Source organism: Mytilus edulis, chromosome 4 (genome assembly GCF_963676685.1).
Source record: "Mytilus edulis chromosome 4, xbMytEdul2.2, whole genome shotgun sequence".
Taxonomy (NCBI): Eukaryota; Metazoa; Mollusca; class Bivalvia; order Mytilida; family Mytilidae; genus Mytilus; species Mytilus edulis.
The window spans coordinates 61,858,252-61,919,199 of NC_092347.1; the positions used below are offsets into that span (position 1 = coordinate 61,858,252).

The following is a 60,948-nucleotide window of genomic DNA, read 5'->3' on the forward strand; positions in this document are numbered from 1 at the left end:
TGTTATATTAAGGTATATAGGAAATTTTTTTCTGAGACAAGTGCCTGTGACTGCTAGTGTACAATGTAGGTGTACTGTATTACTGTTGCATACATTTTAAAGGATTGTATTAAGATTATTATTAGACAACTCTATTTGAAAAATATTTATTATACATACATGTACAAGTTTTTAATAATTTATTAAAACATTTGGAACATGTTAAGTTTATACATGTAATTATATTAAACATGCATATATTTGAACCAAAAGATGTTTGTTTTAATTTATTTTTTGCATAAATGCTTGTAAAATTTCAAAACTATATTTTTGTTACCAGCCAATCTATAAATTTAGGCGAATGTATACAAGAAATCATTTGAATATAAAATGAAAATTTCATTCTTGCAGGGTATTGTGAAACAAGCACTTGGCTTAGTTAAAGCTTTAGCTGGTAATGATGATGTCAAGGTCGCTGCTGTTTCTAAAGGTGGTATTGAGTTAATCCTAGCTGCCATGACAAAACATCAAGCCAATGCTGCAGTAGCAGACCTTGGATGTGGAACCATTACAAGAGTGGTACTGCGTAATCCTGCAAATTGTGCCAAGGTCATAGAATGTCAAGGTCATCAGGTCATTCTTCAGGCAATGAAAATACATGTAAAGGAAGAACTTGTTCAGGTATATTATTCAATATTATAATTATCTGCTCCAAGATTTTGAGATGTGTTTATTTTTCTCTCTCACTTAACAAAAGTAAAAAGAAGAATAACAAAAAATATGAACTCCAACATACATTTATATATATAACTTCATAACAGAAAAGTCTCTTATGAAATTGCAAAATCAAAAGCTGAATCACATCAAACAAATGGAAAATACCTGACATATTCCTGACTTAGTTCAGGCATTTACTTGTGTAGAAAATGGTGGATAAAACTTGGTTTTATAGTTAGTTAAACCTCTAACTTGTATGACAGTTGCATAAAATTCCAGTTACAGATCATTCCAAGGAAAAATGTTCATTCATGAGTGATACATGTACCCATTTATTTCATCTGTTATTATCTAGTCTGACATTTAAAATAACTTCAGGAATATTTAAATAAAAATGAATATTGAAAAAAAGAGGCAGCATCAAACCTTCAATCTTATCAAAATTGTAGTGTGTGGTTTTTTTATGCCCCAACTACGATAGTAGAGGGGCATTATGTTTTCTGGTCTGTTCGTCCGTCCGTTCGTCCGTCTGTCCCACTTCAGGTTAAAGTTTTTGGTCAAGGTAGTTTTTGATGAAGTTGAAGTCCAATCAACTTGAAACTTAGTATACATGTGCCCTATGATATGATCTTTCTAATTTAAATGCCAAATTAGAGTTTTGACCCAAATTTTATGGTTCACTGAACATAGAAAATGATAGTGCTAATTTCAGGTTAAAGTTTTTGGTCAAGGTAGTTTTTGATAAAGTAGAATTCCAATCAACTTAAAACTTAGTATACATGCTCCCTTTGATAAGATCATTCTAATTTTAATGCCAAATTAGAGAATTTATTCCAATTTAACGGTCCACTAAACATAGAAAATGATAGTGCGAGTGGGGCATCCGTGTACTGGGGACACATTCTTGTTTTTAATAAAATTGAGAATTCTTGTTTTTAATAAAATTGAGAATGGAAATTGGGAATGTGTCAAAGAGAAAACCACCCGACTTAACTGCAGAAAGCAGCTGAAGGCCACCAATGGGTCTTCAACACAGCTATAAAATCCACACAACTGAAGGCATGCTTCAGCTGGCCCTTAACAAATATGTGTAATCTTGCTAGTACCTGACCAGTCCATGTACATGTAGTGTTATCAATATCTATCTTTCCTACATTCCAAAATCCAACAGATGTTTGAGCTTTTTCCTATTATGTCTGATGATGAGACTTATATTTATGTGAATACATCAAATTCCGTTCATTATAAGAATGTTAAGTTGTTGTTCAGGATTTACAGTACTTGACATATATGCATACTCAGTTTAATGAACTTAATTAATAAGTTCGTGCTCACTTATGCAGTATCAACATATAAACACTTATGCAACATCTATATCAGTCCATCTACAAACTATAACCTTTAATGTTTAGAGAATAATGCTCTTTTAATGTCCCACCTGGGGGGCATTATGTTCTCTCTGTCTGTGTATCTGTTGGGTCTCTCGTTCATCCTTTTTCTGTCTGTCTGTCCTTCGATCCGTCTTTTCAGCTTCAAAGTTAAAGTTTTTGGTTGAGGTAGCTTTTCATGAAGTTGAATCTTATCAGTTTGAAACTTAGTACATATGTTCCCTATGATATAATCTTTCTACTTTTAATGCCAAATTCGAGTTTTGACTCCAATTTCACGGTACACTGAACATAGAAAATAGTGCCATTGAGGCATTGATGTACTATAGACACATTCTTGTTTAATTTTATAACAGCTAGCATTTAACTGAATACTGTTAATGAGTGATAATTTAATAATACTCTTTCCTTTTTCAGAAACAGGCATGCATGGCAATAAGAAATTTAGTGGCAAGGACAAGAGAATATTGTGAACCAATCCTAGAATTAGGAGCTGAATCTTTGATTAACACGGCAAAAACTAATCATAAATCATGTACTGATGAAGCTAAAGCTGCCCTGAGAGATTTAGGATGTCGAGTAGAATTGAATTGTCCGTGGAAAGGAGAAAATGTGCAAATAGCTTACTGATATATATTACTAAAATTATTATCTATTATTTATTTTCAAATATCACTTATTAAAAATGAACAAACACTCAACTCCTGATAGTTTAGGAGATATTTGATGTGGAATTCTACATTTCTGTCATACATACAAACATAAATATAATTATTGTCTAAATTGTTTTGTTTCATATTTTTAATGTCACTAACTTTTATAACTGACTATGTGTGTTTTCTCATTGTTGAAGGCCTTACAGTGACCTATATATGTTTATAGCTAAAGTCTACTTCTGGGTGAGGAATTTTCTCGCTGTGTTGAGGACCTGTTGGTGGCCTTCTGCTTTTTTAGCTCACCTGTCCCGAAGGTTCCTTAGGGTATCTAATTTATAAATTGTATCCGAAGTTTTGATCTATCAACAAACATGGTCGCCATTGCTAAAAATAGAACATAGGGGTCAAATGCAGTTTTTGGCTTATAACTCAAAAACCAAAGCATTTAGAGCAAATCTGACAGGGGTAATATTGTTTATCAGGTCAAGATCTATCTGCCCTGAAATTTTCAGATGAATCAGACAACCTGTTGTTGGGTTACTGCCCCTGAATTGGTAATTTTAAAGAAATTTTGCTGTTTTTGTTTATTATTTTGAATATAATTATAGATAGAAATAAACTGTAAACAGCAATAATGTTCAGCAAAGTAAGATCTTCAATTAAGTCAAATTGACCAAAATTGTCAATTGACCACTTAAGGAGTTATTGCCCTTTAAAGACTTTTTTCACAATTTGTTCATCATGTTGACTTACTTTAAAAAATCTTCTCCTTTGAAACTGCTGTATCAATTTCAGCCAAACTTAGGCTAAATGAGTTTCAGAGTATCTAGTATAAATTTTATATTTTATTTCCTTGTATGTCAAGAAACATAGCTCCTATGACTAAAATAGAACATAGGAGAAAATGATTATTTTTTTTGGCTTTTGAAGAAAATAGGACGATCCAAAAAACATTTAAATGAATTGAAAAGCCAAAATAATCATTGATGAGAGATTTAACCAAAAGAATTAAGGTGAGCGATTCAGGCTCTTGAGAGCCTCTTGTTTGATATTCTTTGGGTGGGTTGTATCTTTAACACATTCCCCATTTCCATGCTCTATTCTATATTATATCCACATCATTTTAAACTCTGGTGGATATCTGTTTTATTGACAATCATACATCTCCTTATTTTTTTAGCTCACCTGACCTAAAAGGTCAATTGAGCTTTTCTCATGACTTGGCGTCCGTTGTCTGTTGTCCGTCGTCGTGAACTTATACAAAAATGGTCACCTCTGAAACTACTGGGCCAAATTTAACCAAACTTTACTACAATCATCAATGGGGTTTCTAGTTCAAAAAATGTGTCCGGTGACCAGGCCAACCAACCAAGATGGCCACCATGGCTTAAAATAAACATATGAGTAAAATGTAGATTTTGGCTTATATCTCTGAAACCAAAGTATAAAGAGCAACTGACATGGGGTACAATTGTTTATCAGGTCAAGATCTATCTGCCCTGATATTTTCAAATGAATTGGACAACCTGTTGTTGGGTTGCTGCCCTGGAATTGGGAATTTTAAGGAAATTTTGCCGATTTTGGTTATTATCTTGAATATTATTATAGATAGAGATAAACTGTAAACAGCAATAATGTTCAGCAAAGTAAGATCTACAAATAAGTCAACATGACCAAAATGGTCAGTCAACCCCTTTAGGAGTAATTGCTCTTTATATTCATTTTAAAACAATTTTTATACAACCGCAAAAATTAAAACATTTTTGGTCGTATATTGGTATGACGTTGGCGTTGTCTGTGTCGTTGTCATCCAAAGACGGATTGTTTCCGGATAATATCTTTTGAATAAGTAAAAAAAAATCAATAAAATTTTAACACAATGTTTATAACCACAAAAGAAAGCTTTGGATTGATTTTGGGGGTTATGGTCCCAAAGGTTTAGGAATTAGGGGCTGAAAGGGGCCAAAAACAGCATTTTTCTAGTTTCGAGACAAAAAGTTGTGTATTAGTAATTCAATTGTTCTGGAATTGTATCACAATGTTTAATACCATAAGTAGAAGGTTGGGATTTATTTTAAGGGGTTATTGGGGAAACAGTCTGGGAATTAAGGACCAAAAAGGGGCCAAAAACAATTTAGTTTCAAGACAATAACTTGAGTGTGACTGTATGGATCTCTCTGACATTGTACCTGAAGTTTCCATATAACACAGTAAAGGCTGATATTCAGTTTGGGTTAATTTTCCCGAATATGTAGGAATAAGGGCCAAAAAAAGAAGCATTTTTCTAGTTTACAGACAATAACTTGTGTTTAAGTGTTTACAAGAAGATTCACACTAAAGGAAGATTGGGATTGATTTTTGGGGTTATGGACTCAATAGTTTAAGAATTAGGGGCCAAAAGAGGGCCCAAAATAATCATTTTTGTAGTTTTCAAACAATAACTTATGTTTTAGTGAATGCATCTCTCTGAAATTAAACCACAAGTTACCATACCATGGAGGGATGATAAGTATTGACTTTGGGGGGTTATGGCTCAAAATGTTTCGGATTAAGGGACAAAAAAGGGAAAAAACTAGGTATTTCTGGTCAATGGACAATTAAGACAATTTAAAAGCAGTGTAAGGGAGGTAATTTTAAAACATTTAACATACAATGTAGGGTATGTTCTGATTTACCTCCCTTACACTACTTGTATATTATGTATAAAGAAATGTCAGGTTTTGGATTAATTGCAAAAGAAAGGGTAGTTGTTTTCAATTTTGTTTTTCTTCAAATTTCTCAAATTCCAAATTTTTGAAAGTTAAAAGAAGAAATCTTTAATTGCACAATATTGTGCAATAGATTTGTAAGATCTTGACATTTGTTTTGTGTCAGAAACTCATATTATGTCAAAAAAATTATCGCAATCCAATGGTAATTTTAAGGAAATTTTGCAGTTTTTGGTTATTATCTTGAATATTATTAAAGAGATAAACTGTAAACAGCAATAATGTTCAGCAAAGTAAGATCTTCAAATGTGTCAACATGATCAAAATTGTCAATTAAACTTTTAAGGAGCTGTTGCCCTTTAGAGTCAATTTTTTACAATTTTTCGTAATTTTTGTTAACTTTTAAAAATATCTTCTCCTTTGAAACTACTGAGAAAAAGTCCACAATCATCATTAGGGTATCGAGTTTAAAAAAATGACTTATGACCCCGCCTGCCAACTAACATGGTTGAGATGGCTAAAAATAGAACATAGGGGTAAAAATTCAGTTTTTTGGCTTATATCCCTGAAACTAATAAATGCAAAAGTGTAATTGTTGCATTATTTCATGCATCAATTGTAAATAAATATATCAGTTGAGAGACACGGGCTACTTGGAGCCTCTAGTTAAGATCTTTCACCACATTTATTTTGTGTCAGAAACCTATATTATGTTAAAAATTTATCACAATCCAAATCTGACAGTTTCAAGCTTGAATATTGTGTCCAAACTTGCACCAACTGTTCAGGTTCGACCTCTGTGGGGCGAAAGATACCAGAGGGACAGTCAAACTCATAGATCGAAAAATAAACTGACGACGCCATGGCCAAAAAAGAAAAAGACAAACAATAACTATGCATCTATCCCATAGAACTTAAAATAAAGTTTCCCAAATTGTGAACTTTCCATGAGTTGTTTGTCCTTTATGCAATATCTGTTTCACAGATGACGACGATATGCTCCCATTATTGTCATTACCAAAATCAACTTCCTCGTATGTTGCCAATCGAATTAGACTTATCACCCGGTTTGTACTTTTATGAGTAAAACGGCATGTGCCACCACATGTGGAGCAATATCTGCTCACATCTCTTGGGCACCTATAATCCCCTAGTTTTAATGGGATTCGTGTTGAACAGTCTTTAGTTATCTATGCTGTGTTTGTGTACCATTGTTTTTGTTTTACCATATGCATGCCATAGCCTTAAATACAGGAAGATGTGGTATGAGTCAGACTGTTTTTGAATAATGAGTGTGGATATCGCTTTGACGGTATCTTTCTCCTTTCTTTTGAAAAAAAATGACTTTTAAACTGAACATATTGTAATAGTGTCAGATATTTTTTCACAATACCAGCAAATTGGAAATTATACATCATGGCAATCTCTTACAATAGTCTTTGCGAGTCAAACAAATTAAAACGTTTAAAATATAGTTGTTTCCTTTAATATCTCAATAACAATAATACGTGTATATAAATAACAAGAACAATTAAACACATTTTATATAAAACAAAGCACTGAAAGTTCTTTTATCACATAGTATTTATAGCACTAACATAATCACCATTTACATAGCAATGTTAAAATCTCATCGCTTTTCTTGCATATCTTCGTTTTTTTCCAGCTGTCCATGACTTTGACTTGACTCTAAAATGGCGCAAATCGTCTGAGTGGTCTGAATGAAGCACTGGTCGATACCTCACTGGATCACATAGATCTGATTGTTCATTGAAGAATGCCTTGTAACCACTATCTAGTAAATAAATTTCTGGGAAGTTCAGCGATGGGTAGTTTACTTTATTGAGTTCCCTGTCTTTACTTCTGAGGAATCTTAACATTTTAGGACCTCTTTCGGACGAAAATTCACAGTGGAAAATGATTATCTGTTTGTTAGATGTAGGTTGACGAAGCAAACTTAAAATGGTCTCGTGTAAATACATATTTTCCGCTCCCCTTCAAATTCATACAGATATCGGCAGTCGGTGATCTTGTAGTCACTAATGACGTCATTGTAGTGTCCATTAACAACATCAGCAAGTGTCTGCGGAGTGATGCTTTTCAAATCAGAATGCTTTCCAGTGACAGTTGGTAAAGAATGCAATCTACTTTCATCAGCAATGAAGTCGTCGTTTTCTGAAAGTTTGTTTACCGCAGATTTTATATCGGTACAAACTTTTGGGCGTTTTGAACATCTATAGTTGTCTTCGTCTTCACGCTGTCTCTTTGTTGGTTTTTGTAAACCTGTTGTACATGTACCATGCTCGTCCATACCGAGACCGGAATCCTCGTCATCATCAGGAAACGGACTTCGTTTGATGTTTGGAGTCATCAAAGACATAAAGTTATCAGCCATTACTGGAGTACAATCAAAACTCAGAGTAGATACAGAGTCTGGAAATGCATCAAATTCATCGTCTGTGTCGAATAATCTTTTTGAAAGCATAGTTGTTGTTTCTCTATAATCTGACTGTCTTGTATTTTTTTTTTTATTTATTTTTTTTTTTTTTTTTTTAGCACTCAGATTGTTGTTGACTTTATAGAAAAATAACGATCATATGTTAAACAATAGGACACAATTTAACAAAACAAAATATAAAAAGTAGCGGGTTATAACAGATTTGAGTTTTATAGTTTAGTTGTGATTACATATGACGTTACGCACGGTATTGCGTCGCAAGACGTAACATGTATAATTGACAAATGTGACGCCATACTAACTTTGACATTTTGTTATCAAGAGCGGAGAACCTACTCAATCGATCTTTATCAAATAAATACAATAAGCTGAAGAAATGTTTCAAAATTTATCATGTATAAGGCAATTAAGTAAGGATCGTTTTTATTTTCTGATCTGTAATGAGATGAAAACAAATGCAAATTTTTCAATTTTATTTTGGATAGGATACATAGCAACCTTTAAAAAAATCTTGTTCCCGGAGGGACACATGAAAACAAAAATATAGCTAAACATTTTTTTGAAAAATTGAACATAAACACTTATGGTATTTATTTCATAAAATTCGGTCATATAATAATTCTGCAATATTTCTTTTTATAAGGATTTTAGTTGAAATGTTTTTTTTTAGATTGAACTCACTTTTGTCCAATATTTGTATGTGTGACTGTCTGTGCGAGTTTTCAGACTATTTCTCTATCTTTCTAGCACTGATGGTTTTATTTTACAAATAGGTATTTATTTAATTCTTTAAAAATTATAAGACCATTGTACCTCGGATTCTAATCGGTTTCTAATCTATAAGGGTGTTTTAGATTTGCGTAAAAACTTTTGTCCATAAGAAATTATCCCTCGGCCCATCCCCCCTTTTCCCCTATGTCTATAAACGGTTTATTCCTAATGTTGGTGTGTTTTTCTAATCTGGGTGTTATTTTAATTCTGTAGACCAATTTGGAATGACCATTTCCCGGCATTATTTTAACTGCCTAAACAGTTCGTAAATAGTGTGTATTTGTATAAAAGACGCCACTGTGCAGAAACGTCAAAATGACGCCCTTGGACATAATGGCTAGACATAGGGATGCTGCTTTCCGAAAAAAATTGTACGGTCATCATGTTTTTATCCATTTGTATGAACTTATAGTTTGTATCTTATAAATATGTTAATCTATGTAATTGTAGTACCTCCGAATATATTTATGGACCCATTTCCCATGTTATATAAACAGGAGATCTTAACATCGTTCAAGACCGAGAGTTAAAATCATTCCTCAGTAAAGGACCTAAATATCGTCCCCCGTCAATTATTAATTGGAATGAGTGTCGTAATATCATCCACGACTCACTCCATACTTACTGTATGAAATGGATAAAACGGGAAAAAGCTGACAAAAAATCTTTGGACTCTTTTTTTTAATTCAGTAATGAAGATAGTTGATATACGTATTCAACATTTTAAAGAACATTTTACTATTAACAATAACCACAAAAAACCTATTTCTCGTATCAAACATAAACTAAAAGAACTAGCCAAGAAATTTGTTTTTGTCCCGGCCGAAAAAGCTGCTAATAATATTATTATTGTTTGACGTAAATTTTACATTGAGGTTCTGAAAAAAGAAATCACCAATTCACCAACATTCCAACTGACTCCATTTTCAGAAAACGACATCTGTAACAAACATAAACTTTTAGCTACCGCTTTACAAGCAGAGCCAAATACAATGAAAGTCCCAACTATGTACTGGCTTCCGGAGCTACACAAAACACCTTACAAATATAGATTTATTTCGTCTTCAAGCCATTGTTCCACTACTAAATTGTCTATTCTTCTTACCAGCACACTTGGTACAATTAAAAACCTGATAATAAATTGTTCAAATAAGGCCTTCGAAAATAGTGGAATTAATTACTTTTTGAGTGTCAAGAACTCGTTGGAAGTACTTGATAAATTGCATGCTTATATTGGTGATTTTAAATCTGTTCAAAGTTTTGATTTTTCTACCCTGTATACCACATTGCCTCACATTCTCATTAAGAAAAAATTCACACACCTAATTAAATGGGCATTTAAAAAGTCAGAATGTGAATATATATGTTCAAACTCTTTTAGGTCATTTTTTAGTAGCCATAAACAAAAAAACTATGTCAATTGGACATACTTTGATACTATATATGCCCTTGAATTTTTACTAGATAACATTTTTGTTCGCTTTGGGGATTCCGTATATCGTCAGATTATCGGAATTCCAATGGGGACTAACTGTGCACCACTTATTGCGGACCTGTTTTTGTATTGCTATGAGTTACAATTTATGACAAAAATAAGCAAAGACCCATCGAAACAACATCTGATAAACAAATTTAATAATACTTTTAGATATTTGGATGATATTTTGGCTCTCAATAATGACGACTTCAGTATGTATATTAAAGAAATTTATCCCGTTGAACTAACTTTAAATAACGCTAATACTAACAATGACTACTGCCCTTTCCTCGATCTTGATATCTATATCACTAACGGAAAGCTGAATACTAAAATTTATGATAAAAGAGATGATTTTTCATTTCCTATCGTTAATTATCCATTTTTAGATGGTGACGTTCCCTTGTCACCATCTTACGGTGTTTATATATCTCAACTTGTACGATTCGATCGTGTATGTAACAATGTTTTAGATTTTAACGAGAGAAATTTATGTATTACTGAAAAATTATTACACCAGGGTTTTCGATATCACAAACTAGTCAAAACATTTACTAAATTTTATCATCGGTATAAGGACATCATTCGTAAATATAGCTCAACATGCAGACTTCTTATACGTTCAGGTATTTCACATCCAATTTTTTATGGAAATATTCTTTATAAAGCACAAAGATGCGAGTATTCACCTCAAAAACTAACAAAACCTTTGAATAGACTTATTAAGAAGGGATATAGTTACGATACTGTTGTCAGGTCATTAAAGATTGCATATTTTGGCGTTAATATTGATTCACTTATAGGGTCTTTGCACCGGAACTAAACACATTTATTCAAAAACCAGTTGTTGGCATGACACGGGTTATGTTCTTCTCATATATGTTATGATGGTATGATACTAAACCCCTAACGGGAAGGATTGTGCCTGATGTTCATATGATGAAATCATAATCTTTCAGTCAGTTTAATTGAAGTCTGGAGCTGGCATGTCAGTTAACTGCTAGTAGTCTGTTGTTATTTATGTATTATTGTCATTTTGTTTATTTTCTTTGGTTACATCTTCCGACATCAGACTCGGACTTCTCTTGAACTGAATTTTAATGTGCATATTGTTATGCGTTTACTTTTCTACATTGGCTAGAGATATAGGGGGAGGGTTAAGATCTCACAAACATGTTTAACCCCGCCGCATTTTTGCGCCTGTCCCAAGTCAGGAGCCTCTGGCTAGTATATATTTGTTTAGGGGCCAGTTGAAGGACGCCTCCGGGTGCGGGAATTTCTCGCTACATTTAAGACCTGTTGGTGACCTTCTGCTGTTGTTTTTTTCTATGGTCGGGTTGTTGTCTCTTTGGCACATTCCCCATTTCCATTCTCAGTTTTAGTTTTGTATTATAAATGCACATTTATTATTTATACAACATTTTTCACCTAAGGAATGGACAAAAATTACGTTTGGACATAGTGGCTAGACATTCAATTTTTTTAAATTCTGCTTCAAGAAAAAGTTTTTTTTTTACATTTGAAACTTTGGAAATGCTTATCTTTTCCAGAACTTTCTATTGGGTATAGTTTTAATATGATTTTATTACTTTATAGGGATAATAATAAAACTTAAATGTTGATAAACACATTAAGACAGGTTCCTCTGCTGATTATTTCGTTGAAGGCTTGCTTCAAATTTCAGCCAATACCAAAAACGGGTATGATGTTATAATATAAATCTAGTAGGAAGCTGATGTACTAAATTTCGCAGATTTTATGTGCAAAATTACAACGGAACATAGACAAATGCATCTATACTATTAAACGAGAAGACCTCATTTTTGGTGTCGCTTCTCTTCTTTCCACAATAAATTAATCAACACGACTCTGTGTCCTATATATACAGTGCATAGTCGCATTTGTCATCCATTCATATGTTTATTCAGATTGAGTTATTTTGGGAGAAAAACGAGAAAAAAGGCATCCGGATATTGTCCCGTCATTGGACGAAATTTTAAGTCAGATTATACTTCCGGTTTGCGTTTTTCTGTATACTTTGAACAAACGAATAGTACGAATAAAGTGTATTTTAATTCTGTCCAGAGTTTATTAAATGGAGAGGGTCTGTATACTATGTCAATTGACAACCATGGATCGATTACTAAACTAAGAATTGAAAGTAAATACACTTTATTTATATAGTAATAAGCGCTAAAATTATTCATGTGAACTTTTGATACCTTTTCTGAAATTCTCCATTCATTAAAACGGAACGAAAAACAAATATGTAACACACAAACAAACGACAACCACTGAACTACAGGCTCCTTACTTAAATGTTCATAACATAATAAATGTATGTTCATATTGAAATTGATAGAAAACCAAAAATTGGGAATTTTGGAAATGAAGGAGGAGGTATAAAACTTCTAACAACACTTTACATACTTCTAACTCCGCTCTGAATGCCCGCGATTTCGCGGGTGTGTTCTAGTTTTATTTAATTTGAAATGTTACGCCGGACATGCAATTTTTAACGTGAACGTAAGATTTGTGTGTTCAATAAAATAAATGTATGGTGCAAAAATTTATAGAATTAACTTAAAATAAGAAAATTTGTAAGGGTTCCACGGAACCCAGTGTCTCGCCAGGGGCGGATGCAGGAATTTTCGAAAGGGGGGGTGCTAACCCAGGGCACCCAGGGCAAAGGGGGGGGGGTGCAAAACATATGTCCCGATACAAATGCATTGATCGGCAAAAATAAAGGGGGGTGTGCACCCCCGGAACCCCCCCCCCCCCTGGATCCGCCACTGCTCGCCTACTTTTGCTGTTAATCGCAGACTCAACAAAAACGAGGAAAAACATCAATTAAAATTTCCCTCTCGATACTGTCTTTTGATTGAAAGAAGCTTCCAAGTTTGGTAAAAAATAGGATAGTTTATGAATCTAATAAATGTTTTATAAACTTTAACTGCAGAGACTATGTAATGTTAACTGGAAGAAAAACTAAGTCCATTTATAAGTAAAATACAAAATTTTTACAAAATTTACTTCTGAATAATATCTTATGATCAGAAACAAGCTATTGTCTAAGTTTGGTAGAAATCCAGGATAGTTCAAGAACATTATAAAACTTTTAAAAACTTAAACCACAGAGTGAATGTTTTGTTTCTGGCAAAAAAACTAAGTCCATTTATAACTTCAATATAAGTAAAATAAGGAAAAGCGGAAATTTATTTTTACAAAATTTTCTTCTTGATACTATCTTATGATCATAAACAAGCTTCTGTCCAAGTTTGGTACAAATCAAGGATAGTTTATGAAAGTTATTAAAATTTTAAAAACTTTAACCACAGAGTGAATGTAATGTTTCCTCGCAGAAAAACTAAGTCCATTTATAAGTAAAATACGGAAAAAATGGAATTTTATTTTTACAAAATTTACTTCTGGATACTTTCTTATGATCATAAACAAGCTTCTGTCTAAGTTTGGTAGAAAATCAGTATAGTTAAAGAAAGTTATTATATTCAGATTGAGTTATTTTGGGAGAAAAACGACAAAAAAAGGAGTCCGGATATGATTCCGTCATCAGACTGAATTTTAGTCATAGATAAGACTTCCGGTTTGAAACATGCACAAATACAACCAATCGTATGATAGATAACAAAAATGAAGAAAAAAAAATAAGCCAATCAGAGCGTTCTCAATATCATGGTGTTTAGATCGCAAGAATCACAACTATTATTATACCTCCTTTAATAGAGGACAACTATTTTTCCCGTTTATCTACATGTAAACTACGATTATACTTCTTCAATATATAGAGACTCTCTGTATTCTGTATTTTGTCTACTGTTCTTTGAAATGTTAACGTTTACTATCTACTGTTTTCTTTGAAATGTTTACTTTTTAAGTGGTCATACCACTTGCATATATATTAATAAGTAAAACATGCTCAACTTCATCTAAAACTACCTCGACCAAAAACTTTAACCTGAAGCGGGTCAGACGGACGGACGGACGGACGACCAAACGAACGCACGCACGGATGCACAGACTAGAAAACATAATGCCCATAAATGGGGCATAAAAATTTATGTTTGAAAGGGAAAATAGTTATTTGGCAAAAATGAAAGTAAGGTACAGATTAGAGGGAGGCAGGACCTTTTTCGGGGCGTCGGGATCGGGTGTTTTTAAGCTCGGGATTTGGGAATTAATCCTTACGGAATCCGGGAATATATTTTTCGATTTCGGGATTTCGGGATATGAATTTCTTTAAATTCTGCATCTCGGGATTTCATGATTTTAAGCCCGGGTTTTCGGGATCAGGACCCCTCCGACCATCCCTCAAATTAGCCTAAGTCAGTCTTAGTCATTTATACATGATTCATATCCTACCATTGGTATGTTAATAAGAATCTCAAATGAAAAGGCACTGATGGATTGTCCTAGAAGCATATTTTATTAGACTAATAATGGTCTATATATAAGCAGTTACATTTATTTCATGTTTGAAACGGTGCAAATTTTTAATTTGATTTGACTTTTACCAAAAGAAGCATTGTAGCAAAGGAGAAGACTAATTGTGGTCTGAGGCCAGAAACACGAAAATATTTGAATTTAACAGAAAGGAAACAAATATCGGACTTTGGAAAAAAGGGAGAGGGCTTTTGATACCTTTTATGAAATTCTCCATACATAATATCTTTTACAAAAAATCATCCTCCAACAGTTCACAAGCTGTATATGCCCGCGATTTCGCGGGTGTATTCTAGTAATGTTGTAAAGTATGAGGAACGAAAATTTTGATCCGGAATCATTTCGCTAGGTTCGGATTCAGGTAATATTTTATAAAATAACATGAAGTCACTAGAACGTTTGAGAATAGGTAAAATAAAAATAATCACTAGTGATATAATTTGACAAAAAATAATATAAGAAGATATATTGTTGATAAAAATAAACATTTTAGTTACAAATTATATAACAAATAAATGGAGCATAGATTTCTACTGTACTAATTTTCATTAGTCTATTATTTTTTAATTATAAATGTAGGGGTTAAATCTTGATGTCTAAATGATGTAAGATTTAAGAAGAAAATTACAATGACAGTGTTTAAGGTAAATTGTGGTATCTGATTTAAAATTAGTTTTCTCCACAGCACTAATAAAGAAAATATGAGGTAGGGCAAAATTCAATGAAAATCAGAACCCAAATGATTTTTTCTTCACCTAAGCATTAAGTTTGTAAACCTTTACACCTAGATCTTTTAAAATATAAGGCAGCCCACTTTTAAAAGAAATTGTTAGTGGAACAAGGGTTAACTTTGATTTATTCAGAATATAAACCACAAATTAATCAATGGTTGAATTATTTTAAGAAAAATCTTTTTATTTTAAAATATTATAATACTTTTTACTAATAGTTACCCTATAGGACACTGACAGTATCCATATTGCACCATAAAATCCCCACTATCTGTTTTCAAAGTGCATATATACACCTGGTATCTTTGTTTCTTCATGGATGCTTGACACATTGCTCTGATATAAATTGTCTGTTCATTGATCTGAAATCACAAAGAAAGATTTAAGTTTTGAATAAATTATTTGTTTATTAACAGTATTTTCTTTCTTCAAAAATATAATTAATTTTCTTTTAAAAAGTGATGTTTGTCTATACAATTGAAAATATATACAAAGTATAATTGTTTTGTGTTAAACTGTTACTTTCTGCCAAAATACTCATCTGGATGCTTTTAATGGCAACCACAAAAATTTCTAAGTATAAATCTTATAGTCTAAAATAAAGGAAAATTTATTGCTGTTAATATTTCATTTGCTATTTTTTTTGCAGAATGATGTTCTTATTATTAACTACCACATTTAAAAATGATGCAAGTTTTCCTGACCATAAATACAAAAAAATAATAATTACTTTTTACAAGGATTTGTATAGTTAGAAACTATACAAATCCTTGCTTTTTATAATTAAGTTTCTTATTGAATTATGATTTTTAATGATCATGGGCATACATATAAATTATTATATGTTTTTGGTGTCTTTATTTTCATTTAATTAACTAGTGCTATCTCTATATATCATTTTAATTAAGTGTGCCTGTCAAATTCAAGTCTGTTATCTTAAATATTCTGGGTTTTATTACCTGTGCCATTCCTACTTCTTGGATATCACCAGCATCATAATGTTTGACTGCCTTGTCAAGCCCCTTGAAATTTTGAGTTGTTGTCCCTGAATACGTAGGTCTTGTTACCATAAAATCATAAATATCTGCAAATTTGATTATTGGAAATTTGGTTTGGTCACAGATGGTGTAAGTCACTCTATTGAAGGGCGGGAGGTTTTCATTTTGTTCACTGGGAATCGTCACATCACCTACTAGGACTGCCTGCTTGATAATCGGTGTTAAGGTAGATGAAGGAACTTGTTCTGTCAGTATATCCGAAATTATCCTTTCCTTTTTCTTCTTTTCCACTTCAATATTATGCTCCGCGGCAAGAATCTTTAAAGAACTGATATTTAACTTATTTAAACTTTCCCGGGTCGCCATGTTGGTATCTAGTGTAAACAAGTTGCCGTCCGGAAGCGTTTATGCGCATGCTCGGGATTTATCGTGAAAGGGCTTATAAAAAAATTGCCAACAACACACAGCTTCGAAATGGCATTTGGTCTATACTCTTTAATCGAAGCTGTTATATTGTGTTTAAATGCAGTATGCATTTTACACGAAGAACGTTTTCTTGCTAAAAGTAAGTGTCTTATGAATTTAAATATGGCTGTAGATTTATAATGGAACAAAAATTATCTCAATAATCAATTTTAGAGTTTCAAACCAACATATTTATATATGTAGTGTATGTTTGTGTAAGCAGTTAAGAGTTTTAATCAAATTTGCTCATATCTATCCGTAAAACCTATATAGTACAAACCCTAGCCTAACCAAAACCATTAATGAACCGTAACCCTGATATTAGGGAGTCGTAAAACCCATGGGGATCTTCTCCAGAAAAGAAGTTTGAGTTATTCTTTACCTTCTTTATAGATTATGAACTCTTACTCAATAATTCAAGTTTGGGGAGATTTTTCAAAGCAGTAACAGAAAATTAAGATATTACAAATTTGCATGTATACATTTTGTACATTTGTAAATAATATGCGTCAGGTGTTACCTGTTGAAGGGAACGACGTCTGTATGAATTATTCTTTTAATTCAAGCATATTTTTAGTCTTGAATCTGTTGCAAAAGAAACGAAAATACAGAAACATTTCTCAGTACTCAAACATTGTCAAATTACAAAACTTGTGCTCGAAATACCAATTCCAGTATATCATGTATATTGATAGGTCATTTCTGGAATCATGTCTTTCACAGGAAAAGATCCTCAATTTCGCACGCCTTTATGACGTCATTTAACAGATAGTTTGTTTATAAAACAATTTACCTGTGAGATCAATTACGGTGGTACTAACTATTAAAATTGATGAAGTTAATAAATATCTCGGTGAGAGTCCTTCACAACAGTTTTTGGAAGGAGTTCAACTGCCGGACAATAAAAAAAAAAAGTGATATACAAAAAATAGCACAAACAATCTACAGGAACAAAGGAGAGGAAAGCACCTGCAGAATCAAAGGCAGAAAAATCATTCAAACTTGAAAGAAAGCATGAAAATAAAAGTAAACATCTATCATTTATATAAGTGTTTGTCAAATGCATGTCATTTTTGTAGGACCAGTAGATTCAGAGCCGGACCAGTAGATTTTTAGTCCACTGGTCCGGCTGGCCAGTACACAAAAAAGCTTAAATTCGACCCCTGAAGTACTTAATCATGATTGCCGTATGACTAAGCGAGTGTGACCATCCTTTTAGATTTTAATTTCCCAAATATTTTGTGCAGTATATGATAAAACTTTTTCACCCGTTTGCTCAACATGTGTTGGAAATTTCTATGCATACACTTTTGTCACGTGGTGGTGGAAGTCACATGACAAATTCGTCTGAAAACTGTATCCGGAACTGGCCTATTGGCTGATTCCTGAGCCTGAGTACAAAAATCGTGCTAAAAAGTTTTATGATAAATAATTAAATGCATATATATATTTTTTGCAATGATGACTAACTAGAGGACCCCCCTTTTTCAAAATCCTGGAAAATCTGCTGATTGATATGTTTCATGCATGTACATGTATCTGATAAAAAAATAGAAATTCTTATTCTGCAATTTAGTGTTTAATATTGTAGATATTTTGTTTTTCTTTCAGTTGGTTGGGGTACAGATCAAAGAGGCTTTGGTGAAGATCCTGGAATGAAAACCCAGATATTAAATTTGATTAGATCTATAAGGACAGTTATGAGAAGTAAGTTTGATTAATAGTGGGTTAAGTCCTGATTACAGCTAGAAATCTATAAAGTGGAAAAAATATACTAATAAATAAAAAATCGTTAAAAAATCCCAACTGAAATTGCACATCTATGCTGCTGAATGCCTGAGGCTATAGCTACCATATTGTGGAGTACAATTTATATGATTTCCCATAGATTTGTATATACAAATGTATATTTGTTTACCAAAATAAAGGTATCATGAATAATACAAACTTCCTCTTCTTTCACATGTAACACCTTCCCTATACATGTATTATTAGGTTAGTTTGAGAAAAATTATTAAACTTATCTAGAATTCAAGTTTTATAGAATAAAAGAAGAATTGTTTGTATTTAACCATTTGATTTATTAATAAAAAGGGAGTAAACAGTCCCTTTTTATGCTTCAGTAGGGTGAAATACTTAACTCTTCTCATGTGAAACTCCTATAGACTATTCATGGTAAAATCCAATCTAGTAAGAGTAAAATATGAGAGGAAAGTCAGAAACAAAAAATCTTGTCTTTGATATATATGATATAAGACTATATGTTATACTTAATTTAGATAAAGAATAGTTCTGTGTAATATTTTCATTCATTTAGTATACATTTATTTTGATATTTCTGTCTTTATTTCAGTACCTCTCATTGGAATCAACGTAGTTGTAATAGGACTGAAGTTATTATTAGGATAGCACTAGTTTACATATGATACAGAGTAAATGAAAAAAATGTTATAGAAGATGACTGTGAATTTGTATGGAAGGATGGCCAGGCAAGATTTTAATGATGTGATGCGAGTGCAATATTACTTTTTAATTGTAAATACAATATTTACTTTTTTTGAAAATTAAGAACTGGTGTATATTTAAAAATATATTGTATGAAAATTGCAGTAGGCCAAGATGGCATTTTGGAAAAGAGTGTATGGTATCATAAAAAATGTTAACAATTATGATTTATTTAAAAAGTGCCAAATTTTTAAAACTTAATTTCTCTTTGATTGTTTTACCTTGTATTACAGTGCTAAAAATAATCCCTTCTAGGCCAAAATTAAAAATATGTTTGTTTCCCCTCCCCCCCACCCAGGTCAAAAATAAACCCCGGTTCAAAAAATTATTTTCCACAAAAAAATAGAAATTATTTTTTTCCTGAGAATAATTTGTTTCCATTTTTGGAAAATGCTTGAAAGCAGAAGGATTGATAATCTAAATAAATACACTCAAATTGAGCACAAACAACTGATAAGTGGCCTGGACTGGACAAGTCAAACCATTCATGTGACCATGCTATGACAATCACATCCAGTTAAAAAAAAAAAAAAAAAAAAAGAACCTGCCTTCCTGGTCTGTTTACAATGGGCAGACCCGGGGGCGGGGAAACAGACATTCTTTTAAATATGGCCCTACACAGGTATTTTGTAGAATTCATATTCACTATAATCATACATTTTATAACTAAAGCACCTGAGAATAGTCTTATGCAGGTTTGGATCACAGAGGATAGCATAGATCAGTTTAGGCAAGACTGTTGAACTTATTATGTTTATATTATATAATTTAAAGTTTGACCAAAAAAAAAAACAAGGTTGATTATGAAGTATTCAACATTTAATTTTCCACTACATGTATTTACAATTGTAATATTCTAAATAGATTAAGCCATTTAAAAAAAAGAAAAAGATAAACATATGACAACATACATTTGTATGGATGACTCATATTGTTATAGAGCTTTAACTGACATCAGCTTAAGAAAATGGTACTGTTTAGCTTACTATCAAGCTTCAACTTGGAGCTATTTATCAGCCAACATTGTCCTCTTTTAGTTTTACTAAATATGCTTGTATGTTTTTTTTTAGCTTTAAAGAGTCAACTAAATTGTTTAAAATTTGTATGAATTCTTATGCATTTATTTTCAAAAGAAATCAATTTTATTTCTGTGTTTTGAAAATTATTTTCCGTGCTATGACTTTCAAAAGTGCCTTTAGAACTAAATGTTTTCTTATAGACCTACCAGTAAACAAATAAAAAGTATACATGTATATAGATGTGGATTAAGGAATAAAAAGGTATTCAAAATATGTCTTAATCTTATTGCCAATTTTTCTCATAATGCCACTTGTACTTGTATACATTTTGTATGTCGTTGCAACAGAAAACAGGAGCACTGAGAGGTTATATTTTAATCTGACTGATATATGTTTTACACATCTCAAGCTGCCATGTAAAAATAATCTATTATGATTAGTTTAGTATATGTATTTTTTACATGTTATAAATGTTGTTTTACTTATAAGTATATTAAAATTTGTTCATTGGCAAATATAGAATGTGTACATTGAAGAAGAGTGTAATGAAATCAGGAATCATAATAATTCAAATTTAGATTACTAAACTGTACAAAAATTGGTATGCTTTTTTTTTGTAATTTTATGTACAATAAAGTATCTGTAACTGGTATGCACAAATTTAATTGGACTCAAGTAAAAGGAAACACATAACATATCTTTAAGTAACATAACACAGTTTGAAACTGAAAATCCTGCATCTAAAAAAAGACCAATGTCGATTAAGGCTGATTTCACTTTATATTTCATATTGATTAAAATATTTTTTTTTCATTTGATATTTTTGTTTTTGTTTTGTTGAAGTACTAAATTGGAGTTTGAAGTATTGAAAAATGCACTAAAAAGTAGTAATAATAGATTTTTCTAAATACATGAATGATTTTAATGTGAAAAAAACCCAGTGTTCTTACTAAATAATGATGATCTAATCTTGTCAATCAATTTTAAAATAAAATTGAGAATGAAAATTGGGAATATGTCAAAGATATAAATGTAGTATCAATTGCCTTTTCTGATGGTTTTATTTTATTTATAAGAATTTATACTCATGATTATACAAGCATCTGGTGTTTAGCATGTGTCTAAATGTTTTCATTGAATATATACATTATATGATTTAAAATCATCTAATGCATTTAGTGCTATAATGAATTTGTAACATATGGTTGATATTCACAGAACAAGTATTTATTTTATCCCATAAATACTTTATAAATAAACCTACTTATACAAAATAATTTGTTAGAACCCATTTATTTCTGAATACATATTTCACATTAAATGACCAAATGCAATTTATTTCTTTGCTTGTATGTCGTTTTTGTTCTTCTGAAGAGTAATGTGTTTTAGATTGATGTGGCTGTTTTACTGACCAGTATTTTTGGTATTTATTGTTTTTAACCTATTATCACATATTTGTTACGAATACGTCTTGTTTTGCATATGCAATAACCTCAAAATTGCCCGGGGCAAAAAAGAGCATATTGATATTGTGCCCTGATTCTAAATGACGTGACATCACTACGTCCTTAACGACAAGTCTGTGATAAAATGTTTAAGATTTTACCTTTTATCTTTCATTAAATTGTTATAATTGACCTTTTTTTCTCTTTTCTGCAGGATTAAATATGTGATAAAAAGATTATAACATGTCTTTTCCATATTGGCCCTGGTATCCAGGGCCAATATGGAAAAGGGCATGTTATAATCTATACTTATTCTACTTAGAATTGCTTAAAACAAAATAAAAAAAGCAAGACTTAATCCTATCATTTCTGGCAAAACATTTAGGGGAACCACTGGTGGTAGGTCCATGATATTAGTAATGCATGGATATTATTTTGCCTCGTCCCCTCAGTCATGGTTTATTCACTTTGAAAATCTTGTTTAGTTATCATGTATTACTCTGTGATTAGGTTATTTTAAGGGGAATCATTGGTATAAACATGTGTAAGCATTAGAACATTTCGTTTCCATTGAGATTATTAGGTTCTGCCCCTCAGTTGTAGTTTATTGACTTTGAAACATGTACATGTATTTGTTTGAGATTAGGTCAGTTGAAGGGGAACCATTAGTGGTAAGTCAATGATATTTGGTATGCAGCTGTATAAGGATTGGCACATCTCATATTCTTGGCGATTTTTTCCCATGTCCCCTGAGTCATGATCTATTAACTTTGAAAGAGATAATTGAATGCTTTATCACAAAATAGAACATTTCAATAATAATTTGGTTGCTCCTAACATTTTAGCATATTGATAGTTCAGTAAATGCACAGATTAACAATTCCTCATGTTTACACTGAAACAGTATATTGCATTAATGTGACGGTTAATTTACCTGTATACACATACATTGTACTGGACAGAATACAAAGCTTATAGAAAGTCCATCTGTGGCTGTTCTTGACCTCAAAGATGTTTTGAAGTTTTCAACTCATTGCAAAAGTTCTTAAATCAGTTTAGGATAAAGATGGCCTCCTGTACAGTTTGTGATATTATAAGCCATATATTTGCCTTACTAGATCTGTGGGTCTTTCAAATGCTCCTCAAAATCTTTTTCTCAATTATTATCAATTTCACCGGCAAATTGTTACGTTTTGAAGAGTTGTTTTCAACAAACAATCGGCATTCCTATGGAAACTTACCGATTCTGACTTCATTCAGGAGGAAAAAAATGAAAGAAGCTAGCATTTATACCTTTACCATTCCGCTATATAGAATAAGACGATGTTCTTTAATCAAATAATTCAAAGTAAATTGGTAGCTATGTTGAACGTACCTACCCAATCAGACTTTAAATAAAGGATACATCAGATACAGTTTAGTCTGCCTCATATCGTGACTTACATCTGGAAACTGACAATGAGCGTCGAATGAGGACATAACTACAACACACATGTTTTCTACATGCTTATTGTTAACTTTTCATTTCTGTGTAGCAACACTACAGTAGCGTCTGTATATGGGGTAAACATTTCACAGTTCATACAATATTTCACTGTATGTGTTACCTATTATGATTTCCTTGATTGATAGTTGCTGCTCATCAGTTCCAAGTGTTGGAATCATCTCTTCTAAAATGTTACGGACGCTTGAAGATTTGGTTGACCTTTATTAAATATCCATTTCACAGCTGACGACCGATTTGTTCAAACCGTAACCACAATCCCGTCCTCCTTTTATCCAAATGTGACCTACTGAACCAGACTTTTTGGGTGCTCCACGTTCTAGAGCACCTATGATCGTCCGAGGTTTTTGATAGGGTTCGTGTACTCATTTCATAGTTTTCAATGTTGTTTTGTGTATACTGTTGTTCGTCGTTTGGTCTTGTTCTGTCATGGCTTCGTCAGTTTATTTTCGACAAATGAGTTTGAATGTACCTGTGGCATTTTTCACTTCACTTTGAGAAAACAGATAAGGGATAAAATCAACAAATTACTGACAATGAATGACAAAGAAATCTATCAAATACTGTTATATTTGTGCTAAATTCTCATTAGGAGAAAAGTAACAATTCATGAAGAATGTTTTGAAAATGATACTACCATTGACGCAACAGTGGCATAATTATCATTGCAGGACCTTGATTTAGAAGGCCCTCTGGCCATTTCAATTCTGGGGATCTAAACATAATTCAACACGAACCTTGTTAAGGTAAAAAAAAACGTCTCGTACTTTTTCTAAAAATAAAAAAGGAGATACTAAGACCTTGTTGATAATATTCCGTTTCAACTTTTCAACAAAAGAATTACATGGTGGTCTTGGAGTATGAATGTATAAATATTCCAAATAGTTCTTTCAACTATAACCGACAGTGCATATGTTTGAGAGAAAAGTTCTTGTTTTTTTCTGTTGGAGGTTATTTTGATCAAAAACATTCAGAAAATAATGTTAGTATTGTCTATAGACTGTCTATATGCCACTTCGTTGTTTTTCTTGTGTTGCCATTGGTGCTTTTTTTATACTGGTTAAGATTAGAACACAATATTGACTGATGAACCCCAATTTTTGACATTTTTACCTATTATGTCAAGGGGAAGGGGTCCAGTATGCGACTGTCATACAAGTGAGAGGTCTAGCTAGCTATAAAATCAGGCTTTATCCGTCATTTTCTACATGAAAAAATGCAAGAACCAGGTCAGGAATATGACAGTTGATTATAATTTGTTTGATGTGTTTGAGCTATTGACTTTAAACACAATTGTATCAGCATTATTCAAATGGATTTTTAGAACTCTAAAAACTAGAAGGAAACGGAGGAAAATATGCATTCACATAGATGTTAGATATTAATATAACATTTTGATTCTGTCATTTTATTTTGCTTAGTCCAATATTAACAATAGAACCTTATTTCTTTTCTTTCGTTTTTTTCCCGTTGATTTTGTTACTTTTCATGTCAATTTCGTTTTTGCACTTAATAGACACCCTTCTGCGAAGACACTGTTAATTGTATTATCAGTTCACAATAATACATTTTGATATATAGCAAAAGTGAATTACTGTCCAAAAAAGACAACATTTCCATTTAATTTTTCGAGTTACTTCCCATTTAATTATACACACGATTGCAGGCTACAGGGTATTGTGTAAAAAAATATTTTAACATATTGCTTTGCAAGTTTATTCTTTTCATCAAAGAGAGGCAAACGAAACCAGAGGGACGTTCAAAAATCGAAAGAAAACTGTATAAGGCCGTGGAAAAAGACATAAAGACCACAGCATATACAACACAACAGAGAAAACTTAAATAAAGGCAACAGTAGTATACCGAAGCTCCGGGTTACAAACTAGAACTGAGGGAAACGCATTAAATATAAGAAGAGATCAACGACACAACAGAAACACAACATTAAAATGTTACACACATAGAAGCTGAGAGACTTGACCCCTACCAAATAGTTATCAAAGGTACCAGGATTATAATTTAGTACGCCAGACGCGCGTTTCGTCGACATAAGACTCATCAGTGACGCTCATATCAAAATATTTGTAAAGCCAAACAAGTACAAAGTTGAAGAGCATTGAGGATCCTAAATTCAAAAAAGTTGTGCCAAATACGGCTAAGGTAATCTATGCCTGGGGTAAGGAAATCCTTAGTTTTACGAAAAATTCAAAGTTTTGAAAGCAGGAAATTTATAAAAATGACCACATTATTGATATTCATGTTAATACCGAAGTGTTGACTACTGGGCTGGTGATACAAAAACATGAGTTGATCTCAGGTGCTCCAAAAGTATAGGCAGATCCTGTTCAAGGTGATGCATCTTAGTGTTGACCATTTATGAAAATTCTGGTGATAAATTTGCTTTGGTAAGTCAAATCTTACTATACAAATCCTTGGTAGGTCACATTCGAGGACGGAATTGTTATTGCGACTATTAAAACATTTCCATTTCATCTGTGAATCAGATATTCCATAGTAATCGACCAACTCGTGATGGCCTCAAATAAATGTTCAAAGGTTTTAATATTACTTCGCAAATTGGAAATCTTGGTTTTATTGCTTGCTTCCTTCTAGAAAATTATGATAGGAAATTACACTCTTGAATATTGTGTCAGTCAGGACAGTTACTATGTGAGGAAAACAAAAATGTATCTAGTGTAGGCTTTATTGCAAGTTCGATAGTATAGATGCGTTCATCATAATTTCTAAAATATGAACTGTTAAGTTAGAAAACATCATATATATATATATATAGCATAACAAAGTTAAGGGATAAAGCTAGCTACTTTTTATTTTCCCCAAAAAGCTCCTGTATGAAGTCAGCATCATATGGAAAAAAAATAGTTGGCAAAAATAGGATCACAGTTGGCTCCCTTAGAAATGCCATTTGTTTGTTGAAAAAAAAAAACATTTTCCAAACGCAGTAAATATGTTTTCATCAAGAAATCAAGCAGCTTGGTAATTTCAGTTTCAGAGAAACTGGGTTTTTTTTTAAATTGGAGTGGTTTATTCTACAAAGTAAACGCCAATTCCCCGTTTATGTAGAAAACTAGACCAAAGAAGTTCTGCAAAAAATATATCAACATAATTGATTGGAATGCAGCAAAGATTAACACTTTTGAACAAGTTACTAGCCAATCATAACCAGCCTTATTCCGATATCAACATTTAATGCGTATAAATTGGGAATATATTACACTTATTCAATAAATTGTGAAAAGAAAAGTAAATTCTTTTTACATTTTTAAGAACATATTTCTTTTACTTAGTATTAAAGTTTTTTATATGCTTATAGACGTTAATTTCAAATCGTTATATTCATACAAAGACATTCTTTTTAAAATGATAGTTTTTTGGATATTTTTCTAACAGGCGTGCTCAGTTTTAAAAAAAATCTTATATTTGTATTTTGTTAAGGACTATGTAGAACACACTGAAAATGGATGTAAAAAGAATAACTTGTGCATTTCCGTTGAGTCTTTAGTTTTAGGGTTTAGGCAGGTTTAGAAAATTTAGAATTTGACATAATAAGATTTATTCCTATGAAGAATAAATCCGGTTATCGGAGGAAAGTGGGCTTACGTTTTGGGAGTTGTCCCGCTTTGAACACGTGGTGGAACTTGTTATGTATTATGAGTCACGTTAATTATTTTAACCTTGATAACTGTGACGTCATCATTCTTTCTTTACCACGTACGATACAGCAGAGGGAAGACGCAAAAAATTGGGTTCCGTATGAATTAACTAATGTTTGTTTCAAAAGTTTCTTTGATTTGGTATATGAAATGGATGTCTTTCAAAAAATCTTATTTTACTGAAAAGGTTCGGAAAGTTTGAAAGATAGGAAAAGCACATGGTTTTGATCCAGTATAAAATAGTGTTAAAGATTTTATATCTTTTGTTGTTTCTTCTGTAAAGAGTTTCTAAATATTTCATTGTAAATTTTTAATTGTTGGTTTAATTCAGTGGAAATCATGAATTATATTTCCAAAAATAGAAATTTTAACAGACCCGTAATTTCAGATAAAAACTGCGCACATGGTTTTAAAGACACGTGTCGCATGGACGTCTGCGATTTTAAAACTATCGTTATATGAAATGTTTCATCTGCTACACAGCAAGCAATTTAAAGAGAAACCAATAATGAATAAATGTATGAAGTTTATAAAATATACAGATCTAACATTGTTGGGTTGATGTTTAGACGAGTTGTATAGATATTATAACTTTTCAACGGTCGTTTCACTAATATTATTGTAGTAATTTTTCAGTTTTAAAAACCAAACATCTGATGGAAATCGGGAAAGCAGATCGTATGTCACAAAGGCCCTCTAAAAGTCCTTATAAATGCAGCCAAAGGCAAAGGGTACAGCAGAGGGGCGTACCGACACCGTTGGGAAACAGATCTAGCAATGTCGTTGGACAGCATACTTCCACGCAAGTTTTAGCTACATGTATGATGACTCCAGAACTTAGGAATGAAGTTGTTCAGATTGTCAATGGCAATGCCCTTATTCACTCTCCAGCTATTGTTAGTGTTACATCTCCTGACTCAGTCAATGAAAGACAACAATCGAATACAGGTATAACACAAAGTTCTAATATTTGCCAATAACTAGTGCAAATGATAATCTATGTTTAAATGTTTCACAAAACTCGGAACAAAATAATTAATGGTGAATATGTAGATTTAGGTATATATTGCTTTAATACAAATTCAGGCACAGAACAGTAGATACAAATGGACAGCTGATTATCCAAACTAAACCTAAGTAAAAAGATTACTGATATTAACACATGGATAGATGCTTTCCTTATTTACATAAGTATTTACGTTGGTGTACATTTAGAAGATGCACCTAACTTAACCGAATACATACATGTTAAAATATTTTGTGTATCCGTGTTTCCAGTGCAAAATTTACAAAATCTCTCATTAGAGGGTATTGTTGGTCTTGCATACCTACCAGTTTCTATTGATAATGAGTGTGCACTTATTCTTAATTTAGTGATAAATAAAAAGTTAACCACAGTTTCCATCTTTTATCTTAGATAGTTCAAATTTAATTTAATTTTGTAGAAATCTTCTAGTTTCTGTTTGAAATTACTATTACAATGCTTGTTAAAGGGTATTCCAATATATTTCATTAATTCAGATAATTTATTAGACCACAAATTTTCTCTGTACTAATTTGATTTTTTAATAGGATTGATTGATTGTTGGTTGCTTAATGTCCAGTGGCAAATATTTCAGGCATATCTATCAGGACGAATATTTACACAGTGTCTGTAAATTGTGTCATTTTAGGATAATTTAGTTAGTATCAAGCGGATACATTGTTATGACACAGTGTCTGTAAATTATGTCTTTTTAGAATAGATTAGTTTGTATCAAGGAGATATTCTGGTAGGACACAGTGTCTGTAAATTGTGTCTTTTTAGGATAATCTAGTTTGTATCAATTAGATCCATTGAAAGGACAAAGTGTCTGTAAATTGTGTCTTTTAAGGATAATATAGTTGTATCAAGTAGATACATTGATATGACACAGTGTCTGTAAATTGTGTCTTTTAAGGATAATATAGTTTGTATCAAGTAGATATGTTGATAGGACAGTGTCTGTAAATTGTGTCTTTTAATGATAATATAGTTTATATCAAGTAGATATGTTGATAGGACAGTGTCTGTAAATTGTGTCTTTTAAGGATAATATAGTTTGTATCAAGTAGATATGTTGATAGGACATAGTGTGTTTAATTGTGTCTTTTAAGGATAATATAGTTTGTATCAAGTAGATATGTTGATAGGACACAGTGTCTGTAAATTGTGTCTTTTAAGGATAATATAGTTTGTATCAAGTAGATATGTTGATAGGACAGTGTCTGTAAATTGTGTCTTTTAAGGATAATATAGTTTGTATCAAGTAGATATGTTGATAGGACACAGTGTCTGTAAATTGTGTCTTTTTAGGATAATTTAGTTTCTATCAAGTAGATACATTGATATGACACAGTGTCTGTAAATTGTGTCTTTTTAGGATAATTTAGTTTGTATCAAGTAGATACATTGATATGACACAGTGTCTGTAAATTGTGTCTTTTTAGGATAATTTAGTTTGTATCAAGTAGATACATTGATAGGACAGTGTCTGTAAATTGTGTCTTTTAAGAATAATTTAGTTTGTATCAAGTAGATATGTTGATAGGACAGTGTCTGTAAATTGTGTTTTTTAAGGATAATTTAGTTTGTATCAAGTAGATATGTTGATAGGATACAGTGTCTGTAAATTGTGTCTTTTAAGGATAATATAGTTTGTATCAAGTAGATATGTTGATAGGACACAGTGTCTGTAAATTGTGTCTTTTAAGGATAATATAGTTTGTATCAAGTAGATATGTTGATAGGACACAGTGTCTGTAAATTGTGTCTTTTCAGGATATTTTAGTTTGTATCAAGTAGATACATTGATATGACACAGTGTCTGTAAATTGTGTCTTTTAAGGATAATTTAGTTTGTATCAAGTAGATATGTTGATAGGATACAGTGTGTGTAAATTGTGTCTTTTAAGGATAATTGAGTTTGTATCAAGTAGATACATTGATATGACACAGTGTCTGTAAATTGTGTCTTTTAAGGATATTTTAGTTTGTATCAAGTAGATACATTGAGATGACACAGTGTCTGTAAATTGTGTCTTTTAAGGATAATTTAGTTTGTATCAAGTAGATACATTGATAGGACACAGTGTCTGTAAATTGTGTCGTTTAAGGATAATTTAGTTTGTATCAAGTAGATACATTGATAGGACAAAGTGTCTGTAAATTGTGTCTTTTAAGGATAATTTAGTTTGTATCTAGTAGATACATTGATATGACACAGTGTCTGTAAATTGTGTCGTTTAAGGATAATTTAGTTTGTATCAAGTAGATATATTGATATGACACAGTGTCTGTAAATTATGACTTTTAAGGATAATTTAGTTTGTATCAAGTAGATACATTGTAAGGAAACAGTGTCTGTAAATTGTGTCTTATGAGGATAATTTAGTTTGTATCAAGTAGATACATTGATAGGACAAAGTGTATGTAAATTGTGTCTTTTAAGGATAATTTAGTTTGTATCAAGTAGATACATTGATAAGACACAGTGTCTGTAAATTGTGTCGTTTAAGGATGAATTAGTTTGTATCAAGTAGATACATTGATATGACACAGTGTCTGTTAATTATGTCTTTTAAGGATAATTTAGTTTGTATCAAGTAGATACATTGAAAAGACACAATGTCTGTAAATTGTGTATTTCAAGGATAATTTAGTTTGTATCAAGTAGATACATTGATAGGACACAGTGTCTGTAAATTGTGTATTTTAAGGATAATTTAGTTTGTATCAAGTAGATACATTGATAGGACACAGTGTCTGTAAATTGTGTATTTTAAGGATAATTTAGTTTGTATCAAGTAGATACATTGATAGGACACAGTGTCTGTAAATTGTGTATTTTAAGGATAATTTAGTTTGTATCAAGTAGATACATTGATAGGACACGGTGTCTGTAAATTGTGTATTTTAAGGATAATTTAGTTTGTATCAAGTAGATACATTGATAGGACACAGTGTCTGTAAATTGTTCCTTTTTAGTATTTTTGATTTGTATCAAGTAGATACATCAGAAACATAGTGTACATGTCTAATGGCTTTCGAAGCGTTCCGTAAATTGTATAATTATGATATCATTTGGCCACCACTTTAGAATCACTTAAGGCATTTTTATTGCATGCAACTATATTTATTGCTTATATGTCACTTGAAACAAATTAAATGGGTTTATAGGACAGCTAACTGTTATCCGTAAAGAAAGATCACGTTGCAAAATTTTGCTATTATTGTTATCCCATTCTCAAAAACGGATCAATGTTCTCATGGTACATGTATAGAAATAACAGAAACTAAACTAGAATATTGTCTAATTTATTTGTTAAAAATATGAAATGCAAAGACCAAAGGTTAAAGTCCCCTTATTCTCTGACTTTGGTGACAAGTACCAGTGTTCATGTGTTCTAAGTTTTAAAAGTTTGAATACATGTAGGAATAATGGATTCAGTTTCATTTTGAATCGGAGATATGGTAAAAACCAATAAGCATGAATAAAGCAGCCACAAGAATGTCCACCTTTGCCGCTTAGCTATATATACAATTGGGAGGTTGTTACATAAAATAGCCTGAAATATATAATAAGCCCGATATATTCACATCTGACGGCGTTACTTTATCTCATGTGGGCAATTGTTTTTTTCTTTTTCTTATTTCATTACAGGGTAATTTAAATATAAATATATGTGTGTGGTCATTTAAAAGTACGGTCACGGCGGGTGTGTTGTGTCGCTACCGCATTTGTGGCGGTGGTCGAACTCAGTGTCCAATAACTCTTGGCATAGCCACTGAATTCGACCATGTGGCGAAAATAGCGACACAACATCTACAAATATATTATGCTTCTTATAATGGAATTATGTATCCGCTGAGCTTCTGTTTCCCAGGGCCAGCATCCGATATATTTTGGAAGCAATAATGTTAATAAGGATATTATATTGATATATAAGGAAATGACATTATAAGGAATAACAATAAGGTGGAAATAAGGAATAAGAATAATGTGGGAATAAGGAATAAGGAATGGACAATAATGTGGAAATAAGGAATAAGGAATGGACAATAATGTGGAAATAAGGAATAAGGAATGGACTATAAGGTTTAATTATATATACTAGGGACTTGCCAATTATGTTTCTCGGCAGTCCCATTCTTTGTCAAGCCGTGGCCGTACAATTTTGTACTTTTGCCAAATAAAATATTTCTTACTTTATATATTTGTATGTCATTTGGCCCCACGTTGTCTCAGATAATAAGATTTATTCCTATGAAGAATAAATCCGGTTATCGGAGGAAAGTGGGCTTACGTTTTGGGAGTTGTCCCGCTTTGAACACGTGGTGGAACTTGTTATGTATTATGAGTCACGTTAATTATTTTAACCTTGATAACTGTGACGTCATCATTCTTTCTTTACCACGTACGATACAGCAGAGGGAAGACGCAAAAAATTGGGTTCCGTATGAATTAACTAATGTTTGTTTCAAAAGTTACCCACCCACCCACCACTTAGATAAAAGACATACTCCTAAAATGTAGTTAATATACATGTGTTAAATGTTATATTATGTTATATCATGTTGTTCGTTTTTCTGCTGTTTTTGTTCTATTTTTCAGGTTGAAATGACTGGTAGCTTATTCCGATTGTAATCCCAATCCTTCGTCACGGCTTCAGACAAAGACTCCGACCATTGTAATCCCAATCCTTCGTCACGGCTTCAGACAAAGACTCCGACCATTGTAATCCCAATCCTTCGTCACGGCTTCAGACCGACCATTTAATGGCGAAAATAGCGACACAACATCTACAAATATATTATGCTTCTTATAATGGAATTATGTATCCGCTGAGCTTCTGTTTCCCAGGGCCAGCATCCGATATATTTTGGAAGCAATAATGTTAATAAGGATATTATATTGATATATAAGGAAATGACATTATAAGGAATAACAATAAGGTGGAAATAAGGAATAAGAATAATGTGGGAATAAGGAATAAGGAATGGACAATAATGTGGAAATAAGGAATAAGGAATGGACAATAATGTGGAAATAAGGAATAAGGAATGGACTATAAGGTTTAATTATATATACTAGGGACTTGCCAATTATGTTTCTCGGCAGTCCCATTCTTTGTCAAGCCGTGGCCGTACAATTTTGTACTTTTGCCAAATAAAATATTTCTTACTTTATATATTTGTATGTCATTTGGCCCCACGTTGTCTCAGATAACAATATTTCTCATATAATCAACTATGAAAACTTTGAATTTTTCCAAATATTATTACTTTTCTACTACACTATAGGAATAGATTATCTTAGCTGCATTTTGCACAACTTTTAGGAATTTTTGATCCTCAATATGATTTTCAACTTAGTACTTTAATTTGCCTTTTTAACCATGATTGTTTATTCGAGCTTCACAGATCAATCGTTTGTAGACATCGTCTAACTAAAATTTCAATCCTGGTATATATGATGGGTTTATATACTTACACGTAACATATGAAAGATAACTGCTGAAAATTGTTTTTCATACATCTTTTTACGATTTTATGTCATCATGACCAAGATCATATTTTGAGTTTGAATAGCGCTATGAAAGATAGTTAAAACTATAGAAATTGATATTTTAAAAAAAAAACGGAGAACAATGGCCAATACACAGAAGTAATACAATATATAGATTCACTTCTTAGATTATATATTTTTCTAATTCTTTTGTATATACTCAACTGCTGTCATGATTTTCTATTGTTAGTAATAGATTGCTATTCAAAATACATTTTACAACATTTTAGTTGAACAATAGTTTGCAAATAGTTTGTGTGATTTGTTATATCAATTTAACAAGGGAAATTGTGAATTTGTTAAGTGGAAAATTCTGTAAGGGTTGAAGTAAATTTTAATTTCATACAATAATAGTACATTTGACAGTTCAAGTATCCATGTCAACCTGTGACTAAAACATGCATTTATTCAATGGTCACAGTTCATAATCATATTTTTCTGCCTATAAGAAATTACGCAAGGAAACAAAAGCTATCCTCTATTTTTTTTATTTACATAAACATTACCAACTTTTGTTGTACCCTTCAGATTGAAAAAAAGTTATTATGAATACTTTTAACCCAGATCTCAATATGTTGCAATAAAGGCAATTTTTTTATATCACTGTTCAATAGTAATGAAATAAATCCGGGTCACAAACTAAAACCTAGGAAAACACATCAACTATAAGAGGAAAACAATGGAACAACAGACACACTCAAAATTCATATTTAAGGAGTTCTGAGAATATTTGATTAGGACTTACAACCTTTCCCTTAGACCATCTCTCCGTAGAGACAAGGAAACCCAGTGAACAAAATTGATAGTCTAAATGTATTCTATATAGTCTCTCCTCTCCTGCAACTCGGGGAATGAGGAAGATATTATAAAACATTTGGACATGCCATTTTCCTGATGCTCTAAATTTAAGCACTTTCTTTCATCATATCAGTTTTTATTTGGATCGATTCAAGACAATGCTTTTTGACGAATCTCGTCGTTCTAAACTTAACAACAGATTGAAAGAAGTAGTCCAGCTTTGTTTCAATAAATGATATGACCAACGTAAAAACAAACACCTTGTTTTATGTTTTAGGACAGAACAAACACATTTTGTAAAGAATCAACCAACATCAATTTCAATTCTATTTTGGAATTCCATTTTTGTGTACCAACATACCAGGAGCGCCTGCATATGGAGTATGTATCTCCAAGTGACAACGATAATCTATGATTGCATTTTCTTATTATGTTTTCATAATTTTTGTAGGGGTATGTGTGACTCAATCATAAGTTTTCTATGTAGTGTTTTGTGAATTGTTTTCTTTTCGTCGTCTTTGTTTTTAGTCTTTGAATTGTATTTTGCTTCATTGGCTTCATGCGACTGTCATACAAGTGAGAGTTTAAGCTAGCTATAAAACCAGGTTCAATCCACCGTTTTCTACATTTGAAAAGGCCTGTACCAAGTCAGTAATATGACAGTTCTTGTTCATTTGTTTTTGATGCGTTTTGTTATTTGATTTTGCCATGTGATTATGGACTTTCCGAATTGATTTTCCTCTGAGTTCAGTATTTTTGTGATTTTACTTTTTATGGTTTCTTCTCCCCCTTGGTATTTTCTACCTCTTATAAAAGTCTAATAATGAAAAAATAAATCAATAGCCATTCAACTTGTTCCAAAAATATTTGGTCTTATGTGCTTTGAAAGTTTTGTATATTTATATATTTCGGTTTCCTAACTGTCAAATGATTTTTTACTCTGGTTGAAATGTTAGTTTTTTAAGTAATCATGATAAAGGTATGCTTTCTGCATGGCAGTCCACTTCAATAAAACTAATCAATTGATTCAAGACTTTCCTTATTTATTACACTTATGCCACGAGCTCTAGTTCTTTGTCGAATGGTGTGTACATTTTTGTGTTATTAGGTTGCTGCTTGATTTACGTTTTCTTCAATTTAATCATATTTATTTGCAAGTGAAAGCTTTCCAATGATTAATCGTGTTTTGTTTTTCAAAACCATATTAGGATTTATGGGGTTTATTTTAAAAGTTCTGTGTACGCTTCTGAGTAATTTAATAGCATCAACATGTAGCAAACAACAAACATAACAACATGAAATGTAAACCACGCTATAAAGTTGATTATATATTTCTAATGTCTATATAAATAATTGGCAAAACTTTTCTACTACAACTAAGTTAAATTGGTATTTTGGCATTTTAACACCTATAAATATATAACGTTTCTGTATATATAAAATCTATTATAAGGAATATATTAACACAAACAAATTTAGATCACGTACCAAAATAATGAAAATGTACTTGACTGATATGTCATGACTACATTCTTGTTTATAAACTTGTTTTACGATAATTTTCGAAGTCTTAAACAAAATAGGATAAACGTTGCGAATTAAATAGGATCAGTTCCTGTGGTAAATTCGTACACCAATATTTCTATAAAATTGTGTTTATTGTCAAAAATGTTGAAAGTAGCTTCTATAATATTTGCTGTAAGTTCTGTTCTAAACCATTTCATAAATTTTGACAACATTTCTATTTGTGTATCCGACATCTGACAGGAAAAATCTGTCTCCACATATGTGAATAGCAGCCGGATGTTCTAGTCCGTCGGTTGCATCTAGCAGCACGCGTGCATCAGATCCGTCAGACGACATTTTCATTACGTTCGAGGAATTTTGCCCACATACGTATATGTTGTCTTGACTGTCAATACTGACACCTCTTGCCCAACGTATACTATCGTGTTCAATAGATAACCGGACGTTCAAATCAGAATAAAGAACCACAGCTCGTTTTTCGCCGATGCCAACGGTTTTCTGTGTGACGACAATTTCAGCTGTGCGTTGATTTATAGCGAGATGGAACGGTCGATTTTCAAACATAGCTTTACCACTACTTCTCCTGTGGACTGTATCCAAAACATGTCCATCTACTTCTATGACGCTCATTGACGGGACGGGTTTATCAAGAGGAAACAGCAGAACCAGATTACCACGTATCTCGTCAACGCCGTAGCATACTTTTCCTACAAAAACTACGTTTTGTAATAGGAGACTTTCATCTGTCATATTGAGCAGGGCAATTTCCCGATTATTTGGAAGAGTACAGGCAAGAGTATTCATGTCAACTTGACAAATATCGAACGGTTCAGATGTCAAAAGGACTTTCGAAATGAAAATACCGGTATCCTTAAACATTTTGATTGTTTTGTTGTGAAAATCGCACAAGATAACTTTTCCATCAGGCAGATATATTCCACCAGTAATAACGCAGTCGTTTGTATCTGAAGGCAGACGAATGTGGAAATCTCTTATCAGAACAGCACGTTTATCCAACATTGGTTTCATTTCAGCGATAGGCTTCGGAGCATCTGGTCTACCATGGGAAATTTTAATCTCTCCTAATTCCATCACAGTTGCTGGTATGTCTCTAGCTTTTGGGTTGAATCTAAATTTTATATCAATACTCTCTAACTTTGCTGAGTTTTCCATCGCCTTTTGTTTAAAATCTAAATAATTCTCACGCGCTTTGGCAACTGTTGCAACGAACTGAGCATTACTTCCATAACTCGCTGTAGCTTGAATCATCTTTCTAGAATGTTCAATGGCTGATTGGGTAACTTTGCTGTCTTGAATTCTTGACTGAATCTTATCCTTTTCCTCTTTGTGTATTTTAGTCAGGCGTTGATTAAAGTTTTCCTCCAATTTGTCAAGATGTCCAGTAATCGATCCTCTAAATGTTTTCATCTTCTTTTTTATGTCATCTTTTTTGTTGTTCAGGTTCTGATGTTGTTTGATGTTTTCATTTACAATTTCTTCGAGTGAAGATAGACACTCGTTAAATTGTTCTACTAATTTCTCTACCTCCCGAGTATTTTTTAACTCTTTCGCATAAAATTCTGTTGTAAGAACTTGGACGCATCTTCTATGTTCCAGCGCTACACAAACAGAGCAGACGAGAGTGTTATGATCTAAACAGAAGAGCTCCATATTTTGATTATGGCGACTGCAGCGAAGTTCATCGTCGGTAAGGATGGCTGGCTGGCGAAGAGCTTGGTCTACAGGCATAGTTTCGTGATCCAGAAACAATGCATTGTGGTAATTGATGCACGTCTTGCACAAACAAATACGACAATGCTTACACCAAACATCAGCACGGACACTTTCCTTGTTCTGTTTTTTGCATGGTTCGCATGTTTTCTCCTTGTTCTCAAAAGACATGATCTCCATGACATTCATTATAAATCCATTTGTCGGTAGTTGTTCTGCCCACATGGAGGGTGCTGCTGTTGAATCGATTGGAATCGCGATTGCTCGACATTGTGGGCATGGGAACGAATTTGGTCTAGGATTATCGTTGTCCTGTGTATAACGATCAATGTATGTTCCTAGACATTTTTGACAAAATGAATGAAGACATGGTAGACTCTTCGGATCTGTAAACCTGTCAGAACAAATCGGACATTTCACGACGGCATCATCCAAGTTTGATTTACCATTTGGTCGTCCTTTTTCTGATTTACTCATTGTTATTCTTCAGTAAAAATATCTTGTTTTCATTATTATTGCAACATTACTTTTTAAAAATATGTACGTCCTTCCTACATTGCTAAAATATCCGAAAGTTTGATTTTCAATTAGAAAACAATAATTAAATGTTACCAATATTTCCTTTCTAATGTTTTGTATCAGTTATAATACCATGGAGCCCACGCTTAAAATAAAAGTGAAATTCAACACATTTTTACGGGACACCGGTGTTCCGAAGACAGCGTTTACAAATTTACAATAGAATTCAAAGTTAGAGCTTTCTCAACGAGAATTTAAATGTCATTTGTATAAAATCATTTTATAATTAAAACAATAGATATTTTTAAATAATACTTAAGTCCTCAAAAGTGTCCGTTAGATGACTTTGTATTGTGTATTCTCATATGACGTGTTAAATCGTCTCTTTTTTCTGTCAATTTATTCCTTTTCTTTTTCCTTCTTTTCTTTTGTGATATAACTTATCTCTTACTACGTGAATTCAGTATGTTCCTTTGTCTTTTTGTCTTTTCTTTTTTGTCTTTTGTTCATCTGGCAAACTTTGTTATTTTCATTTAGATATTTGTGTACGTTTCGAATCTTTTCTCCATTGATGGAATGCATTTATACTATCAGCTTTCTTCATTTTAAGGGTAAAGAAAATAAGCAACGAGTCACAATATGATCCGTGTTTTGCCCACGAGCGCAGCGAGTGGGCTATAAAGGTTTGTCCTGTGTAGGGCGGATAGTATGTTGCAATATCTTAATACTGAAAACTGATATGTTAATTCTGATTTGAGAGCTTTTTTCGATCCATTTTTCTTTCTCTTTCGTAACATGAACCTCATCGACAGATCAAACATTACAAGTTCGTTGATAACTAAGGGTCGAATGAATTATGGTTCTCTCAAATCTTTTTCAACATAAAAAGCCCCTGAAGGACAGATCAAATTTATATAAGCGCACGAGATCCGATATTACTATCAACGTTCTCAAGAACTGGTGTTCTGTTAAGACATTGTCTTCTGGCATTTTGGATGATGATAAGTTCATTTAAGAAATCAACAAAAAGATAACAACAAAAGCTTTTGATACGGATTGATTTTGTTCCTATGCCATTACTAGTATTTGATATGTTTAGTAACAAAGGAAAGACAATACCGCAGCAAAACACTCTTGGCAAAACGGCAAAAAGAAGACTAAAATCAAACTAACTATAGTGGTATATATGGCATCCGTCATGTTGTCCATCTTAATTTAAATCTAGCTATAAGTTGCATTCGAGTAAAAGCCGACGGTCATTTGATTTTCGAGGGAAAAGGGAATAGGAGGATCATTTGAAAACATAACTAGGTTAGAACTGAAATTAAAAATTGTCTAGGCACAAGACAAGATATAAATGAATATGAAGCAGCACCAAATGCAGGAAACAAATGTCTTCAAAAGTGAAAATAAAATGCAAAGCCATGGAAAAAAAATCATGTGAAGCAATAGATGAAATTAAATGATTAATCCGTACAACTGGGACACAGACATTTGTATCGTCAACCAAGCTATTGTCCTGGTTCGTAAACCGTTCAAAGAAATTACTTCAATTTTGTGTTGTTTTTTGTTTGTTTGTGTGTTTTCTTTTTATTGAGGGAGGGAGTAAAAATCTCTTTATCTCCTTCGATTACAATTATGCTTTCGTAAAGAAAAAAGTTCCAAAGGACTTAAAATAAAAGCTTTATTTGAGAGTCGGTACCATTAAATTATAAGCTTGGGATCTTTGAAGAGTTTGCTTTCAAAACGTGAGCTTTGCTGAGCTTTTAACCAGGTTTTCCATCTATTCATATTTGTATCAGAACCTGTTCTATCTGTAATCAATTATATATATATATATATAAGAGAGAGACTTTGCATTTAGAATTAAAATAGTCCACGTTTTTATTGTTTTAGATAATGTTAATTGTAAAAACAAAAAGTTAAATTCTCATTTTTTTTGCATTCAAAATAAATTTCAGATTACGTATTTTGAAATAGCCTAAGGAATTGTTTCGTTTAAATAATATCACTAGGCAACAATTTTGTTTTAGAATAAAGCTGAATAACTTAAAACGTCCGATTCATGATTTACATAAAATCTTTCGAAAATCAATAAAATTACATTATTATTGTTAAAATATGAAGGCAGATGGTTTTCACACAAATCGATTTCAGACGTACAGGTAAACTAAAAATTTGAATAAAAATAATTAATGATTTCTAACGTGAAATTATATCAATGGTATGATGCAAATATGATTAAGATTAGAGATAAATTTTGACTGATTAACCTGGGCGTTGATGCACAATATTCGCCAGGTATTTTGATGGTAGAGGTTAGAGGTCATCAGTGTCGATAATTGAAGGGATGTCAATATCAATATGGCGAAACAAGACAGGTAAGTCCTATTATTTTTATAACTTAAGAAAATGTCTTTCAAGATTTAGATTAATATTTTCACCAGTAACTGAATACGAATATAATGATTTCCTTTCTTAAAGTTTGAATTGTTCTCTTTTTCATACGCCTACATATATAATATATCAATATACATTTACTAGGTTCAGTAACAATAATACGTCTTAATTGTTCTAGAAATTACGCCAGAAATATTGATAATTATACATTGTAAAAGGAAAAATATTTTTATTATTTTGACTCATCAGGACAACTGAATTAGACGATTAGATTATTTATAAATGTTGGTTTAAACAAGGAATTTTTGTGGGAGAAGATCACCAGCTTCTTTAAAATTGCGCAATGCAACCAGTTTATTATAAGATATACGTTTTCGGAAAGCTTCCATTGATTACGAAGCGATCAAAGTTTTAGAAATGGTCACCCTGAATTGTAATGATAAGTTATAAAGAAAAAGATGTATGTTTTACAAAGGACCCGGACGGGTACATAGTTAGAAAACATTCTTCTCTCAAGGGATTAATATAAGTTGCAATAACTTGTTTCTCAATCCACTATCAATGAATATGTTTAAACTAAAACATTCTTTGTTTCATACATTCTAACACTTTTGTTCGTTAATCCTGTAAAAATCTTTAAAAAAATAAATGAAAAAATATCTACAAATATATTGAAAACTTGTAACCAAATCCATCATTTTTTTTTATTTTCATATACATTAATCTAGTTTTATGTAAATTTATGAAACAAATTCCAGAAAATAACAATTCAATTTATTATATAAATACACATTTTGATTTTTCTTATTTCGACCCTTTGGCCAATTTGATGATCATAACGTAAAACAATATCAACAAAGTCATCAATAACATGGTACATCATACATATAATTGTTCGGATACATAAAATGGTAGCACGGCCTTGTTCCGAGAACTATAAAACTGACATGATTTGATGGCCGGAATGTCCGTCATTATCATCACGAACTATTTATTGACAGGTTTAATTATACAAGACATAATGGATTTAATTATTTTTCGTTTGATTGTATTGTGGTTTTCTTTTGTCATTCCTCTTATCCAACCGGAAGCCAGTTTCGGTTCTACGCAATACTAGTCATAGAGTTCTAGCGAATTGCAGGGGCGGATCCAGTCATTTTTAAAAGGGGGTTCCAACTATGTCCCCATTTAAATGCATTGATCGGCCAAAAAAAGGGGGTTCCAACCCCCGGACCCCCTGGATCCGCCACTGAATTGACATGCATGTGTAGAATTGTATCAAGTTGATAACCCGCTTAGTGTTCTAACACGTTTATATTCCTGTGAAGAGTACTAGAGGTTTATTTGCACGTTCAGAAAACAGAGGGTTGATGTGTTCATCCAGGGTAACTAAATGTACTTATTAAAGACTTAATGGAAAAAAATTAGCGATTGCAGGTTACTGTGCAGCTTCGACAATCTGCAAAACCCATCCGAAGTACAGTATTAAGGCTGTATAACAAAATACAAAACAAACGTCTTTTACCGTACCCTAGTGACTTAGCTTTTAGACCAAACAATACTTCATAACCAGTTTCTTATACTTTTATTGTCGCCCTCTTGGTGATACGTTCATATAACAAACAACCTCCTTGATATAACAAAGCAATACTTTAAATAATAACATTCTGTGACATAAAAGATTACGAAAAATAATAGACAAATGTGAAATAAAGTCTTTATTCTATTCTTTACTAATTCGGGAAGTAACATACTTACGTTTTTAAGCTTACTAGATACGAGATGATAAATTGTTTTTGATAAATAAAATCTAAGCAGATGTAATTTGAGTACAGGGAGCGATGCACTAAACGGCACGTTTACATCAGCATATCCGTGATTGATCAGCAACAAAAAAAATTGCTCAAAGTCCAAATTCATTCACACCCTTATTATCAAATCAACAACTCTCACTTTGGTTATTATCTGGTTCAAAATTGCTCTGAAACCCTTATAGGATTTGTTTGGGCAGTGTCTTATAGCAAAAAATCACATCCTGGAAAATATAGAGGAGCAGCAGATAAACTACACTGTACTACATGGTATTGTAGAAGTGTATGAATAGGAGCAAGAACACACAATGAATCTAATTAAAATATTGATCTCTGATTACGTTATACTACATATATCAGAGATCAATATTTTAATTAGATTGAAGAACACATTAAATAAATCCAAATAAGTAAAATCTTAAAGAGAACGAACTAATAAATAAACAGCTGCGCCATGAGCGCACGATACGCCCGTCGTCTTGTGTGAAAGTTTTATGCAATAATCATAAATAGTTTCTGAGAAAGTTTTAAGCAATAACCATATGTTGTTTTTGAGATACGGAGGGACATATGATCCCCCCTTTTTTTTCTTCAAAAAAACTAAATATCACTAAAATAAAATTTTGAGTCAAAACCAAAAAGTATACAGATCTTTAGATTAATATAAAAAAGAAGTGTGTAAATTTTTAAGCAATAATTATAAATTGTTTTTGAGATACGGCGCGACATGTAAAAAAACCCTCCCCCTTTTTTACAAAATACAAAATAACTGAAAACTAAAATTTTGAATCATCACCAAAAAGTATACAGATGTTTAGATTAATATAACAAAGAAGTGTGTAAAGTTTTAAGCAATAATCATAAATCGGTTTTGAGATACGGCGCGACATGTAAACCCCCTCCCCCTTTTTTACAAAATACTCAATAACTCAAAAATGAAATTTTGAATCATCACCAAAAAGTATACAGATCTTAAGTTTAATATAACTAAGAATTGTGTAAAGTTTTTTAAAAGCAATAATCAAAAATCGTTTTTGATGTACGGTGCGACATGTGAAAAAAAAAACCACACCCACTGCTTTAGTTACAAAGTGCCGTAACTCAAAAAGTTTTAATCTTATTTTCACCAAAAAGTATACATATCATAACTGTTCACTACGGTAATGACATTTGACACGGATATACGTAGATTACTGTTATGGACATCTGAAAAAAGCACTAAAAGGATTTTTCTTCCAATAACCATAACATTTTTATCACGGGTTTATAAATAAGTCAATTAAAATGGCAACTAATGATTTTTTTATATGTATGTGGCTAAAAAATATTAATAGAAATGATGAATAATGATGATTTTTAGCGATACATGACGTGTAACGAATTTGATTTTAAATTTACTTGTTGTATTCAATTCAGGGTTTCAAATGACATACCAACTTCGGGATCAGATCTTCAAGAAAAAATAATATATTTATTCATTGATGAAACCATTCAAAGGTACAACAGTATATATATATTTGGGTAATGGAGCTTTGATATATAAGCTTTTATTGTAGCTTTGCAAAGTCTTCAAAAGACGAGACTATAAGTGTGCCTTAGACTGCAAATAACACTAAACATTTATATCCGACAACGCTTTTGTGTACTTTCTATAAAATAGCTGATAAAAAGCAGCTATACAAATTATACATATTTAATATGTGTGAATGATAATTTATGAAATAATAACAATGTAAAAACAGCTGCTTTATATGCTTTAATGTGTATAACACATATACTCGTGCTCGTATATATTTGGATACTAATTATTTCTTCAATATTCATAAGGAATTCTTCGCTACTGGCCATTGGTTACGATCCAGTCCCCTTCGCTCCAGGTTCAATACACCATTTTCTACATTTGAAAATGCCTGTACCAAGTCAGGAATATGACAGTTCTTGTCCATTCGTTTTTGATGTGTTTTGTTATTTGATTTTGCCATGTGATTATGGACTTTCCGAATTGATTTTCCTCTGAGTTCAGTATTTTTGTGATTTTACTTTTTCGTAACCCTCAGGCCTGGGCAGGGAAGATGGCCGTAGTATGGAATAACGGTACACAAATAAGCTATAACAGCTTTGGAGCATAGGATAAAGAAGCACAATTATTATAGGCTAAATAATACATATACATATATACGATAAAGCTGTCTGGAAATAACAGACAACTGACCTAATGGCTACTATGAAGTATTTAATTATGAATAAGGCGTCAATGATAAAAGGTCCATTAATGGTCAACTCTCCTCTGGAAATACTTACGTTACCATTACAAATTAATTGATTGTTATAAAATGTTTGTCCGGTGTCGTGTTAATATATTCATTGTTTATTCAAGATGACAATTATACATACAAACAGAATATATAATGAATTAATTTGAGCTAGCATGATCTCACGAAAAAAATGTTTGGTATTGACGAAATATTTATCTGAAAAAGTGCGAAAAATACTAGATGAAAAATGTTTGTTCAGTGTTTGTTTGTTTGTTTGTTTATCCTACATTGGCTAGATATATAGAGTCTTTTGTGGGTCTGTCCCAAGTCGGGAACCTCCGACCATGTTAGACTTTTATGTTTTTTTTCAAATTTAGTTCATTTATATTTTTTGGAGTTTGATCTGACTTCAACTTTCATTCAACTAGTACACTTTTTGTAAAAAAAATAGATGTCAGTTGAAGCCGCCACCGAGTGTGGGATTTTCTCGCTGTGTTAAAGACCCACTGGTGGTCTTCGACTGTTTTCTACTATTTGGTCGGGTTGGTGTTTCTTTGACATATTCCCTATTTCCATCCTCAATTTTATCATATGCATGTACATGAAATGGATGATTTGGAAGCTTTGTAAGCAATTGTACATCTAAATTTAGGCGATTTGGCTTTACACGTGTATATGACTATGAGCATGGCGCGCTCTGGATTTTTTTCTATAAATATTCATTTATTTGAATCGGAGACATATATATTACAAATTATCATGTCTCTGTTTAAATACTAATTCTCAAGGGAAATATTCACAGTTTTCATTCCAGATAAGTAAACATTCTCATGCAATATTCATTACTAACAATTTAGAAATGTATATTAATTTGGCAGTTTACACCTGTAATACTGGAATGTGGTCACAAGACCATTATCACGTTGTTGTCTTTTATCTGTTACCTGACAGATGGTAATATTATACGGGCAATAACAATCATGTTGACTGATAACTGTCTTTGCTGTTTACACCTTTTATATGTTTCATTATATCGGCAAAGAAAAAACATTGTTAGGATCTACAAAAAAGGTGAATTCAATATAGTATTGTAAAAAAAAAGAGAAAGAAGTGATAGAGTATCCATCAAGTAAGAAGACTTCTTGGCTGCAGAAGAGACAAGTCTTCAAGAATTTATCTTATCCGGTTTTAGTATTAAGCGAACTTAGTATATACTCAAATTGTGAAAGGAATGTTACATGTAACTGTTAAACTCGGAGATACATTTTAATAAGAATGACGGGGTGATGAAAATATGGTCATTTTTTCCAACCGTCAATAAAACCCTTGCCAAAAAAGGGTGTCGTTTGGCTATGTACGCAACCACGTCCGATTAGAAGGAGACGTAAAATCTGATTCCTCGTATAAAGAGAGTGTCACGCTCTTTATATAAAAAACACCTTGCAATTATAATATCTTTATGATGACAACTCATTAAAGAGTCCGCGTGTGGCCTGTTGCTAGGCAAAATTTCTGTCCCGATTCAATGCCCTCGTCTTCCAGTGACATTCCAAATTTCCCTACATGTACTTTCATCCCAAATGTCCACTATTACAGGACCTACATATTGTATTCATTGTTTATTGATTCTACTGATTAACATGCATGAAATGGTGCCACTAAACGTTAAGCAACCAACAATCAATCATCACTTTAAAAAATACTTTTTATCCCCTTCTATAGTAAAATTAAATCAATAATTTGGTGTGACTTATGAAATGTGAGTGTTCATTGAACGCGTAAAGAAGGATACATTGTGTTTCTCTTTTTAAATCTTCAACGAAATATCTAGTATAAATAGGTGCGCAAATAATGAGAATTTTGAACAAATAATTTTGTTCCGGTTTATAATAACGAACTCAGATCACTATCAAAATTATGCAGATATGCCTATATGCAATTAAGAATACATGTACATTTATTTGACTGTTAATATCTTATGTAATTTGTTTCATTGATGTTTTTTTTTTAAACTCTGCTCTGGTCAAGGCTTAAAACAGAATAAAATGATCATAATACGTCCATATCTCTCGATTATTTAAAAAAAAGAAGAAAAAAGAACCAGTTGTAATAAATTATTTAGCTCAACATGGGTCCTTTAATTGGAATAAAACATCTTTATCTTTATCTTAATCATTTGTACTTGGTCAGGATGTTCTCGGACTCGCTGTAGGCAAAATATAGTCACATAGTTATGACAAAATCTTCGGGTGTGAGGTAGAGGTTAATTCGATTGTATTGATATATGTAATGTATAATAGATAGATAAAAGATAAACAATTCACTAAGGGAAATTAGCATAACAGTAACAATACAATTACAGTTCATGTTATTGTACGTTTTACTTATGTAAGGAAAATCGTCTTATAATGGACATATCTTATAGTTTTAAATTTACAGGGTATTTCTTTTTTTAAGAAATAAATTTTAGACTTATTGTGTTAATACTCTCGGTATAACAGTTTAAAACTGGGAAGATACATTGTGAAATCGTTAACATTTGTAACAATAGAACATTTATATTTGGTATACATGTATATCTATTTACCATAATTACTTTTTGTGAGGGGTCATTTTTAAGGGAGAGGGATTGATATCGGAATAAATGAACTATTTGAGTAACTTACAGTTTCCACTTTTATTTTTGAAGGAGCAAAAAAATAAACGAAGTTCATACAGTGTAAAAATGAATGAAATTCTGATAGTGCAACCTCAGAGATATGTGTAGTACCATAAATGTCTCTGGCAAACTGTTATGACACAGATTTTGACTTTCAAACTGTGAAATTGATCTAAACTAAATCTGTGACGTCATTGTGTTTATTAATGTTTAAGAAATCTAATGCGTTTACAATTTGCTTTGATCCATGAAATGACATTTAAGAAGAAAGTTGTGAAATTTTATCAATTCGAAAGCACCTGTATTATAGTTGGATAGTTCGTTCTGAGCTATATTAAGGTTCCAATTAAGATTTGTGTACTTTCTTCAGAGAAAGATGCTTTTTTGTTTGTAGAACACATTAATATATATCATTTCAACACAAATGTAATATGTGTTTACTCTGGACGTATGAATTATGAAACAATCTATTTTAATTTGTAATTTGAAATCAAATTTTAAGAAACGTTAAATCAGTATGGTCGTTTTCGTCCCAAAATAATCTACATGTGACATATATAGTTATCAAAGGTACCAGGATTATAATTTAGTTCGCCAGACGCGCGTTTCGTCTACATAAGACTCATCAGTATATTATATATAGCAAATATTCACATGCGAACCTTAACTACCTTTTTGAGAGAGAAAATAGAATGATTACTAATTGATTCATATATGATAAATCTTACTCAAATATTTCTATTCTAACCAGTTATTATCCCTAAAAGTTCAGCCACATGCATGGTTTTAATCATATACTTAGGTGAATAGACCTAGTTTTTACATGGTAATACACCACTTACAGATGTAATGACATCTTTACTTGACCGGTTGATGACAAACAGTTTTAAAATGTATCAATATGGCCCTATTGTGTCGGTGTAAATATACACAGTCAAACGTGTATTAAGAAACCACTTAAGGGAGAGCAAAAAAGCGGTCTCTTAAGACAGGCGGTCTTTTTAATACAGGTTCAATTTGTATGAAATGTACTACAGAGGGATCTAAAACTATTAAATGGGTTTTTGCTTGATACAGGTGGTCTCTTAAGCAGGTTTGACTGTATATGGCATGATCATTGCTGTGTCCTTATCCCTTGCCTATTTGCTTGAATTTTGTGACACCCCTTTCCAGTCCTGATTTTGATGGTATAGGGTATCGTTCAAATTTTCTATTTGTTTGCGTGTTAATATACATAGATATAAAAAGATGCGGTATGGGGGCCAATGAGACAATTCTCTATCCAAGTTACAATTTGTTAAAGTAAGCCATTATAGGTCAAAGTACGGACTCAACACGGAGCCTTGGTTCATACCGAACAGCAAGCTAGCAAGGGCCCAAAAATGACTACTGTAAAAGCATTCTAACAGGAAAACCAACGGTCTTATCTAAATAAAAAATGAAAATAGAGAAACACTGATGAACCATATCAACAAACAACAACCAATGAATATTGGGTTTTCTGAAAATTTTGAGTGTCGTTATTAATGTTTGGTATGATTTTGTTCTCTATATTTTTTATCCCCCTTTTTTAATCTTGTTTGTTCGATATTTCCCTCCTTGTGAATTATTTATTGCTGCATACAAGTCAGTGAACTTACAGACTGACTGCAATAACAAAGATGTTCCTTGGGAGTTTTTATTAGATCACTGACATAGAATAAAGCTTGAAGTTGTAATCATTTAATCTTGACTGCGTGCAAGAGTCATGTTAAAATTACTAGAAAAAACTGCATTCTGCACGCTATATTGTAATCAAGTTCAACTACGACTAAATTGAAAAATGCTGTTAATTTTTCATTTAAAAATATTAAGATAAAATGACTTCTGTAATAATATGCACCGAATTCAATCTTACCAGCATTGAGGCAGTTTAAGTTCAATGTTGACAAAAGGGCAAGTTTTCATTCAATGTTGCCATTAGAGTCAGTTATCAATCAATGTTGCCATTAGAGTCAGTTATCAATCAATGTTGCCATTAGAGCCAGTTATATTAAATGTTGCCAAAGAGCAAGTTATAACTCAAACTTGTCAAAGAGCAAGTTATAATTCAAAGTTATCAATAACCAGTTACGATTTAATTTTACCAGAATTGAACCAGTTATTATTAAATGTTGCTTTTGCCGAACCAGTTATTTTCAATGTTTCCAGAATTGAGCCGTTATAACACTAACCCTTTTTTTCTATATATTGTGTTTGTGTATGTTGTTTTCAAGCATATTTAGTAAATGGTCTATAATATTTCTGCTCTTTTCCATACGATTTTACAATAGTTTATATATTTAGACCCTCCATTTGTGGAAAATAATAATAGAGGGTCAAAATTTATAAAATATAACTATATCATATTGACACAAGCAGCAGGACAAAATACTAGAATTTCATTTCAATGTGTTATATATATAGCGAAAGCTCTATTTTAAGAGCCCAAGTGGTCGTGTGGTCTAGCGGGACTGCTGCATTGCAGGCGATTTGGTGTCATGATATCACAGTAGCATGGGTTCGAATCCCGGCGAGGGAAGGACCAAACATTTGCGAAATCAAATTTACAAATCTAACATTGTTGGGTTGATGTTTAGACGAGTTGTATATAAAAAGTCTATAAAAAAGACCAACCAGCAAATTTACTATGTACCGGATCTAAAATAGGCGATACTATGCAGATAAGGAAAACATTATATCAGTCTAAAGATTTGCACAACGGTACTAGAACATACAGCTTGAAATAATTATTAATCAAATTCAAATTTGAATTAAAATCTCACTTTTTATATGTTTTCCGAATCTATCATGAAACATATCTAACATGTCAATTTCAAGACTATGAAACAGGAAACGTTTTCTACATCTATAACTTGTGTATTGTATAGTTTCTGCATATTTAGATACCCCACGCATAGTAACAATTGTATGTATTTAAGTAGTTTCATTTGCCCCCACAGGTGTTGTCGATCTCTGAAGACATTTATAAGAGGATTATGTGTTGAGTGTACCATTATAGCACTGACAGTTGTTGACATATTTTTCATAACAGTAGAATTATTGATCAGGGCAGAAGTTTTGCAAGGTAAGAATTGTAATATCTTTGAAAAACAAGAAACATCAATGGCTTAAACAAACAGATTAACTTTATTCTGAAATAGAGATTATTGACTAATGCATAGCATAGGTCTTGGTGCAGTTCATATCTACATTCCTCATGCATATTATATAACCTTTATTGTGGGAGGTAATAAAAAAGCATAATACATATCAGTATTAATGACAGTCATGGTTACAGCTTAAAGAGTCCCGTTACTAGCCAAACTATGTAATGTGATAGAGCAGCAAAAAATACAAAAAGCTTTCAGGCCAGGTAAAATCAAGAGAAACCTAATGATTATTTTACTGCTTCCATGTAAGGATGTTCATGAATATAAATGTTTAAAAGAGAGCCAAAAGATACCGGAAGGGCATTTCTCTTGATTTTACCTGGCCTGAAAGCTTTTTGTATTTTTTGCTGCTCTATCACATTACATAGTTTGGCTAGTAACGGGACTCTTTAAGCTGTAACCATGACTGTCATTAATACTGATATGTATTATGCTTTTTTATTACCTCCCACAATAAAGGTTATATTATAATATGCATGAGGAATGTAGATATGAACTGCACCAAGACCTATGCTATGCATTAGTCAATAATCTCGAGAGTTAAATAACAACGCCATGGCTAAAAAAAGAAAAAGAAAAATAGTACACAACACACAAAATAGAAAACTAAAGACTAAGCAACACGAACTCCACCAATGGGGAAAATCCAGGTGCTCTTGAAGGGCAATCAGATCCTGCATAAGAATTATGAAAGTTGACTCATCTACATTTAAACATCCGAGAAGGGAATGGTGAGAATCTGCATGGCATAGATTGTGAATAAAAAGACTTGTAATCTTGAATTGTAGTATTTGTAAACGGTCACTTAATGAAGCACAAATTAAACTGTCTGCCGTGGTAACATTTATTAAACTGTAAACAGTTTGTGCACAGTCAAATGATGCTAGATTTTCCCATTTGCTCTTAATATCTTTTCTAAAAGTTCAAATTGATAAAATTATATCATAGTCCATCAAAGTACAAGTTATTACAATTTTTAGAAAATCACATATCACCTATAAGATGACCGACCAGCACGTGGAGATAGGTCTTATCACAAATATAAACATTATAGATAATTATGTTTACCAGTATTAGATATACATGTAAATGAGATTCCTCCTATTTGTTAAACGTTCAGTGACAAATAGTTCATGTGTATTGAGGACGATTTATATTTAAAAAGCTGGTAAAGCTATTACGGATCTTTCGTTTTGCTTAACCAATAAGTAAACTTTATAGTGGTTTACTTTTATAAATTGTTATTTAGATGGAGAGAGTTGTCTCAATGGCACCAACACCGCATTTTCCTGTATCTATTTAATTCTGTATGGTTATAATAATTTTTAGCTGTGAATAAAAAATATGATTCCGTATAGTATTATAGTATATCACATTTTTTACTTTCTTATATTCAGCATACTGGTATTTTACAAGTCGAAGGAACGCCAAAGCTGTCTTATTTCTAATCTGACATAAGATGATTTTCTATTCTTTCATACATTCAATATCTTGTTAATTTTTGTCACATTTTTGCATACTGAAACTCATTTATCGCGTGTAGTATACATCTGGAAGATTTTGTTTTGTGTTTCAGATCCTTTGGAAAGCAAGTCAATAGACTATCTTAGTAGTCAAAGTTCGAATACAACTGCACAGAATGATATTGACCCAGGAGGAGGTTGTCGTACATGTAATTTTGATACGTCTCTTGGAGCTGCATACTGTGTCTCACATTACATAAGTTTAGTTATAGCTATGATCTTCTTTATAGAGGTACTATTCAATGGTTACTACATTTATAATTATGCATGCATCATCTTCATTATTATATTGAGTCATTATCAGTTGGAACTTTTTAAAATTCTAAATACCACAAGCCTATGAAACTAAGGTTGATTCGGGTTGTAGTGGAATCACTCACAATTTTCTAGCGTTTTAAGACTGCTTGATTGATTGTTGGTTGCTTCGCTTACAGTGGCAAATATTTCATGCATGTAAAGGACGAAGCTTATGATGAGCAGCGGTCATGTGAATGATATACCTGTATAAATAAATATATATATATAATACTATGCATGTTTTAGAAATGCTTTGAAATACTCACTCATTTGATCTTAAAAACCAATTTTGGTTAATTTTTATTTCTGTCTCCTTAATTAAGTTTGGTAAACACGGACATGTGGTATGATTGCCAATGAGAAAATCAACCACCATGCAGAGACCGGCAAAATGACGTAGATGTTTAACATATTTTTCAAAACATTTTAAAACATTTTGGTTTCTTTTAATGACAATTTAGAGCATAAAAGAGGGTTTTTCCCCAATTCGATTACATAATGGCAATTTTTCTTCTTTTTTTCAGTTATTATTCCGATTTGTTACCGGCTGTTCAAAAATGTGTAAAGATGTAATACAGGTAATCTAAAATATATTTATTAACCTTTTTTTGTTAATATAGCACGAGAAATGTTGAATATTTGTAGATAAAAAAAATGTTTGAAAATGTTCCTTTCGGTGAAATGCAGATTCGTCCCCATTTAAACAAACTTGGTCGTTGACAATTGAAATAGTATCAAATATCACACTTTTACTATACAATATAAGTGTGGACACAGATCAGTGTTGGTAGGAATTCTAAATTTATGTTAGTGTTATCATCACCGAGTTTGTGTTTGTATATGAATGTCAATATGATAAAAATCCCGATATATCGCAATTCCTGTGCTTGTCTATTATAAGGGTAACGAAATCCGAGATCTATATTTCAATTAGATTGTATTAATGTACGAAGAAACCATTACTGCACTGGATCCGTGCTCTTTAAGAAATGTTATTTGTCCAAGATCCAAACTTCATTTACTGTTCATGAAAATGCTGTATGAATTTGTCTATGACTATTGATATACATGTAGAGGGTATATAGGGCGACATGAGTTCATATCTTGCTTTTTACTTTCAAGTGTAGTCGTACTCCCTTTAACTTCGACAATCTATGCAATGATACTATATTTTGGATCATGCATTATGTGAGAGAGGTTGTGCTTATGTGTCATACCGTTATTTCAGAATTCAGTGCTTTTTCTAGTACGAATTCTTAAATTTGTTCTATAATAAACTTTCGTTCGTCAGTTGTTCGAAATTTAATGAGGGGAGGGATGAGATTTAAAGAAAGAAAAGCAAGTTTAATCCCGCCATGCATTCATGTGCCTGCCCAAAGTTAGATCGTCGACAACTAAAGGTCTGATCATCTTGTTTTTCAGCTGATAGATAGTTTTACAGTATTTAACCTTGCTGCTATTGAGGTGTTGTTCACAATTTTTTGGGAGAAAACTTTGTGCTTTCATATAGCTATAGAAGCCATTACCTTTATAGTAGCACTAAGGTTATTTCGAATACCAAAAGCATGTAATGGTAAGTACTTATTTTCAGTCATTTATGGAAATTTTAAAGAACGCTTGCCAAAAACTATGCACTTAGAAAGAAAGCTACTGAAGCATATCGTAAGCTTTACTTCGGTTAAGAAAAGATAGTTTCTTAATATATGTGGAAAAGATGAGAGGTACATTTTCATTTTCATAAAATATTTTACTTTCGATGACATGAAACTGGTGGTTTTTTAGATAAATTAGAATAGTCAAAACTTTTATAAGCTTAACAATATTATACAATGTAAATGTTCTTCAATTTTCATTCAAGTATTAAAAGAAGATTATTCTGAAAAGATGGATTTGGAAGTGCATTATTTAAGCAAGGCCAAATCTAAAGCAGAAGAACGTTCAAGAGAGCTTGCTAATACAGTACAGAAGCAACAGGTAATAGTATTTACCTTGCACATCATACGAGTAATACCTGTTCTCCCCAAATTAAGACAGAGTGGGTGCAGGATATTACCGAATATCAGTCTTTCAATTGTTCATAACTAACTATAAAGAAATAAAAAACTAAAACCCCAAACGAAAGAAATGATTTAAATTTAAAAAAGGTCAAACTGAAAAACAGGATGTGTTTATTTTAATTCATGGTATTTCATCGAGGAATGAAACCTTTATCTTTTTTGACATGCAGTCTGTATTTTTTTCTTCAATCTGGAATTTGTAACGAAATTGTGAATTACTACATTTCTTTCAAAGAAGCAGAATTATAAAAATAAACTTGCATTATGCCACAGGACTTAAATATGTTGTGACTTTTCGTTTGACTTTATTTCAATTTTCATTTTCTATTTTAACACTATGTTGTAAATCTTATCTAGATTATCTTAATTTTGGCAAATTTTGTGAATAAGTATAAAAGTGAACAGCAACTATGAAATTTAGAATATATCGGGTGCCATATCTGTAATTGTAATTCTTAATTTTGATAGTGTTTAGTGTATCCTTTTGCTGTGGTCAGTTATTTTCATTTTTTGTCTTTCTCTATTTTGATAGACTGAAATAGAGACACTGCGGAAACAGTTAGGGTCAGGTTCTCTGTATGAAAATGATATTATAGTACACACACGAGGGACAGATGATCTAGGTGCGTATATGATAACACAATATGATCACGTAATGGATATGGTCCGATTGGTATAGCTACAAGTCTGTTCTCAATTGTGACATTACGGAATGTGGCTTGTCACAAATATTGACTTGTCATGAACACTTGACATGATGGGTGCCACAAGTGGATGAGCATCTACGTACTCTTCGAGGGCACCATATGATTACTTAACAAAGTATTTGATGTTTGCAATGTAAATTACTTGATTCATTATGAAACAAATCGGTACAGCACAGTCCTTCATGATAGCTTTTTTCAGATTTATATGCATATTGTCAATATGAATATCATATACAAGTACCCAATTTACTTGATTATTACACGTTATCCATCAAACCAAATGACCGATTTAAATTGTTCCCTAAATAGTTTGTAACTTGTTATTTACTTTGACTTTTTTCTTTCATTAGACTAAAGTGAATGCAAGTCATATGACTTAATACTTTTGTTATTTCTTACAGATTCCTCCACTATAAGTAATGGACATGTTCCTAGTGAAGCGTCAGTGACCCATAGTGGACATAGTGGACAATCTCCTAAATTTATTTCAACCATTAAAACTGACAGTCATATTGTTTCTATGACAACCCCACCTGTTCAAAATCGTGAAAGCAAAGATAGCAATGTTTCTTATGCGGTCATAGAGAATAACTCAAATAGACAAAGAAGGATAGAATCCGGTGAAAATAAAGCAATTTATAAAAATGTTTGTCATGTTAAAAGTCCCTCACAAGAGGTTAAACGGACAAGTAGTGAGGTTGGCTCAAGGATTACTTTTGAAAGTGATATCGACACTAAAAACCTTATTCATAGATCTAAAAGTACAAAAAGTTCAAAAGGAGAGGCCATTAGAAGGGCTATTGCAATGCTAGAAAACAATAAGTCGCCGATTGAAACCCATCCAGGCGGACCAAGCGTGTCCCGCACGCCATCAAATAAACTAAGTGATCTGGACAATACAAAGCTACAAGGTAATGTTTCTTTCAAATACGTATGATTTGTTTAAGGGATATTTTGGTGTTTTTTTTTAACAATTTGTTTTATTTTTGGTTATTAAAATTATGAAACGTTAATAGTATTTTTATTTTTAGACCTTCGGAAATAGGCATTGATAATAAGAATTGTCGCTAAAATTGTAGGTTACCTGGAAATGTGTTACTTTATATTAATTATATCATGATGATTCAAATCAGCAAAGAATATCTCTATCAATGAATAAGACAAAGAATTCCAAAGCGGTCTTAATTTGTTTTAAAAGTACAAAATGTATTATTTAACATATTGTAATTACAGAAAATGATTCCGGCTGTGTGAATGGTTCATTCGAGAGTGATGAAGAAGTGGTGAAGAGAAATCTCCCAGTGATGTCAGAATACCGGGGAACCCGAACATACAGAAGTGCTGTAAGTATTGTTTTTATTATTGTACAGTGACTTGGGACAGGCGTATTCATAATGTGGTGGTGTTAGACATATTAGCCAGCCCATCTTTACCTGGGATAGTTTTGAAACAACACACGATAAGAATGTCTGACAGGTCATATACTAGCTACAACTAGTCTAGTATTCGTGCTCTGGTACTGCCTTAATTTATCAAATACATTTAAAATTAATTATGCAAGTGTTCTAAGACTGAAGTTGCAAATCCCTCGGACACAGTTTTTTAGGTAGATTGTGATGTTCTGTTTTGACCATTGTTCTGTTTTGACCAATTATAGGGTCTGGTGCTTTAAACGTTTTTTTTGTCTTCTTATGAGAACACAAATACAGATCTCGATAACTTTGAGCTTTTCTTATGAAGTACAGAAATTTTTGTTTTGTTATGCACAATGAAATCGGAAGTGTAGGTTTGTATTCTCTGTTGTTGTGCATCATTGTTGTAAACATAATATGAATAGTGTGTCCGATTGCCAATCAAAATTATTGCTTTTGCTATCCTGTACAGTAGATTTCTGTTTGCTGTTCTTGATTGCCATTGCCATACAATGGATTTTGAAATCAAGATGTACATGCGACTTATTTCAAATGCAGTAACGATTGCCAGTTCTGGAAGGATTTGAACATGTTGAAGTCACAAAGATGATTGTCAACAACGGTCTCGATGGCGCCAACTTGGGCAATATCCTTGATCATAAATTAGTTCAATGGAAAATACCTCAATATTTTAAAGATCAGTCTGTATCAATCATTTCTTATACCTACATGTATATCAAATCAATTGCAACTAAAATTTTCAATTACAAACACGTTTTGCAGATCTCAATATTGACGAGTTCAAGTCCTAACCTCCTGATTGCACCTGTGCTAGATCCCAATTCACATATATTCCGGCATTCCACTTTATTACTGGTGATCACAACATTGTCAATAACACTTTCCTGCGAAATATGTTATTCAAAGGTCCGAAATATCGTGAGCCTAAATCCCTTAATTGGGAATACAACTTCAAAATACTGATGGATTCGTTCGAGGATTATGCCAGGCATTATCTTAGTTGTATACTATTGGATACCTAAAATACATCAATGTCCTTACAAAAACGGTATATTGATGGGTCTTCCAAGTGCTCCACAAAACCTCTTTAATTATTAACATCTATTTTATCAGCATTCAAGGCCGGGCCTCAAAGTTATTGTGAAACTGCCTAGAGTTGGCGTGAATCAGTTGTGGATACTAAAAAAATTCAAAGATCTTTTAGAGTACATACAATCTAAGACTCTCCCATCTTGGAATAGTATTAAAACATTTGACTTCGGGGACAAATCTTTTTTGTAAAGCATCACTCTGATTAAACAAAAACTTGTCTGAAACAGACATTATCAAGATGCTTGATTTCTTAATTGACACCATATTTGTTGCGTTTGGAGGACGGGTTTGTCAACAAACTATCGGCATTCCCATGGGAACCAATTGTGTTCATTTTCTTACCGACTGGTTCCTTTATTATTATGAGGCTGATTCATACAGAAACTTCTTAGGAAGAAAGATAAGAAGTTAGCAATATCCTTTAACTTTACTTTCCGCTATATAGATGATGTTCTCTCACTAAGGAATTCAAAATTTGATGACTGTTGAACGCATCTATCCCATCGAACTAGAGATAAAGGATACACCAGATACAGTTAAGTCTGCCTCTTATCTTGACTTACATCTAGAAATTGACAATGAGAGTCGGTTCAAAAAAAAAATTTACGACAAAAGAGATGATTTCAGCTTCCCAATTGTGAACTTTCCATTTCTATGTAGCAACATACCAGCAATACGGAGTATTACTCTCTCAATTGATACGATATTCCCGGGACTGTGTTTCCTATCATGATTTCCTTGATAGCGTGTTGCTGCTCACAAAGAAGCTATTAAACCAGAGTTCCAAATGGTGAAGTTGAAATCATCCCTTCGTAAATTTTACGGACGCCATCACGAGATGGTTAACCGTGTTTAAATATCCGTTTCACAGATGATATCGCATATGTTCCTTATGTCGTTACTACAATTCCGTTCCCTTTTCACGAATGTGACCTACCGAATTCAACTATTGACCGGGTTTGTAATAACATGAGCAACTAGACGGGTGCAACATGTGGAGTAGGATCTGCCTACCCTTCAAAAGCACCTGAGATCACCCCAGTTTTAGTGGGGTTCGTGTTACTAAGTCTTCAGTTGTCTATGTTGCGTCTTGTCTTTTTTTATTTGTCTGTTTGTCTGTTTTTTTCTTTTTTAGCCGTGGCATTGTCATTTTGTTTTTCGACCTATTAGTTTGAACCCCTCTTTCGAAAGAATTCGAGTTAACTGAATTATAATCAAAAGGTCATCTTCTATCGATTATATTTTGATACATACTGTGGATCCATTAATTTATGTTTGGTACCAATTTTATGGATCGAGTATTGGGTTTAGAAATGAAATTCAAAACAGTGTGGCTGTGGCCATTGATTGACACATTAAATTCATCCATTGACTGGGACAATTTACGTGAACGTTTGTCTGTAACGACCACTGTTCACGACGTACCTACGATAGACATTTAAACTGTGGGGTCACCAAAGGTTTCTTAACACCTTTAATTATAAAATAATTCGAAAAATTAATCAGGAATAACCTTTATGTTTTGATTTATATAATTGATATAAATCAAAACATCGTGTTATTTCTGATTAATTTTTCGAATTACTTTATTAAGGTGTTGAGAACCTTTGGTGACCCCATAGTTTAAGTGTCTTTAAAAAGTACATAGTTAGCAGTGGTCGTTACATACAAACGTTCACCTAAATTGTCTCAGTCAATGGATGAATTTAATGTGTCAATCAATGGCCACAGCCACACTGTTTTGAATTTCATTCTATGTCCACGAAATACAAATTTAGTATCATTAATTGAATCAAATAATGAAGTACCTCTAAACAGCATGGTCATTTATTAGTCTAACCATGAAAATTGATATTGAAAAGATTAGATAAATTCACAATACATAGTGCTGGTTAAGATTCTGAATTGTATGTGTTAATGCATATTAAAACTTTTATCAGTGCTTACATGTTGTGTTTTTTTTATATTGTAGGAGGGTGTTCCATTGACAGACCTGTAGTTAAAAAAATAATAAAGGAGTCTGGAATTTACATGTGGACCGATAGATAAATGCACATATGCTTTACACTATCTTGCATCATCTTTCTATCTTTCAATGTTTTGTGCATTAACGTTTTTTTAGTACTGCTCTTCTTGGATTGATTGTTTTTTAATTAAACATCCAAGCTGTTTCAGACATTGTATCTTATTTTAGATAACACAAGAATAGCTATGTTATTTTGTAAATGAAAAATTAAAAAGATAACCAAGTCTGACAGTAAAATGTGGTGGACTTTTCAGTTTGATCAGTAATTCGCATACAATATTTCAATACATATCTTAACTCCTGCAATCTTGTCATTTGAAAGTTAATATTTCATATCATCTGTGTATTTCATTCATTCATACTATAAATTGTTATATTTTTCATTTTCTATGCATTTATTTTTTTATAACGAAGCATAATTATACTGCTTGAAATATTATATAATTGATTACAATATGTTATAGATAAATAATCAAACGACTTCGAGAATTCCAATATGAATATTTTATTAACATGGCATATCTTGATATACAATTAATATTTTTTTTACATATAGTACCCCTCCCTTCAAGTCAAGCTTAATTCTATCGTTCATGCAGTCAATTAAACTATTGTATTCAAAATGAATTTCTGGATAACTAACGAGAAAGCTTTCTAAATGTTTAAAGGCTATTTTAAGTCTCAGGTCTTTATAATTGATATGCAAAGTAAGGAACATATATATAATTCTACTGCTGCTGTTTTCTAGAAACGCCCTGGTCTGTCTCAACTGGCAATAGTCCTTTGTTTTATTATATTTCTTTGTTGAAATTATTGTAAAAATTGTTTTATTATAAATAAGTTATAATAGTAAATATCTTAGATTTTATATATAAAAAAATGAAGATTTGTTTTCATGTGTGTGGTTTTTTAACGGTTTATAAAACTAAACTGTAATATTGCATAACAGACAAGGCAACGCACGGATCCTCCAAGCTGACATTATCTCTTTTCATGTAATAAAAAAGCAACATAGTATATCACCATTCAATACAAAAAAAAACCCGCCAAAAAACTTAGAAACCTAGAAACATAGACTATTTTTGATTCCTTACTTGTTACAGGACATTTTAAGAATAAATGGTGGGTTAAACCTAGTTTTATGCCTAGCCAAACTTCCCGCTTATATGGTAATATAACCAAAATGATAACATTACGTGACATGAATACAGTACAAACAAACGCAAGTGCACTCAGCACATAGAAACTTGGCAGCTATCGATATCCTTATAAAATGGACATATATATATATATATATATATATATATAAGTACGTCTGAGTCAGTGACAACCCTACAACAGATGTATCCATCGGATCGCCATCAATGATGATGATACAT

At 32.1% G+C, this 60,948-nt stretch overlaps 5 protein-coding genes across 8 annotated transcripts in view; 3 read left to right on the forward strand and 2 right to left on the reverse strand.

Annotated features, from left to right (window-relative positions):
* LOC139520136 (armadillo repeat-containing protein 6-like) overlaps nucleotides 1–2,867 on the forward strand; it is a 9,228-nt gene extending 6,361 nt beyond the window's left edge. For all 3 annotated transcript variants that reach the window (XM_071312599.1, XM_071312601.1, XM_071312600.1), the window contains exons 5-6: nucleotides 391–660; nucleotides 2,502–2,867. In XM_071312599.1, the coding sequence (XP_071168700.1) occupies nucleotides 391–660; nucleotides 2,502–2,714 (483 nt within the window). In that variant the 3' untranslated portion in view covers nucleotides 2,715–2,867. The remainder of the gene's footprint in view (nucleotides 1–390; nucleotides 661–2,501) is intronic.
* A 4,538-nt stretch (nucleotides 2,868–7,405) lies between these two features.
* On the reverse strand, nucleotides 7,406–7,933 carry LOC139521469 (M-phase inducer phosphatase 2-like). The gene has a single exon (XM_071314943.1). The coding sequence runs from the start codon at nucleotides 7,931–7,933 to the stop codon at nucleotides 7,406–7,408; it is 528 nt and encodes a 175-aa protein (XP_071171044.1).
* Nucleotides 7,934–16,791: 8,858 nt separating this feature from the next.
* On the forward strand, nucleotides 16,792–21,671 carry LOC139520137 (immediate early response 3-interacting protein 1-like). The gene is made up of 4 exons (XM_071312602.1): nucleotides 16,792–16,909; nucleotides 18,421–18,516; nucleotides 19,163–19,586; nucleotides 19,832–21,671. Exons 1-3 carry the CDS (start codon nucleotides 16,819–16,821, stop codon nucleotides 19,216–19,218), a joined length of 243 nt encoding a protein of 80 aa, XP_071168703.1. The 5' UTR covers nucleotides 16,792–16,818; the 3' UTR covers nucleotides 19,219–19,586; nucleotides 19,832–21,671.
* A 13,692-nt stretch (nucleotides 21,672–35,363) lies between these two features.
* LOC139520139 (transcription intermediary factor 1-alpha-like) lies at nucleotides 35,364–38,290 on the reverse strand. The gene has a single exon (XM_071312604.1). It carries the CDS (start codon nucleotides 38,074–38,076, stop codon nucleotides 36,052–36,054), a length of 2,025 nt encoding a protein of 674 aa, XP_071168705.1. The 5' UTR covers nucleotides 38,077–38,290; the 3' UTR covers nucleotides 35,364–36,051.
* A 1,968-nt stretch (nucleotides 38,291–40,258) lies between these two features.
* Nucleotides 40,259–60,460, forward strand: LOC139520140 (uncharacterized). Of its 2 annotated transcripts, XM_071312605.1 has the most exons (11): nucleotides 40,259–40,499; nucleotides 43,746–43,826; nucleotides 50,225–50,349; nucleotides 52,011–52,189; nucleotides 52,779–52,832; nucleotides 53,677–53,827; nucleotides 54,113–54,228; nucleotides 54,844–54,934; nucleotides 55,420–55,929; nucleotides 56,252–56,361; nucleotides 59,516–60,460. In XM_071312605.1, exons 1-11 carry the CDS (start codon nucleotides 40,483–40,485, stop codon nucleotides 59,540–59,542), a joined length of 1,461 nt encoding a protein of 486 aa, XP_071168706.1. In that variant the 5' UTR covers nucleotides 40,259–40,482; the 3' UTR covers nucleotides 59,543–60,460. The 2 variants fall into 2 exon arrangements, with proteins under 2 accessions (XP_071168706.1, XP_071168707.1); XM_071312606.1 differs by lacking the exon at nucleotides 43,746–43,826 and having other exon boundaries at nucleotides 40,292–40,499.
* The last annotated feature ends 488 nt before the right edge of the window (nucleotides 60,461–60,948 follow it).

Coding starts and splice junctions, on each gene's coding strand:
- LOC139520140 (XM_071312605.1), top strand. Junction 53,828..54,112: donor AATACCAAAAGCATGTAATG/GTAAGTACTTAT, acceptor TTTTCATTCAAG/TATTAAAAGAAGATTATTCT. Junction 56,362..59,515: donor CCCGAACATACAGAAGTGCT/GTAAGTATTGTT, acceptor TTTATATTGTAG/GAGGGTGTTCCATTGACAGA.
- LOC139520139 (XM_071312604.1), bottom strand. CDS start 38,076: ATGAGTAAATCAGAAAAAGGACGACCAAATGGTAAATCAAACTTGGAT.
- LOC139521469 (XM_071314943.1), bottom strand. CDS start 7,933: ATGCTTTCAAAAAGATTATTCGACACAGACGATGAATTTGATGCATTT.
- LOC139520137 (XM_071312602.1), top strand. CDS start 16,819: ATGGCATTTGGTCTATACTCTTTAATCGAAGCTGTTATATTGTGTTTA. Junction 16,910..18,420: donor AGAACGTTTTCTTGCTAAAA/GTAAGTGTCTTA, acceptor TTTTTCTTTCAG/TTGGTTGGGGTACAGATCAA. Junction 18,517..19,162: donor TATAAGGACAGTTATGAGAA/GTAAGTTTGATT, acceptor TCTTTATTTCAG/TACCTCTCATTGGAATCAAC.